The sequence below is a fragment of the Dipteris shenzhenensis genome, chromosome 11 (genome assembly GCF_047967505.1).
Source record: "Dipteris shenzhenensis isolate YYH24624 ecotype China chromosome 11, Dip_SZ_1.0, whole genome shotgun sequence".
NCBI lineage: Eukaryota > Viridiplantae > Streptophyta > Polypodiopsida > Gleicheniales > Dipteridaceae > Dipteris > Dipteris shenzhenensis.
Window position 1 is genome coordinate 34,931,663 of NC_141606.1, and position 72,089 is coordinate 35,003,751.

General features: G+C 42.9%; 1 protein-coding gene across 1 annotated transcript; it reads left to right on the plus strand.

Moving 5' to 3' along the window:
• The first annotated feature begins 19,142 nt into the window (after positions 1-19,142).
• On the plus strand, positions 19,143-53,155 carry LOC147896953 (abscisic acid 8'-hydroxylase 3-like). The gene is made up of 9 exons (XM_087381835.1): positions 19,143-19,637; positions 19,914-20,235; positions 20,354-20,503; positions 21,122-21,358; positions 22,151-22,237; positions 22,478-22,556; positions 22,651-22,757; positions 22,856-22,974; positions 52,833-53,155. The coding sequence occupies exons 1-9, from the start codon at positions 19,378-19,380 to the stop codon at positions 52,924-52,926; spliced, it is 1,455 nt and encodes a 484-aa protein (XP_087237961.1). The 5' UTR covers positions 19,143-19,377; the 3' UTR covers positions 52,927-53,155.
• The last annotated feature ends 18,934 nt before the right edge of the window (positions 53,156-72,089 follow it).

Consider the following 72,089-nt stretch of genomic DNA (forward strand, 5'->3'; position numbering starts at 1 on the left):
GTAATGAGCTTGCATGGTTACTTGTAGTTGTTCACCAATCATTCGGAGTGTTTCTTGACCCCGTTGGGAGCCTAAATTTAGTGATTCAAAAGTTGTTTTAAGGGTCTTTCCTGCTTTGGATGCAATGGTGATGCCAAAAACACTAATTTCCACAATATAAGAGTAGGATTCCATTTTATTCCTTCGACATAGCATTGATGACACACTAAGAAGCACTCAAGCAGGAACTTCAAAATGTCAGTTTATCTCTTTTGCCATTTGATGTAGCATTTATGACACACTAAGAAACTAGATTGGGAAATTCCAAATATTAGTGTGTTGGACATCTCTAGAGAGAAAAAGTCTAATTTGTAAAAAAAAGAAGAGCATTACCAACATAACATTGGTCCCTCTCTCATTAGAGGATCTGTCTTTTTTGTCCAACCTAAAAGGCCCCAAAATGAGCTTTTATTTTTCTAAGAATGCTTGTGGCCATAGATTGGGTTGAGTCCAAGGAAATGAGAGATAACTCAACCCGGAGTATGGCCAAGTTCTTGTTTGAAAATATCATATGCAGATTTGGATGTCCAATTGAATTTGTAAGTTGATAGGCAGTGGATAATATTTGGATACTATTTTAGAAGTATTTATACATAGTTAAGTGCTTAGAGATATGAAGGGTCACCACCTATCAGGTGTACCTCTTTAATCTCACACTTGGAAATGTATGAGAGCTAGCATGTGATGTTCTGGGATTATGAGTTTTGTATGAGAGATTTTGCTCTAGTAGAAAGCACTTTACATTTCTAAATGACTTTCCATTTTTTATATTGTTTAATCTTCTCTTTGCAAGTCAAATAGTGTGGGTTTCTAAATTATATTGCAATGATGTTTCTCTATGCAATCCATAATGGTATGCTTACATTCCGCATACGGTACATCATTACACTCTAAGTTTTTTTTTGTCTGGAATACTTTTGCAAGTTCTAGATGAACCCCACAATATTGGTGATCTTGTTGCTCATGTACCCTATTCCTGTACCCTACCAACTCCAAGATCAAGGTTTCCAAAGAGATTAATGTTTTGGGAAGAATTTGAAGGATAACAAGTGTAATTCTATGGAAGAATCATTTTGATTATGAGATTGATGAAGATTTAACTCTGTGTAAAGGAGAAGCATCCACAAAGATAAATTGATAATACGGGTGGAATGGAAAGCAATGGGTGACGATTTGCATGTCAGATTCCATGGATGAATAGGGACCCATTGCTTCATGTACACGATTGTGAAGACAACATTTCAAGAACCGCACGATCGTGAATACAGCATTTGCAAGAACTAGATGCAGATCTACGTATTGTTGACCCAAGAGTAAATGCAATAGAACCCTCCGAGGTGGATACAAATGTGCTAGTGGCATCTCAGGATGATGTTGGTTTGCTAGAAGAACACAAGCAATGCGATCTGGTTTCGGTAATCAAAACTATGGCATTGGTTTACTAGCAAAGCTGTCAATTATAGTACAACCCACCTTCAATTCAGAGGCACTGGACAAAAGAATCTGGCAACAAAACTTGAAGATGAGGAAAATCATATGCTAGTAGTAGCAGAGGGATTGAAACCCATAGCCAAAGAATCTGATGATGATCAACAATTTAGTAGTATTCATAGTAGTCTGTGTATACGAATCTAGCATCAATCCAAGGAGGGGAGTTGTGGGATGAAACCATTACACTCTGAGAAGTGCTTGACCAGGCCAAACATTGGTGTTGTATCCAACCTATCCTTGATATTTTTTATGGTATAGAACTATTTCGAATATCAATTATCTAGTAGTGTAGTTATTCCCTTGGATTGTACCTTATACTTGGAGTTTCTCATGCAACGGTTTTCTTGAAGGTTTTATGCAATTTAGTCTCTTTGAAACCATGGGTTTGCTGTCATTCTTTTGCACATTTTCTTTCTTTTTATTTTCACATATTCCATTGCACTTTGACACAATATTAAAGCATAAGATCTTCTAAAAGCCTTAGTGACGAGAGCATACAATGCAATAGGAGGTATTTGCTAGCTGCTATAGGCATGGAAAGTTTGGGAAGAAGAAACTTTACAAGAGGTGTTTTGAAGATACGAATAGTTTGGGAAGAAGGCAAGCCTCTGACTCACAGGAGAGAAGGGGGGGTGGATTTGTGGGAAGCTTGCTCTTGTGAAAGGGATGGTGGGTGGGAAAGAAGAGAAGATAGGGTGTGTGGGGAGAAGAGAAGGGAGACAAGGAAGGAAATAATAGAGAAGAGGATGCTCTAGTGATGCCTTCTTCAAATTTTACATGCCTATAGAATGCCTCGGCAAGTCTAGTTGAGATGGCAAAGGATCTGGTGAAGGTCCCCAATCTTGCTACATTCCCGATTGGATGTCAGTTGGATGGAATTAATTATGGAATGTCAAAAGTGATGATGGAGTCATTGATGCAATCATATGACCTAGCTAATTTTATTCTTGTTGGACTTGTGAGGCCAAATCTAGAGGAGGGGGATATGGTCATCATGAATTAGAAGAAGCAAGAATTGTTTGTTCCTTCATTTCCTCAATTGTACTCCTTAGGGACCAACCATGTAACACACATGACACTAATGAAAGGTATTTGGGAGCATTTATCATTTCTCTACAACATGGTCTTTTGTCTCCTTGGAAGTACATATGTGCATGTTGAATCCCATGAAGTTAGCCATTATGCAGGATCACATCAACAACTTGCAATTTCTTTAGTAGGAGATACTTCAAAAAAGGGAAGGAGACTTCTTCACAAGACATGTACATCACTTTGATATCCCATCTTGTTGGATAGCACTCTATGTTCTCCTCATCCCTGATTATGAGTGGGAGAATCAACTCTTACATGGGAGGAGCTTGTGCCAATGGAGTTGGACTAGGAGGAGCGGCATGGAACCCCCTCATAAGGAAGATGATAGCAAGCCTTGGCCACCCTAAAGGAAAAGGGGTGGAGCAACGATGACAAGGGTAAGTAAATTTCTTCAAAAAAGGAGTACATGGACCATTGGTCCTTGAAGGCAAATCATTCATGTAATCGCTATGGCAAGTAGGGTCACTAATGAAGAAAGTGCCCTCTGTGGAGCCATGATAAGAATGCTGGTTGTCAACAGTAGCCATGATAGCCCTAATGGACATCTATGTGGAGATCATGCACACAAGATCTCCATCCTCTTGGTTAGGGAGGTGGTAGGTCACACCATAGTTGAGTCTCACATTGGTGATAGGTGAATTGTACCAGTTGGAGGTGAGGGTAGGTTGAAGATCATTCACAATGGTAGAGAGGAAAGCATACCTTCCAAGTTCTTTATGCTTTCTCTTGGTTACCACCTATTTCTAGTGCATGAAGTGTGCAAGATTGGTAAGCACGTGGAGTTTGAAGAAGCATTAGTGGCCATTACAGATAAAGTGACAATCTGGGTAGTACGGGAAGGAGCAATTGATGATACATTATAGGATCTAGAAACTCCATGTATTCTTCTTTTATAGATACTAATCTTAAAGTGACAATCTGGGTAGTACGAGAAGGAGCAATTGATAATACATTATAGGATCTAGAAACTCCATGTATTCTTCTAGAGTCCCCAGGCAAGACACACGTCAAAAAGGGATGCATCAAGTATGAGGAGTCCTACTCCCTTGCCCCCTAGCCATGCAATGCCCTCAGTAAGCTACTGGAGAGGGGTCTAACCTGCCTATATCTACAAGGACCACATGAATACATATTTTCTTATGGGAATATTCAAGCCCCCAAATGGCCACATTTCATCTATAACTCAAGGCCTCATTTACCCTCAAGTCCACAACAAAGGGTTTGGCCCATATTCCAACAACCCTATGAGCCAGCAAGCATCATGGTCATGAACAAAAATTAACCATAGAAAGGCCATCACAACACATGAAGTTCATGTAGGACAAACTGCCATGGGAACAATAAATCTAAGATGTCCCAATGTGCAAGCAACGACTCCCAAATTTAAGTTCCACTAGTAATCACTACCATGGATTATGACACCTCCACAACAATCAGAGAGGCTCTACTGTATAGTCCACTACATATGGCAATAGACCAACAAATCAAGTCTAGGAAACAGATACAATGTATCAATTGGGTCAACAAGTAAAGAATTTAATGCTTTTTTAAAGAAAAAATAAGTCAAATTATGAAAGGTGTCCTTAAAAGCTACTCCAAAAAATATTGATTTTTCCAAAGAGGTTTGGATTAACATCAATGACATTTTGTTTGGCAATCCAATGCTTTCCTAAACAACTACTGGTTCAAAACACCTTTTATGCTTCTAGGAAACTTGCAAAGAATTCAGTAAGCCCCTTCTATTACTCATTTGATTTCAATGAACTGCTTGGCATAACTTTGTTTGTAAAGATTTATCCCTTGCATTAGAGGACCCAATTATACCATAGTAGAACCACTCAAACACTTCACAAAGAGTGTTACTTTCATCAAGACCACCTCCATGCCACGTAATTTTCAAGTAAGTGCCTCGAGATCTATAATGTTTCTTCTCCATCACTTGGGCAATTACAAAAAAGTGAAGACCAAACATACCATGTAATGAGTAATGCATGATTCACCCCATCCATCCACCATGGCTTCAATGAACTCTTTCATTGCAACTTTATATAGCTGCACATCCTCATCACCTATAGAACACTTTCTCAAGATCTTTAGCACATTGTCTAATGCTTTCCAAAAAATTACTCTTAAGATTCTCGCATGGATGTAATAGCCTCACTTTTATGGTTGGACACTCCCACACTCATTTATTTCTATCATACTTTTCCATTTTCTTCCTTGAGCACATATGTGGCTATGGTATCTATATGAGAACTTTCGCTTCCATGCTTCTCTCATGTGCATACACTCAACTGGATGTGATAGAGCACCTTGTGTGCTTCTGAATGCTTGAGCTCCAAATTATCAACATGGACTCAAAGCTACAAAGGCAAGTTCTAGTAGTGCTTTGAAGCGGCTTGTGAAGAGGGGGCATTTTCACAAGAGGAAGAAGCAAGCTAATCCATTGAGTCAAGGAGGAGGAGAACAATCGCAAGTGGCAACATCAAGCAAGAGCAACTAGTGATAGAGCTTCTCGAGAAGCAAATTAAGCAAAGTAGTAAAGCTTTCTCTTCAATCTCTGGACAAAGTTTTAGTTAGGGGGACATAAATGGCTCAATTTTTTTAAATTTCAATTAATTAGTTCCAAGGGCACATAAATTAAGTTGATTAATCTAATCATCATAAGTTAATATGCCCCTCTCTGGTCTCTTTTTTTTTGGGCGTTGTACTAAAATTCAAAGTGCCAACAATGCCACCATACGAGGTGACCAAGGTAGAATCCTAAGCTGCCCTTGGGGCTTGAGGCACATACCCACACGTTTTAGCTGCTTGGTCTGAACATTGTCGCCCTGCTCTGGTCTCTTCTTCTTACCCTCTCCTTGTCCTTCTTGCTACTGCTCGCATCTCACTGTAGTCGCCCTAGCTCTCGCACCGCTCCTCCCCTCTCCTGTGGTGGCACCTGTAATACTCCCTCTCTAGCATCTCCCTAGTCCTCCCTCTCCTGCATCTCCATCACAGTGTCCTTCTCCTCTGCTCTCATTCTCAAAGTGGCATTTCTTCTGTCTCTCTCTACCTCGTTGCTCACCCTTGTGTCTCGTTGCCTTCAATGCTCAACACAACAACTTTCCCCCTTTTATCTCAAGGAAGGCGGTGGGAGAAGGACCTAGAATTGTCGAGAGGGGAAGTGATGTGAGCACATATCTTTATATCATGCTAAAAGCAACAAGCAAGGCTTACTTTGTCTTATTCACTTAGGTTAATTCAAGTGAGTCATGAGAGCTTGTCTTAATATGTGAACAAGGGAGGGAGCTAATTAATTGGATTTCCCCCCAAAAGTTCTCTTAGGGGACCATGAGAAGGGCTACTACTCCTCCTACTCCACGTTGCTCCCTCCCCCCTCTCTTTGCCTCAACCCTCCTCTCCTTCTCCCTTAGCCCCTCCCCTCCCTCTATGTCTACCCCCTCCCTCCCTCAGATGCCTACCTTCCCCCCTCCCCCCGCCCTCTAGCCCCCTCCTCCCCTACCCTCAGCACGCCTCCCCCTCGCCTTTCTTCCTACTCCCTCTCCCTCCTCCTCCACCCTCGCCCCTTCTCCCCTCTTCTCCTACCCCCTTCCCTGCCTGTCAATCCACCCTCCCTCCCTAACCTTTCTCACCTCTATCCCCCCCCCCTTCCCTTCTTCCTACCCTTTCCTTGCCCCTTCAACCTGCTTCTCCCTCCTCCCTGCCTTACCCCTTCTCCTCCTCACTCCTCTTGTTGCCCCTCTTTGCCTTTCTCCTCATAGCTTGTCTAGAATGGATGGAGCTTTCTTCTATTCGAGTCATCCTTATCACCTCGATTCAGAATGGATCCTCCCTCAGCCAATCCTACTCCACCTCCACCGATCACACAAACTATCACATTTTCAAAAGACGAGCTGCAGTAGGTTGAGAATGATGTAGATCTTGAATGCTCAACCACTTTGATCACACGCATCTATGGGTCTCACTCTTCTAGGTCCAAGCTAGATACTAGATGCTTGCGGCTCTTCTCCCATACCTCACCCCTCGAATTAAAGATGTTTGCCTTCTCTTATGCATCACTGGAAGGCCCAACTTAAAGGCTCTCACCTCCACCTGTACGACCTAATGGAAGTTCGCCTACTTACTCAATTTATCACACAGTCCTTCAATGAGTGGAGGTGAGTCCATCCGAAGTGCACACATAGCGACTACAACGTAGCTCTGGATGTACCCATTCCCCTCACCAACACGGACACTGGCCTTCAACCCCATTGGCAATTTCCCTTTTTGAAAAGGAGCAATTTTGGCACTACTATAGTAGTGCACCACTCGAGCGACGGCGGATCCATCCTCTCTACATGCCCATGGAAGACGATGGTCCTGGGCTCACTTCCGGGAGCTCCAACAAAAGGATCCCAATATTATATACAACTTCCTGAAGTAAAACTTCCCCAAGGAAATGACTCAGGAAGGAATTTGCTTTCGCCTCCAGTCATTCAAGCTTTTGGGACGAGTTTTTCCTGAGGTTGTTTTTGACTCTCCAAAGGCTGCGAGCACAATTTTCCAAGCCCATTTTCTATACTTGGGACACAGGAAAATTTTCTTTGTTGCCTTCTCTCTAGGCTTCAACCTTGGAGGAGGATAAGGAGGCTTTTTCGTATCGTTAGATTTCCTGAGCTACCATTGCCTTCTTCATGTGATTAGGGAGCACTTCACCTCCTTGGGTTTCCCTTGACAACTGTAGAGGCAACCATGTCTGAAGGGGATAGGATCCTTACGGAGGACCCTAACATTTTGATGATCATATCTTGCTTCAGTTCCAGGATGGGTGTTTCTTTCGGCAGAGAGTGGAGGTTGCAAGCAGACAAGACCAGTGCAGGATCTACAGGACCTTTGGGCATTTCGCTAGGGATTGTCCTTGGAGGAATAAAGGCAAAAAAATCCTTCTAGTATAGCAGCTCCCCTTCGACCTTGACAGGGGGCGGGACAACTTTTGCAATCGCTCCTTGACCTTGGCAGGGTGGTGGTACTTCTCTTCCATGACAAAGCGCTCCTCCTCGATAGAGTGCCCCTTCGATCCCGTCGCCTCCTGCCTTTGATGTCTCACATCCTTATGTGGCACCCGCAGCACTTCATTGGGTTCTAGTTCATATGCAACCTCCACCGTTGTTAGTGAGGAGGCTGCCGTCCTTGACTCCACCTCCTTAGGAGCTTTGGAGTCTCGCATTCTGGCTATTCCCAGTGTTGCACCTCACACAGTCCAAGATGCTTTAACTATAATAGTAGTCTCGATTGCAACTTCTTCCCCGGACCCTTTGGTTGCTCCTCTCCCTTTCAGAGGGGTAGCCCCTCTCCTTGACCATGCATATTCTCTGGTTGGAGGAGCCTTCACAATTTTTCAGACACAAGGTTCTCAAGAGTAGTCTTTAACTCCTCTCTTGGATAGAGGAAAGGGGGTTGGGTACCCCGTTGATCCACTTCCCTCTGAAGGGATCCTCTGCACCCCTGTGTTGGGATTGATTCATAGGAACTCTTTTTCATCTCTAGCAGATTTCCCCGAGTAGGATTTTGAGCCCTCTTCTTTCAGTGAGGCAATGATTGGGATTCATGTTGATAGGGTGTCTTCTAGGTGGCAGGGTGTTTTCTCCTGATGAGTTTCCGATGCTTGGTTCCATCCCTCACTCTTTGAGTAGGAGGTCTTCCCCTGTTGAGGGGTTTGTTTCCTCCACTAGGTCAGGTAAGATGTTCCGTTCTACATCCTCCCACTAATGAGGATTGTTAGCTGGAACATACAAGGCCTTGGTGGTGTTCCTCATTGTTGCTGCAGACAACTGATTCGGAAGCAGCTTCATCCAGGTGTTACTGGTGGCTCTATTAATGTCTTACTCTTGTAGGAGCACAAATTGGATGCCAATGATTGTACAAAGTCAGACAAGCTACTTTTAGGTCACACCTTTTGGTCACATGCCTTTGGTAGTAGGGGAGATACCTGTATTTTAGTTTTGGATTCCTTTCTCCTCTTGGTTTTTGGACATGGTGTGATCTTACCCTTGAGAGCCCAATGGGTTCTTCTTTTGATTGAGGGTCGCAAGGTTGGACTCCTCAACCTTTAAATCCCCAATAATAGAGGGGATCGTGTACAGTTTTGAAAGGAGTTACTCTCCTAGGCCCCCATTGCAAATTCATGGGTCATAGGAGGGGACTTCAACATGCAAAGTTACCGTTAGATAAAAAAGATGGAAGAGTGGGTGGCATCGATTCTTTGGAGAGGGAAGCTTGGGATGCCTTCCTCTTTAGTTTCAATGGCAAAGATATTTGGCTTGATTATGCTTTTCACACTCAGTAACAGTCACTCCTATTTTCTTGGTCAAACAAGAGGCCGCAGATGCCTATCCATGCACAAATTGATTGGTTTTATGTTGATGATTGGGCCTTGGATAGAGGAGGATCAGTTTGCATTGCCCTTGGGGTTTCCAGTTCAAATCACTTTTCGATGGTTCTGATGGTTTCCGAGCCGCATTTGAGAGGATGATCTACCAGCATTAGGATTCTTGATACCCTTTATGCAAAGAAGGGCCTCTCAAAGGTAGCTTTGCAGATATGGGTTTCTCATATGCAGGGTGGAGTGCCCTCCCCTTCACAAATGGCAACAGTCCTCTTTGATATTAGTGACTTTTATCACCTAGTTGCTAGCACTAGGAGACGGTGAGATTCTCAGTATTTGCCAACAATTGGCATCTTTGCAGAGGGAAGAGTAGAAGAGGCCACTTGATGCTTGGATTTAAGAGCGCCTTGCTACAACAAAGGCTCATCATCAGATTTTGTTGGATCAGAGAGCAGATTTTGCCTTTCTTGCATGAGAGGCCTTCTGAATACAGATGGGAGGTAGAGTCAAGAAGCAGTTCCTCTCTACTCATGAACCCGGACATAGTAGAGAGTGTCTCTCAGCTTATTGACTCAGACGGAGTGTTGCAGTTAGATCCAGATGTCGTCATGCATAGGTACAGATTTTTATACCACACTTCTTTCATCACATCCTAGTATTGTGGCTACAGATGATGCCAGACAGGTCATTTGGTTGGTGAGTCTAGATACGAGAGTCTCTCTTGATGCACCTTTTACCAACCTAGAATTCCAGACAACTCTTCTTGCCCTTCATAAGGGTAAGTGCCCAGGTTCAAATGGGCTTACACCCTCCTTTTTCTTGACCTTTTGGCATATGATTGGGGATCACATTACCTTAGCCCTGCACTCCGGTGAGATGCCTGGCTCACTTACGAAGGGTCTCATACATTTAATCCCAAAAGGGGGGTGCAAAAATTTAGTGTCGCAGTGGAGACCCATCACTCTATTGGGCACTTGTTACAAAATCTTGGCGAAACATGTTGGCCCGGTGAGTGTGTCCCCCATGCTTGACTCACTGGGATGTGTCGAATGTATAGTTTAAAAGCTCAAAGGGAATTGCTGTTTCAAAGTTATTCGGTAATTATATATTCACATCATGCTACAAAACCACCCACAACTTCCGAACATGAGGACTTCATGAATTGTATAGGGATGGACTGTACAGAAAACAGAATAGATGAGTGGACAGCAACCAGCAACTTTCAGAAGCATTCGGCTCCCAATGCACTTCTATTTATGCGCAATAATAACAATTGTTCTGGCAAAGACAAAATACAAGATAGCCTGGAACGGTGTTTAATTTGTATACACAATGGTAAGTATTTCCATTCCTGATGCTACAAAGACAGCATTTGAAATTATAATCTGTAAGGATCAGCCGACCATAGCGGGATTGGAAGGGCTAAAAGCACAGCATTCAAGTAGCTACATAGCATTCGGGTCCAAGTGCTAAAAACACAGGGTAATTCACATACCGGTGCTAAAAGGGAGCATTCGAAGTTATCTGTAAGGATCAGCCGAGCATAGCGGCAAAAGTCCAATTTGATCTCACGACAAAATCTGCTCCACCGTCTAGCTTGCTGCTAAACGATTTGCAGATGCTCTCAGAGACCTTTTCCAGCTGCATGATGCTCAAATCTCCCATCTTGGATGTTCTCAAGCCGAGTGAGTGCTCCAACTCGGCTCCAACCGCAAGCAAGGAGATGAGAACGGCCATGGGCACCGGCACAACTGTGCCTTTGGCCTCTTCCGGATGCCCGCCTACTCTGCCATCGATTCCCAACAGCCGGAAGACTTGAAGCCAACTTCCGGATCCAACCTGCCCTCCAGGAGCAGCAATCGGCACATTCACCCACTCAGATTTCCTGTTGGGTTTGTTCGTTGCGAGCTTCGGAGGAGACCCAGTTTGCAGCCGAACCCAGGCTGATTTCATCGTCCTTCCCACCCCGCTTCTCTTTCTTACCATCATGCTGCCGTTTGGCACCGAGTCGACCCATAGCTGCGATCTAAAGTAGGTCACTGCAAACCACGGCTTCATGAAGCCCTTCCTTTTAGCGTATGCCACCTCTTGCCCGTCAAACTCGAGCAGGTTCCTTGGTTGGTGCCGCAAGTGTTCCTCGAAGTTGAATTGCTTCTTCGCCTTCGCCTCTTCCTCCATAGCCTTGATTTGCTCTTTGTATCCCGTCATAATAATTACTTCGCTCCCGATGTCTTTCATTCCGCCCTTGACGCCGTCCGCTGAGATCTTGGAATCATCCATGATGAGAATCACTAACTATCAGACCAGTGCTCAAGAGTCGAGAGTCCGATGAGAACGTCAATTATCAAGGGGCTGCACACAGAGCTTGAAAGGTTTAAACTCGGATGATGGATCTAAAAATCTAATCTTCGTTGAAACGTGAATCGTCCTTGAGTTGCTAATCGAATCATCCTTGAAACTTCGATCTAATCATGCTCGATTCCGTGACGACGTGAATACTGACAAAGCTGCAAAGCTTGAGTTGCTTTTAAAATTAAAGATGCGACAACGTGCTAATTTCTATTGCAACGTTGACTTAGTTTCCAGATAAGGAGTAGCAACCCGCTCCCTTGGGTCTCCAAGGTAGAATTTTAAAATGCCACCACTTGGCTTGGCTCTTGGCTCTATGCTGTTGATTGAGGGGGAAAGCATTCACACACAAATTCATTCATTCTCTCCTCCCCCTCCCCCCCCCTCTTTCTCTCTCCCTCTCTCCCTTCTGGAAGCTTGAGAGAAGCTCTCTCCCCTCACAAAGAGCTCCCTACAATCTATTACTAAACACAAAATAATAAAGATCTTATATATAATATAAAATCTCTCTCTCTCTCTCTCTCTCTCTCTCTCTCACACACACACACACACACACACACACACACATACACACCCAGGTACGTTTGTATGTGTCTGTATTTATATAAAATAATTAAACACCTTTTTAAATAATCCTTTTCTATATGCTTGATTCTCAAATACAGACACATAAAAACATACTTGTGCGCACGCGTGTGAGAGAGAGAGAGAGAGAGAGATTTTATATTATATATAAGATATTTATTTATATTTTACATGCCATGTTTATTAATATGGGTATATGGGTATATGTATTGTCACGCTTTTTCGTTATCTTGTAGCTTCTTTAGGCGACCTGTGAGTGTTTGTTGGCATGCCACGTTTGTGGGTCTGAGCTTTGATAGGCTTCTATCAAGTGCGTATAGCTCTGACGTGGCACAGCTCACAGCTTGTGATTGAACTTCATGGGTCTGGTGGCCTCCCTCCAACCCCCTATTGGCACTCACTCCGCAATGGAACTTGGTTGTGAGCTAGCAAGCATCTCTACACATTGTCCCTTTGGTTAGTCGTTGCAGCAATCAATCGCCAGCTCCCAGACTCTACCCACGTGTGTCCCAATGACGAGACTTCCAGTGCCCTCTACTCTCTGCCTCAGTATGCCATGTCACCATCTAGTCGCCCATGTTCATTATCCCTCTCTTCCTCACATTTACTCTCTATCACAGTCACGTCCACATGGCTTGATTCAACCAATCACTGAGTAGAATTGAGAAGATCACCTCGAAGTGTGAGAGATTGAGAGGTACCATCCATCACAACTCCTAACTCATAACTACCTCATGAGATTTCATTAATAAAAACAATTCAAATACATGATATGAATTAGTAAGGCCATGAAGCACATCTCTAGCAAGACCATAGTACATCTCATAAGCTAGCCAAAAATACAATAAAATATCAATGATGTCCATCAAGTGTCCTACAAATATGTTAATGTAGCACCAAAATCCAACATGATGTGAACCTCTAGTAGGGACAATATGTCATTTTATCCTCGTATAGATGGATCTTCTAGTCCCTTAGCCCCTTATATGTCCCTTTATTCCCATATGTCCATATAGGCCATATATGGACACATTTGTCTATTCTATTCCCATATGGATGTATAGATAGGAACACATATGTCCAACTAGGGCTTATACAGGTCCTCATAAGCCCTTATAGGCCCATATAGAGCCACTAAGACCCTAATGTAGACCCTTATTGCCCCATATATATCCTTTTTTGGGCGGGGGGAGAGAGAGAGAGAGAGAGAGAGAGAGAGAGAGAGAGAGAGAGAGAGAGAGAGAGGGAGGGAGCGAGGGAGGGAGGGAGAAATACATAAACATATTTTCTATAGATACATAATAATTCTAATATATATTTTATTTCTAATACTTATTTGAATGTACATATAACTATAAAAATATTTTAATATATTTTCATTTATTCAAATATACATTATAGTTTATTTATATAAATATATTAAAATTTGAGGCAACGAAGGGTGCCATGTGTCCCGTTGTCACCAATGGCTTTTGACTATAATCTGGAGGCACTGCTCTTCTCATGCCTTGTTTGTCACATCGTCTGATGGTCTGCCCCCAGCGTGCAGACTGCTGCAGCCTACCAGGCTGCACGTCGTTTTAACTTCAGGACTCGTGTCACATGCAGACACCTTCCAAGCTTGCAGAGCTTCGTGGCTTTGCCACATCACCATATGCGAACAAAAGTTCTCCCATGTGCCAAGCCAAGTCATCCGCGTGAGGGAGTTCAGTTGTCGATGCTGCTACTATTGCCATTCCTAGTCAATTGCGGCACTGCCACATGTCTGTTAGCATGTCGTTTGCCCCCGCGGTTCTATGCATCATGATTGTCTGTCTACCACCATTATCTATGCGTGTGTGTTGTAAATGGCACTCTCACACTTTGCCACATCATATGCCATCTTTTGCCACCACTCGCAAGCATCTGACCTCTGCCACCTCACAGTCTGTCTCCATGTGGTAGGTCCGCGCATTGTCGAACCTCCACCTTCTTCCGCCAAACCTTTTGCTCTTCCCATTCCAAACCTCCAAAATTGCTCTTCCCACCTCCCCCCAAAGCTCCCCCAAAGCTGTCGAACCTCAGAATTTTTCCACATCGCATGCCTCAGCTTCTTCCACGTAAAACCTCTCCTTAAAGAATAGTAAGAAGGTGCAACTTATTGAAGGTAGCATCCAAACTTATTGGTTTTTGGCCTCCCATGGGTAGGCCTTATTAGTGAAGGTTGTGGTTTTGACATGGGGGAAATAAAATTATTGTTTTTATTTATGCTCTCTTACCTTTAATTTGTGGTTGGTGCGCTTGTTGGGTGGATTCATTGTTGTTTTTGGTGTTCTTAATTCCCATTGGCTGCTCCTAATGTTGGCAGAGAGTATTGATGATTTGGGGTCTCAGGCGCTTTTGGATTTTTTGCATGAGCATTAGCTTGGATGTGTAGCACGCAAGGAAAATTGCGTGCATTAAATTGTGTTGACTTGCATGCCAATTTGCATATGGCGGCCATGCTCATCTTTCCAAATTTTTACAAGGGGTTAGGTTCGAAGATTTCTTGCTTGCCATGCTTCTTTTCTTTCTGCAGCCTGCCTTTTCTCAAAAGCCATAGCTAGAATAATGTGCCTTCTCAAGGTTTTGCCTCTTTGCTCGGCTCACATTGTTTTGATTCACCAGCAAGGATGATATTCGATGGATAAAGAGAAGCAGAGCACGTCACAGGAGCAAGACAATGAGTTCTTTTGGAAGGCCAATATCTTTAGAATGTTTGATGCGTTCGAGCCTCATGCAATCTTCTGATGTCTTTCATAGACTATTTAGCAGACAATGCATGTATCTAAAGTAGATAGGGTGCACAATAGAATGAATTCTATTATATTGATTGAATGAACCGAATTATTGTCTTACAATATTCCAATAGCATGTGCAAAAGTGGCGCATTAGAATAAACCTATCAGAGCCCTTTATGACAATCTTTGCAAGAAGACAAGGCTAACCAACTGCATGCTCTTCTTGCACGGCTCTGCCTATTGTCATGGCATCACTCGTGCCCATTCGTGGGGTGTATCCTACATGTTGGATTGCCCCCTTTCTGGCTTCCACGCTTTGCTGAAATCGGCTCTTTTCAGTGTGAATCGTGCCTCGCATTTGGAATACATCTCAAAGGAGCAGTCGAGCAGATCGACTCCTACTTTTGGGTACGCAGAATTGGCCATGGAGCAATGGATGAGAGGTACCTCAAAAGCAACTTGAATTTCACTTGACTAGTAAGTTTACACCATATCTTCATTTTCTATTAGATTTCAAAACTGTTGGTTGTTGCTAAGTGCATGGATTGATTAAGCATCAAAACTCGGTATTCTTTACCTACAATTGTCACATTGCTTCACAGATTTGATATAATCTCTGCTTGTTTGTGCAAGTTTTCTACCACTGTTTCTATTGATGCGCGCTTGCGATGTTGAGGCAGTTGAGCACATATGAAACCAACATGGATCGGCATTTTCTTGGGTGTAGCCAATCGCATAACTATTTTCGAAGCCATTTTGGGACAGCAACGCGACGCGCTCCTTGGTGAGATTTTGAATTTTGTGTGCGGACCCGTTCTCTCGCCAAAAATTTTCTCGACATCATGATGCCATACTAGCATAATAATAAGACGTAATCTATTTATTCTAAACACCGCAAAGCTCGACACACTGCAGCTTTGCACTGCTTCGCACAACGTAGTCTCTAGCCTGACCACCTATCATCGCTTGCCTTTTGTTACAGCTTTGCCACTGTCACTGGGCAACGCACCCATGCAAATCATGAAAATTCAAGTTTGTCTTGGAAAGACCACCGTTCTAGTTCTTGGCATAATAATGAGACGCAATCCATCATTCTAAACACCACCGTAGTGCAGCAGTCTCTAGCCTGACTACTAAAATATAAAAGTTAACAATAATTCATACTAAGAGCCTCAAATTGAACAAAAGAGATTACATAAATGTAATAAAAACTCAGCAACTGCTAAGAGCCTTAGAGACCAAGACATTACATCCATCTAGCCAAAAGATCACTGAGAGCCTTAGATGCCAAAAGATTACATCTAGCCATTATTAAGTGGTTATGAGCCTCGTTGAGTGAGAGGAAATTTATACAACTCAATTGCCGCCACCCCAGCTTGTTGCATTAAAAAATTTTGGGGAGCCGAAGGAGGAGACGCTGGAGAGGTCGAAGACCATGTACATTGCCAAGACTCGAATTACGGCCCCCCCAGCAAGACGAGAGTACTCTGCTGTGAAAATCATGAGGCCTTCGTTGACATCTAGGTGGAACCCATACAACACATCCATAAAGAGGCCCTCTGTGACCATGTCATCCAAAGTGGTGGCATGCAAATGTGGGGGGAATCCACCGTGGGAATGAAGGGTGTCCACTAGAGCCAACATTTCCACTCCAAGTGAGTGCAACGCAATCACCTTATACGAGAAGGCATATAACATTGCATCGAGGGGTGGTTGTCAACTCTTCTACCACATGAATGTGTGGTTCTATGATAAGTGCAAAGTGCTATGTGCCAAATATGCTCTATATAGAGTGCAATGTACAATTTGCTAAACGAAGCCTGCAATCCAAATTAATAGTATAATCCAATTATGTGGCATACAATTTAAAGCTTACTTTCTAATGCAACATATAGAGTGTCATGTGTGAAATACAAAGTGCAAATGCAAAGTGCTATGTTCCCAAGGAAGGGCACATTCCTTGATCTTATAATTTTTGGAGAGGAAATGTGTCGACTCTCCCCCCACACTAATGTGTAGTTAAATTTATTTGTTTATGTGTTGGATACGAAGTGCTATGTGGTAAATGCAAAAATGCTTGTTGCTCAATGCTAAATGCAATGTGCTATGTACAAAATGCAAAATGATATATGTTGATTTTGAGCTTAGTTGATCAAGCATGTTCAATGTGCTACAGCTCTATTGAATCTTATTCTATTTAGAGATAATAAACCTCCTATCAAGTGTAACTTGCGGCTTGCTAGGAAGCTCATGCAAAAGGGCATATGATGTTTGGGGTTCTGCAATTACTCAGTGGTTGAAAGAGGATCATCTTGCCGAGTATATGCTTTGAATTATTGAGAGTAAAACTAAATTGCTAACAAAGTTGATCAAGTCAAGGAGGAATGGCCTACCTCTCACATTTTAAAATAAAGGAGCGTGTGGGACTAAGAGGGTGGGTAGGGAAGGCATGAACCTAGTTATATCTTTTTGAGTCTAAAGAGTGGAAAGAAGATCAGAGCACCAAAGTTGTACTCTAAGCTAGAGCTAGGGTGGGCTTCGAGGCACTGTATGATAGCATGGAAGTATGGGTGCACATACTCAAGAAAAAATGGAAGGCAACACGGTCTAATAAGCAAAATTTTCAATTGTGGAGGTACCTATAGGGCGACCTTCCTACTAAAGATAGATCATCTGAGTGGGCAGGGATTTCACTATTATGTCCATTGTGTAGCTATCATAGTGAGTCGCACTAGCATCTTTCTTGGGACTATATGTAGACAAGAATGCTCTAGAAGAAACTAACATATGGTTGATAGAAACTAATATGCCAATCTCTTTTTACTGGAAGCAAGCTTTGCTTGAGAATAGGGGTAATATTAACAATGCCCAGATGGCACTATGGAATATCATTAGAGTTGTAGTAATTATCAGTATATGGCACATTAGGAACACTATCATATTTAGGACTAGACTTGGTTGCTAAGGTAGCTAGAGAGGAAATTTTGAGAGTTCTAAAGGTATATATCAACGTTTTTGGGAGTGCCTTGATGTATATAAGTCTCATTGTCCTATTAATCTTTGCTGAGTTATATAATAAAATATTATTGTGGCTAGGGCTTTAAAAAATGGCATACTATAAGCCTATAAAAATGCATGTATAGTTGTAAGTGAATGTACAATTATAAGGCTACTTGTGTACATTAGTTTTAGAGAAATTCCCACATTACAACATCATTACTTAGTTAGGTGAGGCTCAAGGCAGGGGATGTCGGCTCAAGGTGAGAGCGGATGATCCTCGATCTCGAGTCTCACTTGCCTCCGATAAAAGCTAAATATTAGAATAAAAGGGCACCTTCCAAAACTTTTTGCCACATCCATGACTTAATCCACTTGAATTTACAACTACTTTTGGACATTTTCCCATATGGGAAAGGGACCTACTCTTCAACATGAACTCACCTCAAGCCAGCGGTCCTTCCCACATGGAGCTTCTTCAGGGGAGGCATCGTGCACCTAGCTAGGTGCGGTTGGGAGTACAGAACGGTCGGCCTCTACTCCCAACTGCACCTAGCTAGGTGCGTGGTGCCTCCCTGAAGAATCTAGTGATGTTTTCCTGAATTAATTTTCCTTTTGTGCAATCCGTCTAAAACTTGAGTGCCTAACTCATCATGTTGTCATGCTGCGGGAACCTGTTGAAGCCATGGAATCTGGATGTGGGAACGCTCGATATCAATCCTTTTCTTTGTACTGTGTAGCCGGCAAGGATCGTTACGCACTTTGCTCGATCTTTAATGGATGGATATCTGGCGATGGCGAGAATCTTTCAGTCCAGAATGATTGCCCAATCCGACTGTTAAAATCGCATTTCTCAATTTCGTAACGTAGAACCGTAAGGATCCACATCGTGAGGGTCGCTGAAACCGCATTTCTCAATTTGCAAATGGTTGAAGAAAGTGAGAATCGCATTTTCCAATTTGCAAATGGTTGAATCCAATGGATTCACAGTGTGAATTACTAGAATCACATTTCCCAATCTGTAAAATGGTTGAATCGATTGCGAGAAATTGCAAATGGTTGAATCGAATGGATTCACAGTGAGAATACTGGAATCACATTACAAAATGGTTGAATCGATAGCGAGAAATTGCAACTGGTTGAATCTAATGGATCCACAGTGAGAATTACTAGAATCACATTTCCCAATTTGCAAAATGGTTGAATCGATAGCGAGAAATGGCAAATGGTTGAATCTAATCTAATGTATCCACAGTAAGAATCACATTGCCCAATTTGCAAATGGTTGATTCACTACGAGAATCGCTAGAGTCACATCTCGCAATTTGCAAAAATGGTAGAATCGAATGAATTCCACAGTGAGAAATTTGCAGTAAGAAATCGCAAAATGGCTCAATGGGAGATCATATCAAGGAGTTCCGGCAATTGGGTCGCTCTCAGCACCACTGAAAACATTCCAAAAAGCCATCTTTCGGACCTCTATGCTTGCTTGCTTCTTCCTGTCAGAAGCATCTCCATGCCGCCCATCACCTTCGGAATTGTTTTCTGGCTGCTGCCCAAATAAAAAATCATCGTCTGTATTTGATCCATGCCGCCCATATCACTTCCCAGATTGTTTTCTAGCTGGTGCCCAAATAAAAAATCATCCCCTGTATTTGATCGGCCCGGAAGTATGTATTTTGATCCCTTGAGAGAAGAATGAGCTTCATTAGCTTCACCCATACCATGGCATTTGACCTCCTCTCCTCTTTTCCTGCAACTGCCCATAATTTCGCTCTGCTTGCTTTGCTTTTTGCTCTGCCTGTTCTTTACTACATGGTCCGCTCTCAGAGATTGTCCAGCTCCCAAGGGCCTCCTGGCACACTGGGCCTTCCCTTAGTCGGAGAGAATATCGCCTTATTCAACTCCTTCAACAAGCCTCTAGGCATCTATGAATTCTTGATTCCGCGATACAAAAAGTAAGCCTTTCACTGCGTTCTCACAAATATGAAATCATCGACTGCCATGAGATTCTGTTTTGCACCCTGATTTGAGTTCCAAACTGAAGAATTCGAGACCCATTATAAGCACTTCGAATATCTTGTTATATCATCCGCTTTCATGCCAAACGAAACACACAAGCTTCGACCGAAGGATGTAATCTTCAGATGCCAAGTTTACCTTATACAAAATGCTAAATTGTGTGCATTTTTTCTGTCATGTCGTTCGTTTCTTAATTGTTTGCCTTGTCGCAGGTATGGAAACATCTTCAAAACAAATATACTCGGTTCGGTCACAGTCTTTGTTGCTGGTAGAGAAACGGGAAAGTTCATATTCACGAATGAGGACAAACTGTTCAATCTCTCAACATCGAAGTCGATGCGGGAGGTCATTGGCGAAGGCAGCTTATTTGAAGCTCGGGGAGAGCTCCATAAGAAGCTGAGGCGGATAATGGGTGAGCCTCTTTCCATGGACTCATTGAAGAGGCACCTGAGGGGCATGGAGGATGCTGCTTTGAACATCCTAGATGGATGGAAGGATAGCCAAAGTGTGTGCACACTTGATGAGACAACAAATGTAAGTAAAAGCATGGCGTTATTTCATTCTTCGTTTCTTGCTACTGCTAAAGTCTGCGTTGCTTTTTGACCTCGATCTTGTTGAAATCGACCTGATTTTCTTAATGTGGACTTCGCAGTATGCTTTTCGTTTCATCAGCTACATCCTTATCAGCTCAACGCCAGGCCCAGAACAGGATCAACTAAAGGAATATTTCCATAAAATATCATATGCACTTGTGGCTCTTGCGCTCAACATTCCAGGATTTGCTTATCACGAGGGGCTAAAGGTTTGCATATGTCCCTATTCTGCATTTTGGTGTCCTTGCTGTTGAAAATTCAATTTAGCTGGGAGAGTGATGGTTACAGTTCTAAGAATGATTTGAGGTATCACTTTAGATTTCTTTCTTATTCGTACGTCACAAATATTTATGTGCACTTGCAATTAAGATGCCGAATTATACAGTTTATGCTTGCCCCATCTTTCCATCTTTTTCTAGTGTCTAATTGTCGATCTTGCTCTGTGTCCTTGCTGAAGAGGTCTAAAGCAAGTACTCCATTCTTTATCAAATATAGAAAGGGAGGGCTCCATGTCTTTAAATAAAACCATTCAGTCATGGGTGTGAAAGTCAATCACTGTCTAAACTAGTCCTCCTAAAAAATGTACACAAGTACAGGCATAAACTGAAATAGCAAGCCACTTCACAATAGTCGATCAGGCCTAGAGTGCTTGCATGGATTGTAAGGGTGAAAAGTAACTTTGAAATTCTGTCAACAAATATATAGGGTTCTTTTTCCATGATCTTCAGCACTACGATACCTTTCGTTCAGAAGTAAATGTACAAAGCTTTGGATTGACAGAATTTAAGTACAAGCTTTGGGCTATTTTTCAAAATGGTAATTTGCAGGCAAGACGTAAAATGTGCAATATGCTGGATAAGATAATAGCCAGGAGGAGGAATGGAACCGAACACAAGGATGACTTTCTCCAATCTCTTCTAGACAAAGATGGAAATCTTTCAGATTCAGAATTAAAGGATAACTTAATAGCTCTTCTTTTTGCTGGACATGAAACCTCAGCGACAGGTCTCATGTGGGCAATGAAGTTTATTGAGGAGAACCCCAACGTTGAAAACAGTCTTCAGGTAAGTTGAATGCCCATAGTTCCCCCAAGTTGCTTGGCCATTTGAATCATTGCGTTATGAGTTCAATCCATTGTATTTAATGTTCATAGATTACATAAGACCATGACGTGACCTACTGTGAAAATGAATGGACACAATTGCTACATTAATATCATCATCATCATTATTTGCATCCTTTAGTGTCATTATTTATTACAGATTGTGTGCGCTAAACTAGCAGTAAATTGTAAAAGTTTATAACTACCCTTTTGTTGTGATAATCCTTTCTGTCTATTAAGATTTTCATTTGGGAGAGACTCAAATGATTAATTAACGTTTCCTTCACCGAGACTAAAATGATTAATCAACGTTTCCTTCACCACCTGTTGTAGCTTGGACGAAGAGTTTGTGGACTTAGCCTTCTCCGTAAGTGCTAGGTTTCATTATGGTTGTTTGCCCTGCATCTTCAGAGCTTTTACAGAAACTCAGTGTGCAGACCTTTGGATGAATGTATGCTCTTGCATGTGTGTACATGCCCGTGTGTTTTCTTTTTAATACAAACTTGCTACACCCACCACTGGGTGCTGATGACGTTTGTGAGGATGCCATAGTAGCTTGTCCCTACTATACATGATGGAGTTGATGGTTTATTGTTTTGTTGATGACATGGGGTTATAAACTACACTTTCTTGTATGGTGAATATGGGTTGCTTGGATTCATCTTTGAACTGGGCCTTCTTTCATAAACAGAATCGAACGCCCTACTCATAGCATGTATTGGCAATTGCATTTATATGTGATGGAATTCTGCAGATTGAGCATATGGCGATACGATCTCAAAAAGATTCAAACCCCTATCTTACATGGGAGGAAGTAAACAACATGCCATACACTAACAAGGTGGTCATGTCTCCTTGCCACGACTCTCTTCTTATTGGCATACTCTTTGGGTGTGGATGTGGGTGAAGGCAAGAGAGAGAGGGGGGAAGCTGAACAAAAAATCTCTCTCTCTCTCTCTCTCTCTCTCTCTGTATATATATATACATATATATCATTTTCTCTCATGCCTACATGGGCATATGCATCTCTGCTGTCATAGACAAAAACTATTGCATCACTAACATATATTTGATCCTGCAGTTCATCAACGAGACACTTAGAACAGCAAATATTGCTCGCCTCTTACCTCGTGTGGTACACCAAGACACTACAATAGCAGGTAAGGGAGGAGATTGCTGAATGACGTTGAGAACTGTTTTTCTAGTGAGACATTTGCAAACATGCTCCAATAGTGTTTGTGTGACCATGTCCAGGATATTTGATTAGAAAGGGTTGGACAGTCATTATTGATACCCAAGCTCCACACCTTGATGCAGCAAATTTTGTTGAGCCATATTGTTTCAACCCTTTGCGATTTGATGTAAGCACTTGTGCTATACATGCTGTTTATGTATCTTTTGTATACACGAAGCAATGCAGTTTTTTTTTCTTGCAACTACGTATGGTTCTCTATTGTAGGAACTGTCCAAGCCATACACATTCATGCCCTTTGGTGGAGGACTGAGAACGTGCTTGGGGATGAACCTGGCTAGAATAGAGATGTCTGTCTTTCTCCATCACCTCATAACCAAGTACAGGTGCGGTTTCATATTATCTATTTGGTCCATTGTATTAGCTACGTTAGTGTTTTAATCTTTTTGATAATCCCAGAAATATTGCTGCTTTTTTTTGCTATCATCAATTGCATTATACACTTGAGATAAGGTTCTTATAAGTTCGTTCACTAGAGGCAGAAATTCTGACACAATTATACGTCACAAACTCTGATAAGCATGCCGAAGGCCTTATTTTGTTAAGAATAATGGTTCTGCAGCTAGGCACTTGCTCTCTCCTGATTATCCTGGAAATCTCAGAGATTCTTAAAGGCAATCATCGTATGCTTCAAGTTGCAAGCTTAACCCCCTCGGATAGAACAAACCAAGTCCAGGTTATCTTGAAGATCTGCTTAACTACACAAGAACGTTTAGACAAATTCCCACATTATGACAACATCATGAACCATGTACTTAACTAGATGCGACTGGGGGTAGGGGACTGTTGGCCTGGGGTGGGCCTGCGAGCCCCTACTCCAGCTGTACCTAGCTAGGTATGTGGTGCCTCCCCAGAAGCTCATGATGGTGAATAGTAGAAGAAGGGCCCCCTTCCCACAAGGGAAAATGCCCAAAACTTCTTATGCTATTGGCCTATGCTTTCTGCATGGAATTTGTGGAATCTGCATAAACTTGTTGGCTTGGGGAATACCAAACAGAATATTTAATCTTGTGTTGCATGAACATATATGATAAACATATAAGACAGCCAATTGCTTGGCTCTACATACTTATGTCATAAGCTCTCTTCCATCATGCATGCTTAACTTAAGCCCAGGTTCTATAGGAGTAGAAATAGGCTTACAATCCTGAAAGCCAAATGCATGTAGGAGCTTCTATCTGGACTTGGACTGAAGCAACATAATAAAATAGTCCATTTTGCACGAACTATATGCCCAAATAATGGTGCAAGAGAATTAGAACTGACATCTCAAATGAGGTCTTTAATCAGCTTTGAAATCTAAAATTGCATCTTCGTTGTTCCAGTCAACAACATGTCATCCACATAAAGTATGAGCAGAAGTAAAACTCCGTGATCCTTCCTCACATAGAGGGTGCCAGCAACTAGACTATTTCAGCTTTGAAATATAAATTGCATCTTCATTGTTCCCAGTCAACATGTCATCTACACAAAGTATGAGCAGAAGTAAGAGCTTGTTTGAAAATAGAAGGAGCCTACTTTGCCTTAACATCACAAAACTAATGGGCTGATCTACATAAACTTCTTCTTGTGAATCCCTATTGAGAAATCTAGTCTTACTATCCAATTGCTGCATCTTCCATCCATCATGGGCAACCATCCTAATATGTAACCATACATGAATGAGAAAGACATAAGCACTAGTATAGCATGCCATACACATCACAACAGAATGGTGTTTCAAAAAGGAAGATTAAGTCATTAATGGAAATGGGTGGACATATGATTACATCAAAGGGCTTGCCTTGTATGTTTTGGATGGAGGCTATTGTGTGTGCAACATACAACTTGAACACATGCCCGCGACCAAGGCCTTGAAGACTATTACTCTACTTGAGGCATGGTATGATAGAAAGTCTAAGGTTGACTGGCTCGGAGACCTTGCATATGCTCATGTGCCTTCACAATTGGAGATGAAAGTTGAATGACAAGGCAATTAAGCACAAAGTTGTATGCTATAGTAGTGGTAGCAAGGGATGTTGTCTCGACAATCTATGTAGTCGAAGGATTTTTGAGAGCAAACGTGATATATTTTCTGAAAATTCTGCTCAACTGCTGGCTGAGTTTAATAGACATTTGAAGGCCTAATGGACGTATCAATGCTCAAAATCAGCCGATTGCACCTCATGAGGTAGAGAAAGCAAATTAGGAAGAGAAAACAAGTTTAGAGAAGAAACTAGAGCCATGCCTCGTTGACTGGTCCATTTTGCAAGAGAGTAAACTCTCGGCCTCTTCCTAGCAAGACATGTGCGGGTCCCGAAAATGATGGCGATCATGCAAATACAGCCTACTTGTGTAATCTTTACGACTAGACTCTTGCAGATGAGCATAGGCAAGAAGCCATGCAACATGAAATAGTGCTATTCTAACTAGATCCGGGCAGGCAGCATTGGCAATGGTGTGCTGTAAGAAAATTTTATCCTACCACAGAACAAGAGTACTGCTATATGCTGTTGCATTGACAACGTAACAAGAATTGAATGCACTATATAAAAAATTTCTATTTCGCAGATAGCACTTGTTATTTGTTAAATAGCAAGTTGTTGCATTTTTCGAGATTCATCTAGATATATATTGATTTTAGTAGTTAGCATTCTGTTAATTCTGTACTCAGTAGCTTGCAGTTAACAAATACCACCTTGTTTTTTACGTAAAACCACACGTGTGTGGGTACAGTTGGCACACTTCTCTCCCAAAAATATAAGACCAAGGACCTTGCCCTTCCTTGGGAGGATAACACTATGATTCCTTCAAACTGCTTATAGTCTTGTGTGGCGTGTCGGTGAAAGATCAATCCATTTCTATGAATGTCCAAAATGTTTGCAAACTTAATGCCTTGGCCACTCGTCTCTTGAGTCAAGACTGTAGCGATCTTGCCTGCAGGACCAACAACTAGTGAGGTAATATGAATCTGCTCTTGTGAAACGTAAGGCCTAAGAGTCTTCCGCACAACTCTTCATCCCTATGCTTCGGTCTTTTCGTAAAATTCTTTTCCATGCATCTTGTCATCTTGAAAAGCAACAATTAGGAGACCCTAGAAATCCTAGAAATCCTAAAAGGTTGTGTCAATTTCGTCCCAGCATACAAAGCATAGTGTTAACGATATACTGCTCATAGACAAGCGTAGACAGAATACAGAGAACTCCTCAAATCAAAACTTACCTGTCATACCCTACACTCTAGCCTGATTTTCTGTTTCTACACTAGCTCAGCTCACGGGCGATGGCATTATTGTTGTTCCACCCAGCCAATTCACGTGGATAGCAGATCGTCAAATCAATTCGTTATTTCTTTCATGCTTATCCATGAGACCCTCATTTCCCTAGATAGTTCTCCTTGCCAAATGTCATCATTATAGCCTCTCCACTTGGTGCACCTTTTTACCCTTCTCTTGGGGCACATTAAAACCCACTTGCCCCTTGGCATTACTACACATTTAGGTGCACCTAGGCCTTAGCACTCAGAACTACCTAGTCAATGCCATTCCACCCTCACCTAGGACCTTGGCAGTTACTTCTCTTGACCATTTCAATTACGCACATTAACTATTACAAAAGTTGGTCATCTAAGAGAAAATGCCCACCGATCTATCCGAGGTCATGCTATCTCGGCTAGAGCATAACATTCCTTCCCTCTTCAAGCATCAGCGTCCTTGATGATGAAATCTTCTCCATAACTGGTATACGGATTCCCAGGTAGCTTTCGATAGAGGCTGACCATGCCATGCAACCAACACCGTGGGTATCTTCCGATTTCGTATTTGCATTGTTCCTCGGTCCAGGATTCTCGTTGGTTTGCGCCTTGCAATATCCTCTATCTCCTGAAACAAAACCACACCTTCGATTAGTGAGTCACCTGTATGCAAAAATTTCTTTAAGCGCGAAACATGAAAAACCGGGTGCACCTTACACCCCTGTGGCAATTGTAATTTATAGGCTACACTGCCTATTCTTTTTAGAATTAACCACGGCCCACAGTATCGAGGTGATAACTTAGCACATTCTCCTGAAGTCAACGACTTCGAGTGCGAAGGAACTCTGAGAAAAACTTTTTCTCCTTCCTTAAATACTCTTATAGACCGATTTTCATCCGCATACACCTTGGCTCTATCCATAGCCTGGCGGATATTAGCTCTCGCAAGTGCTAGCATCTCCCGCATCTGAACTACAAAGTTCGCGGCACTAGGCACTTTCTGAGGTACTCCAACTATAGTTGGATTGGCTGGTCTATAACCATAGTTCAGCTCAAACGGACTGAACCCGGTAAAGGAATGTTTCCTATCATTGTAGGCAAACTCCAACAATGGCAACCACTTGTCCCATGTATGTTGCCTCAATGACACATATGCCCTCAGCATATCCTCTAAAGTCTAGTTGACTCTCTCTGTCTGACCATCCGTCTCAGGATGATCCCCACTACTCATTCCCAACTCAGTCCTCAGTGTCTCAAATACCGCTGTCCAAAAATGACCGGTAAATCTGACATCTCTGTCTGACACTATGGATCTAGGCAATCCATGCAGACGAAATATATGTCTAATGAACAAATCCGCCACTTGCGGGGCACTAACAGACTCTCTAGTCGGAATGAAGTGAGCCATCTTGGTTAGACGATCAACCGCCACAAGGATAGAATTATATCCTCCTTGTGTTGCAGGTAGCCCTACAATAAAGTCCATGGAAATGCTCTCCCACTTACTTAGTGGTATTTCCAAGGGCTGTAAAAGTCCGGGTGGCTTCACCCGCTCGGCCTTACTTACCTGACACGAGAAACACCGTGTCACATATTCATGAATATGCTTTTTCATCTTTGGCCAAAAGAAATCTCGCTTTACGAGATCATATGTCTTCTCGACTCCTGGATGTCCCGCACACGGGCTATCATGGCACTGTCGAATGACTCTATGCCTGAGATCATTCTGACCAGGTACTACAACCTTGCCATTTCTAACTAGCATACCATTCCTTATGGTATATCTTGCATAAGTTTGGCCTTTTCTGGATGCCAGGTCATCCTTTTCACTTTCCCCGGGTTTTAACACATGAGCCTTAGGCCATAAGCTCTGGACAAACTCGTCCACCTTTTGAGTTTCTCTGATCTCGGTCATTAGAGCACTCTCTAATACCGTGAAACTCAGGTTGTGCATAATGCGAGACAACGCATCAGCCACCTTATTGTCTTTTCCTCTTCGGTACCGAATCGTTAGATTAAACTCCTGCATGAGCTCTGCCCACCTAGCTTGGCGGCCCCTCAAGTCAGGCTGTTTACAAAAATGTTTTAGAGTATCATGATCTACATCCACATAAAACTCTGAACCATACAGATAATGTCTCCATGTTTTCAAAGCATGGATAACAGCATACAACTCCAATTCATGAGTTGGCCAATTCCTTTGAGAGGGAGAAAGCTTCTTGCTTTCAACGGCTACTAGCCTTCCCTCTTGAAGGAGGACTGCTCCTACCGCAATGCCACTTGCATCGGTTTCTAGGAACAACGGTTTCTGGGGATCAACTATTTTTAACACCGGTTCTGAGACCACAACTTGTTTTATGGTGTTAAAACTTTCTTGTTGATTCTGTCCCCAAATAAAAGATCTGAGGTCAGATCAGTCAATGGCGATACTATTCCGGAATATCCTTTGATATGCCTTCTATAAAACTGGACAAATCCCAAGAATGATCGCAACGCGGTCAGACTCTGAGGGATTGGCCAAGTTAGTATCGCAGCCACTTTCGTCGGATCCATTTCTACCCCCTGTGGAGTAATTATGAACCCTAAATATTCAAGCCTAACCATACATAGTATAGTTTTCTTCTTATTCACATAAAGACTGGCTTTCCTCAAAGTACTGAACACTATCTTTAAGTGTTCACGATGCTCAGTAACACTTTTACTGAATATCAAGATGTCGTCAATAAAATGTACTACGAACTTTCCGATATACGGACGTAGTAAATCGTTCATAAGCATGACGAAGGTCGCTGGAGCATTGGTAAGTCCAAAGGGCATTACCAAAAACTCATAATGACCAAACCTGCTTCTAAAAGCGGTTTTATGCACATCCTCGGCTCTAATCCGAATTTGATGGTAGCCGCACTTAAGATCTATCTTGCTGAAAATCACGGCTCCATGTAATGCATCTAGCAAATCATCAATCCGCGCCATCGGATACCTGTGCTTAACAGTGATATTATTCAATGCTCTGTAATCTATACAGAGGCGAAACGTATCATCCTTTTTCTTCTTTAATATCACTGGCGAAGCAAAAGGTGAGAAACTTGGTTGAATCTGCCCCAACTTGAGGTATTCTTCCAGTTGTCTACGCACCTCCGCCTCTTCAGCAAAACTCATTCTATAGGGAGGTCTATTTACAGGTTCTGCCCCCGGGATCAGTTCAATCTTATGTTGAACTTTCCGCTCTGGAGGTAACCCATAAGGTAGTTCATCCCTAAAACATTCAGAGAACTCCTCTGTTATAAGATTAGCCAGCTTGGCCATCTCACCACTTTGCGTAACATCAATGCTAGCCGAAGAATCATCCACCGGCTCTACCGATGCTGTGCAAAGGAATAAAAACTCTACTTGAGCCTTTCTGATTTGCATCACGGAAACCAACGGTCCCTGAGGTATATCTTTTTCACCTCGCAAGACATAAAGCACATCATTCATCTTGAATTGATATACGTGCTTTTTCCAATCAATGGCTGGATTCTTCCTAGAATGCCACGCCATACCCAGGGCTATATCTGCATGAGCAAGCTTGGTCATTTCAAAATCAAGCTTCTCAGCATAGTCCTGAATCCGAAGCTCCAACTGGGTAACCCTTTGGTCCCATACTTCAGTTGAACTTCTATCTGCCATCCTGACTGTATACGCATAGTCAGATGGACTTGTCTTTAATTTCAGCCTCTTCACGAGCTTGGAGTTAATCACATTGTGAGTTGACGCCGAGTCAAACAACACAATGACATCATGACTGGCCACTTGCCCTTTCATTTTAATTAACTCCGTATCATTGAAGGCTATATACCCCGTTGCTGCGGGCTTAGATAGGATGTTATCAGGTGCACTCGTCACTAACTTAGCAACAGATACACATAACAAACAAGGTACTAACCTCTGAGAAGGTCCCGCCAGCTGCATCTGCATATGTTCCGCATTGGGACTCTCCTGCATTTCCATGTCGCATTCAGATATTATCATATTAGCCGTGCGACGGTCTTTATTCAGTGGACAATCCTTCCACTGATGTCGCTGAAGGCAGCCGAAGCACAATCCTTCTTTTCTAGCTTTCTCTTTTTGTTCAGGGGTCAACAAGGACTTTGACCAAGCCCGGGCTGCCATTGGAGTTATTTTCCTTTTCACCCCAACGGTGGTACTTGTTTTTACTGGTCCCTCAACCGGCTTCACCTGCTTGGTTTGGCCACTTGGCTGTGAGACACTTGTCTTTGAAATCCATTTCCTCTGAAATCCCCCTTTTCTCGGGTGCTCATACTGAGTCCCTGCCTGCACAAATCCACCAGATCTGCCTCTGGCATCCTCATAGTTCAGGGCTACTGCAATAGATTCATCTAATGTAGTCACATATTTAGCCCGAACTTCCATTTTGATCTTGTCATTCAGTCCATAAATATAGTCCTCTAACTGAACCGACATAGGGAGAGGGTCTGTTATTTTCATTACACATTCCCTGAATTTGTCAGTGTACTGTGCCACTGACAGACTCCTCTGACGAAGATTTCTATAAGCATCCCAAGCTCGGGATTCTTCATCAGGTGGAAGAAAGTGTTTCTTGAATTCAGCTTTAAACCCTTCCCAAGTGGTTGGAGCAACTTGATCCTTCTGTTGCTTTATCCACCATCTGTCCGCTGCCTCAATAAACAGGTGTGTGGCCTCGCAGATTTTCTTTAGATCGGATCTAATTTCACAAATGGCGAAGGCTTCTTCCCACTTGTGTAACCAAACCTCGATCACATCAGAGCTGCACTCGGTCATCCGACCAGCGTACTTCTCCGGTCTATAATTAGCGATATTAGGCACTTTGACCCTTGCGCGCTCTAAGGAATGTATACTGGGCTCTGGCTCTGCTGGAGCTTTGCCCTTATCAATTCTAGACGGTCTAGCCGACAAGGCTTGCACCATCTCCCTGATCTCATTTTGACCAGCATTCACTTGAAGCTGCTGGTTCATAATCTGCTGTAAAGCATCTTCTAATATCGAAATCCTACCAATCAGAGTAGGTGCTGCATGATGTGACATCTGTTGTGTAGACTGCACTCTAGACTCACTAGGATTCACCCTAGAATTCTAGCCTTCTGCCTCCATAGTTTCACAATGGAAGATGGTTTTTTTTTTTCTTTTTCTTTTTCTCACGGGAAAACTCCAAAAGTACAGCACTTCCAAACCCCTTTTTGTACAGGAACAACTACTACAAAGTGAAAACCTGAAATATATGTATATATAAAAGAAAAGATGCTCCTTGGTTGTCTTCGAAGGATGTTCGCAACGATCCCGGCTGCTCAGCGTCAATCGTTCACAACGTACTCCATTTTTGCTAACAGGCTTGTTGACTAATGTTATGCTCCAGCTATTCGTAGGTGCGACTCAACTCGGCTCTTAGATGCAGCTAGGCTCCAACAACGAGCTCACGGTTTGCGAGTCCACCTACAACCACCCTGTGCTAACAAGATTTTCACGTGCCTCCCTTCTCCGTCGATCCTCGTCCAACTGCGCTCCAATCTCAATTTAGAAAACCCGTCTGGTTTTCTTTCCCGTCGACTGCCGAACCGCTACGTTGTCCCAAGTTCAGCCGTCCGTTAATTTAAATGCTTCATAAGCCACGGTAGCCCACCTGCGCTGCGTCCCCTGCGCTCAAGCTTTGCTTGGGAAAACATCGTCAACCTTGACGACCTCCATCGCAATAGTCCAGCGCCCACGATTCATAGGCCAATCGCATTTCAGCGCGTTACGGGACCTCCACTAGCCTTTCACGTTGACAATCCGAAACGCCATCGATGCTTTCCTCTTCGTCAACGCCTCACGGGCTTCCATCGATCTGTTTGTATAGACCCGCGTCGATCTGCTTGACGCTCACGTCGCTACCCTTACCTTGAGCTCTGATACCAACTGTCATACCCTACACTCTTTAGCCTGATTTTTAGTTTCTACACTAGCTCAACTCACGGGCGATGGCATTATTGTTGTTCCACCCAGCCAATTCACGTGGATAGCAGATCGTCAAATCAATTCGTTATTTCTTTCATGCTTATCCATGAGACCCTCATTTCCCTAGATAGTTCTCCTTGCCAAATGTCATCATTATAGCCTCTCCACTTGGTGCACCTTTTTACCCTTCTCTTGGGGCACATTAAAACCCACTTGCCCCTTGGCATTACTACACATTTAGGTGCACCTAGGCCTTAGCACTCAGAACTACCTAGTCAATGCCATTCCACCCTCACCTAGGACCTTGGCAGTTACTTCTCTTGACCATTTCAATTACGCACATTAACTATTACAAAAGTTGGTCATCTAAGAGAAAATGCCCACCGATCTATCCGAGGTCATGCTATCTCGGCTAGAGCATAACATTACCATTAGCGGAAGGCAAAGCAAATTGTTCTTAGCCTTTCTTTGCACTCGACAAATGCATAAATTTGCCATTAGCTAAACCTGAGCGAGAGCCTCTGACCATACCAAGTGGTGCAGTATTGCAGGTCCATTCACAACAAACGGTAAAGGAAAGTTGCCTGGGATGCCAGCTAACTGCTAGAGATTGTATGGAGCTGTCGCATGTAAATGTATTACTCACAGGAAACAACTTATGGTACTGAAAACCATGGACAACAAGAGAAGTAAAGAATTTAGCATGACAACAAACTACAGAATCGAACTAAAAACTTGAGAGCACTCCACTCACGGAGCTGAATCAACTTATTGTGTGAGCTTTTGAGCCATTGGGCTGCATCAACATTACTGCTGCCTCAAAAACACAGAAATCTAAGGACAAGGAAGGTGAGAAGAAAAGCTGGGTGTTTCGTTGAGAATTCCTTGCGACAGGACCCAATGCAACATACCACAGCAAGTATGTTGAGCACCTATATAGGATGACACAAGAAACGATTGTAGGGTGAGCAATGAAAGAATCAGCTCTTTTATTTTAGTCAATGTGCACCCTTTATATTGCAACCATTTGGAACTTCTGTCCACAATGTTTTCATTTTAAGGACTTCCAGGAGGTTGTGGAGCTACCTAAACTCATTTGGGTCAAAAGGATGCACCCGGAACCTATTGACATCTCATCTCCTCTCTATATCATAGTGAGTGTGTAAGAAATCCTAGATTTACTATATTTAGAAATGTGCTAAGGAACAAGAAACTATTGTAGGGTGAGCAATAAAAGAATCAGCTCTTTTATTTTAGTCAATGTGCACCCTTTATATTGTAACCATTTGGAACTTCTGTCCACAATGTTTTCATTTTAAGGACTTCCAGGAGGTTGTGGGGCTACCTAAACTCATTTGGGTCAAAAGGATGCACCCGGAACCTATTGACATCTCATCTCCTCTCTGTATCATAGTGAGTGTGTAAGAAATCCTAGATTTACTATATTTAGAAATGTGCTAAGGAACAGAAAGGAGACTGAAATAGCAGAGAACAAGGAATAATTGTATTGCTTGAGTGTCTGTAGTGTAGCTATAGTGTGTCATCCATACAGTTGGGCCTCTCTTATATAGAGAGTGAAGAGTCACACATGAAAAGGTGTCTACTCCGAAGTGTATGTGCATGAAGAGGTGTGTATCCCTTGTTAAGGGTGTGACCCTTGATGAGAGGGTACATTACAATAGGAGTGTCTCTTCAATAGAATGTCTCTTGTGAAGGGTTGTGCCTCATAGGAAGTGTCCCGTCGAAAGGGCATACCCTTCCACAAGTGTCCATTCATCAAACCATCCATAAGTCTAGATATAGAGAAAGGAATACGTCACAGATCGTGACATCCCCTCCCACTCAAAATAAGACCCTGGTGGAGATAATGAACTGATGTAGAAAATATCACGGTAAATTCTGAAAATACTGCTGTATAATGTCAGGGTACTGCTGTAAGTCTTCATCAGATTGCCAAGTAGTGTCGGAGTCGTCCAGATCTCACCAAAGAACAAGGAATTCTGTGATAAGTCGATGTCGAGTCTCTCGTTGCCAAGGCTGAACTGAACAGTAGAGTTGTACCCAAAGATTCGAACAGTGAAATCCAAAAGTGACTGGTAAACTTAAGATCTCTGTCGGATATGATATTCTTGGGCAATCCATGGTGTCGGAAGATGTGTTGTATGAAGAGTTTGGCAATGTCCGGAGCCTGTGCACTGCTTTTGCAAGCAACAAAGTATGCCATTTTGGACAATCGATCAACAATTACCATAATCTAAGTGTTACCTCTGGAGGATCGTGGTAGTGTTGTAATAAAATCCATGGAAATACTTTCCCACCTTTCAGTTGGAACTGGAAGAGGCTGAAGAAGTCCTGCTGGAAGTCGTCGGCTTACTTTCATTTGTTGACAAGATAAGCAAGATGTAACCATCTTGATGACATCGCTTTTCATCTGAGGCCAGTAGGATGTTGCACTGAGTAACCTATAAGTCTTGTTGATGCCTGGATGGACAGCATAAGGAACTACATGATGCTCTTTTATCAAAAGATGTCGAACATCCTTGTCATGTGGTACACAGACGCGATCTTGATAATACAAAAGGTCGTCCGTATAAGAATAGGATGAGAAAATCTTCTGTTTGGAAGTCGAAGGTTGATCTTTTGAAAGAACTTGTACTGCTGTGCCGAAGTCTTTATCATTGAAATACTTCCCTTTGAATGAATTCGGAACATCCACAGATAATGTAGAGATTACCATAGCTGATGCTAGAGTTAACCTGCTGAGCATCTGCAACTACATTGCGTAGTCCTGGAATGTACTCAATGGTCATGTGAAAGTTGGCTAGAAACTCAACCCAGCATGCTTGTCGAGCGTTCATGACTGGCTGAGTAAAGATATACTTTAGAGAGCTGTCTTGACCACAGAGTCGGCTCCCATGAGATAATGTTTCCAAGAGCAATAAGCATGTACAACGGCAAGAAACTCCTTATCATAAACCGGGTATCGGGTTTGGATATCGGAATGTTTATGGCTGTCAAAAGCAATAACTCTGCCTTCTTGCATCAAGACTGCTCCTGTAGCGATGTCGGAAGCGTCGGTCATGACCTCAAATGGAAGGTTTGGGTTAGCAATAGCCATAACTGGTGTGGTAGTGAGTGCTTGGTTGAGTTGTTGGAAACTATACTCTGTTTTGGGAAGCCATTGCAAAACTGCTGTGCTTTTCAATAATTCAGACATAGGAGCTGCGATTTTGGAAAACTGATAAACCTTTGTATGGTAAAAGTTTGCCAATCCGAGAAAAGAGCGGACATCATGAACATTCTTAGGAGTAGGCCAGTTTCAGATTACCTCGACCTTCTTGGGATCCACAGAGATGCCTTGAGCTGAAATAACATGTCCCAAATATTCGAGTTGGGTCTTGAAGAACTCACTCTTCTCAATGTTGATGTAGAGAGAATTTGCACGCAGAACTTCAAAAACTTGGTGAAGATGTTGTTTGTGCTCATGTAGGGATCTGTTGAAAACGAGGATGTCATCAAGGTAAACGATGACGAACTTATCGAGGAAAGGCCTGAAGATGTCATTCATTAGTATCATGAATGTGGCCGGGGCATTGTTTAACCCAAAAGGCATGACCAAACATTCATAGTGTCCATACTTTGTTTGAAAAGCTGTCTTGTACTCATCGCCTTCTCGTATGCGAATTTGATGATAACCTGAATGAAGATCAATCTTTGAGAATTGTGTTGCGTGTAGAAGTTGATCGAAGAGGTCATCGATGCGAGGCAATGGATACTTCTTTTTTATAGTGAGCTTGTTGAGGGCTCGATAGTCGATGCAGAGGCGCATCGACTTATTCTTTTTTTCCACAAGTAGTACAAGAGATCCGAAAGGGCTGCGACTGGGCCGAATGTGACCTTTGTCGAGTAGTTCGGTCACCTGTCTTTGGATTTCTTCATTTTGAGTGTAAGAAACCCGATAAAGAGGTTTCGACGGTGGATTACTGCTGGGAATAAGTTCGATTGGGTGATCCACTGGTCGTCGAGGTAGTAACTGCTTTGGCAATTCCTGTGGAGAAATATCCAGGTAGGGCTGGAAAAAAGGTTGGTTGAGGTATTCAGGAGGATCCTTTGTTGGTGTCTCCTCTATTGTCGTAACCAACAGAAGTGAAGTCGTTACTCGACGTTTACGAACCCACTTCTTTACTTGTAGAGGGCAGAGGCAACTGGGGTTGAAGGAGAGTCCCTAGAACCAGTTAGCTCAATAAGTTTTCCCTGGTGGACAAACTGGATAGTATGGCTGCGAAAACTGATTGATGGATCATAGTCGTAGAGCCACTATTGTCCAAGTATAATATCGTACCGAGAAAGAGGCATGATGTCGAAGTTCAACTTGTCCGTATAATGTTGGATGCGAAAAGATAAGTTTTTGACCCTGGTGTTGCACAAGAAGGTAGTTCCATTTGCGAGTTCAATCTAATAGTCCATGAGACTAGGACTGGTGGTCAACCGAAGTTTGTCGACCATAGAACTAGCTAGAAAGTTATGAGAGCAACCACTGTCGATGAGGATAGTGACCGTTGTTCCACGAATCGATCCTTGAACACAAAGTACTTGAGTGGCCAGGGAAGGTTCGGGGTTGCTGGCAAGGCTCAGGTGGATGGTATTTGCCATTCGAACAGCTTTGCCTTTCTTGTCTTGTGCTGGGGTAGCATCTTCTGTTTGGGAAGTGCTAGGTTCCATATTGGAATTTTGCTTTGGTTGCTTAGGACAATCGAACCATCTATGGTCGCCTATACAGATGGTACAAAGTCCTTTTATGCTGGAGTTGTTCTTCTTGTCAGTGGCCGCACCTTTATGTTGGGGATGACGGTAATGACTTTGTGAAGAAGAAGAGGCGCGATCCTTGGAGGAGTGCTTCTGTTGGAATCCAGCGTACGATTTCTGAGTCTTTTGGGGATCTTGAGACTGTCGCTGACCTTGATTACTCGAGTTTTTTCGAAACCTCGGGTTATCTTGAAAGCGAGCACCTTTGGCCATAGTAGAGTTCTGTGTTCTATTAGTACTCTGCTTCCCTGTGTTTTAGAAATCTGTTATGCGCTCTGCGTAAGCAATGGCGCCAGCTGTGGTAGTGATGTTTGCTTTAAGGACATCAATGCGTAACAAGGGATTTAGGCCTGAGATAAAAGCATGAAGGCGATCATCCTCAGTTAAACCATTAATCTCCAGCACCAATGTGGTGAACTGGGAGATGTAGGAAGACAGGGAGCCTGTTTGCTCCAACTGTCGGAGTTTTGATCGTGCTTGGAAGTCCGCATTGGCAGGTATGAACTGCTTACGGAGCACGTGTTTAAAACGTTCCCAGGTTAACACACTTTTGCCATCCTTTAAGCGTCGTTGCCACCATAAGAAAGCTGTATCCTTGAGGAGGGAGGCTGCCAAGGCAATCTTTTTGCCTTCAGTGAGGTCAACAGTATCAAAGTACATGCGCAATTTTGCGAGCCATTGGTCAACTGTTTAGCGATTTCGTTGGCCAGTGTAGGCTTCCGGAAGTTTGATGTCAAGTCTTTTAGTTTTGGAAGCTTGGAGTAAACGATAGAGGGCACGAAGTTCAGTGTTTTTTACCTCAGGTGGGAATGAATTCGCTTAGTCGTCTGGTTGCATCACGTCATCCTCTGTATGTGTGGTACTGCGAGAATCTTGGAGTTGTAGGACTTTCCGGACCAAGTCGGAGATGCTATCCTGACGCTGGGAAATTTGCAGTTGTAGTAATGTTTCGCCTTGAACGTTGACTTCAGGGGTCTTTTTTGGACTTGAGTCGTTGATCTCTGGAGAGGCTGCACACGAGCGTTGCGACATATCTGAGGTCCCCGTAAGAAAAGCACGATCTTGCACTCTAGTTTGTACCATCCTGGAAGAAGATTCGGGCTGCTCCCTGAGGTTGCTCATGTTGAAGGGGGCAGGCGAGGCAAGATGGAACCACCCGTGGAAATCTGGTAAAGAAGGTCCTATCCGAGGTAACACCGGTGATGCTGAAATGGGTGTTACTGCTCGTGAGAGTACAGGAGTAGGTTGCAGAGTCCACGGATCTGAGAAGGGATAAGGAGCTGCTGTCGGAAGTGGAGGTTATCCAGGAGGAGTGCCTTCAGAGTGTAAATACTGTCTTGGGGAAGGTACAACCTGTATAGGAGGATATCTGGGAGCTGAAGGAGGTGGAGAGTACTCTGGAGATGCTGAAGCTAAGGGGTAAAAATCTCTTCAAAGATGGACAGCAAACTCGTGAGGAATATCGGGTTTTGGGTATCTTCGTGTCTCGTGGAACACAACCTGGACTGTGCTGAGGAAGTAATGTAACTGAGGTGCCTCACGCAGAAGGTATTGGATGTGGTCTTAATCACTAGGAGGGCACGTGACACAGAAGACCCACGATGCGAAAGCTCCGAAATGGGCTGGTTGTGCAATCTGAACACGATATTGTGTGGTAGATGATGCCTGAGGTGTCCTTGAAGGGACGGGTGAATTACCAGGGGTTTCCATGCTTTAAGGAAGCGGCTTTCATTTGCTGTAATTTGATAATAAGCGTCAAATGATAATATGAAAGAGAATCCTTAGAAATAGAATGGAAAGAATCCACCTAGCATTCATTTAATCTGCCAATTTGTTGCGTAGAAAAGGCCTGCAGATTTCTGTCCGGAGGTCGATGTTGCAGTGGGTGGCGAGGGGCTGGTCCGAATTGGAAAACAGCAACAGCGCGCGTTTAACAGGCAGTCTGAATCGCGTTAAAGGGGCTGTACCGCTGCTGATCTGGCAGGTAAGATGGCGAAAAAAAGAGGCGGCAGACTGCGTATGGCGAAACAGGCTGCTGGTATCCAATGGTGGATCGTGATAGAGGGCTGGCGAACTAGGCTGCGGGCTTCCAAGGGCTGTTTTGCGACAGCAATGGCAGGGCCTGGCAGGTAACCAGGGCAGCAGACTGGCGAGGATAGGGCAGCAAACCGGCGAGGGGCAGGGGCTACATATGGCAAGGGGGCAGGGCAGCAAACCGGCGAGAGGCAAGGGCTGCATATGGCGAGGGGGCAGGGCAGCAAACTGGCAAGGGCAGAGGGGCTGCTTATGGCGAGGAAAGAGGGCAGATCCTGCGTGACCAGATTCCGTACGATCAAGGGAGGCGAGCCTGCGTGACAAATCCGTACGGGCGTCAAATGGTGTGTCCCTTTTTCGTTTGTGGCTGCCTAGGTTGGGTGGTTGCCCAAAAAATTAAAGGGTGGGTTTATTTGACCCGTGGGTAGTCTAGGGTAAGACCTAAGGTATGGGGCTGGGTTTTCCTTTTTTAACCCCTCTAGGTATCCTTTTTATAAGTGCTTGGTGCCAAAAGGTGTGCCTATTCGAAAGGGTGTGACCCTTGGAATAGGTGTACCTTTTCATGAAGGGGTGTGTCCCTGTTTTTAAAAGGGGTGTCCCCACATGAAGAGGTGTGTCCTTTTTTCCATGATTGGGTGTGTCCCTTGGGTGAGGAGTCAAAACTCTTCATCAAAAGGTGTGTCTGATGGTGGAAAAGGTGTCCCCCTTGGTTTTGGGACTGCCCAAGCACATGAAAAAGACACGATTTTTGTCGTGTCCATTCACATCAACTCGTGATGTGAGGGAGATGGAGAGGCCATTGATGACTTTAGGCAGGGTTGGCGCTAAAAATTTTTACGCTCATTCTCTCCATCTCTTCCATGCACAATGTGCACGGATATCCTTCTAGCGAAAAAAGATGTATCAGATAGGCGCTAGAAGGTGGGGGGCATTTCCTACAGGCAGGAGCAAAATTTGCTCTCATACCACTATAAGAAATCCTAGATTTACTATATTTAGAAATGTGCTAAGGAACAGAAAGGAGACTGAAATAGCATAGAACAAGGAATAATTGTATTGCTTGAGTGTCTGTAGTGTAGCTATAGTGTGTCATCCATACAGTTGGGTCTCTCTTATATAGAGAGTGAAGAGTCACACATGAAAAGGTGTGTACTCCAAAGTATATGTGCATGAAGAGGTGTGTACCCCTTGTGAAGGGTGTGACCCTTGATGAGAGGGTACATTACAATAGGAGTGTCTCTTCAATAGAATGTCTCTTGTGAAGCGTTGTGCCTCATAGGAAGTGTCCCGTCGAAAGGGCATACCCTTCCACAAGTGTCCATTCATCAAACCATCCATAAGTCTAGATATAGAGAAAGGAATATGTCACAGATCGTGACAGAGTGAGGGTTTTTTTGGGTGTGCCCCCCTATGGTAGTGACTTAGGAGAGAGGCTATCTTTAGAGGGGATCATCTTTTGGCAGCAGAGCAGGGCCACACAAGCTAGAACAGGGCCACATGGGGCCAGAACTGGGCGGCACTAGGCCATCCCAGTAGCGAACTACACCTAGTTGGTCGGCTCCTTCTAGGGCTGGCTGTGGTCAGCCCATAGAGAGAGGCCGACCCCCTACCAAGGGTGCTTGCTGCCCTATATATACGCCCTGCCTCTCTCACTCAGGGCATTCACTTCCTGTGTTTCCTGCTCTCCAGCCCCTCTCCAATGGTGCTAGGCATTCCTCTTCCAGCCTTCCCCAACAGCCACCTCTTCCTCCTGCTGGTGTAGTCTCTTCCAGCAACTCTTCCAGTCCCTTGCGTGTGGGAGGTGTATTTCAGTTTTGCCTCTACTGTTGGGGCTGGTTATAGACCGCAGTATTTCAGGCCTGGCATTTCAGTTTGCTCTCTATCTTTTACTGTTATCTTTTCATGGTATTAGAGCCTATGGTTGGCTGAGATCCTGGAGGAGGAGAAGACCTTGGCTGGAGAGATTTTTGTGGTGCTGAGCAAATTCGTGGGCAGACAGGGACAACAGAAGCTGGTGAAGAGTTGTTTCTTGCTGGACAGCCACCTTGCTCTTCTTCTTTGTTTTTCCTCCCTCTTTCACACAATTATGCAATTTTCAGCTCTCGTGGGTGTGGAAGCCAGCAGTTCTGGAGTGCTTGAGAACACCGACAAGCCTATTAACATGCCTACGTTTCCTACCTCCCCTGAAGCTGGAAGTTGGCTGGCAACAACTACGTCACATGGAAGGTGATGATGGAATCTATGCTTGAGTCTTTTGATCTGGGGGAGTTTGTTACATTGGATCTTCCTCGGCCAGATCCGGAGAAAGTGGAGTTGCCCACATGTATGCAAGAGGTGGAGCAAGCTGCACAGGTATGGGACTGTGTCAATGCCTGGGTGGGTTCCTCCATCTTCCTAAAATGTAGCCCGAAAGTGATCAATGAGATAAAAAATATGAGGTTGGCCCAAGGGATTTGGGAGCACTTGGCCTCGTTGTACCATTGAGTTTGCCCATGACGAGATTCTCCTTGGAGGTCCACATGTGCATGTTGGACCCCACAAGATCAACAAGATGCAAAGAGATTGTCCAAGCAGTTAAGGTGATCTCATCAGAGAACACGCATGAGCACAAGCATTTTAGGAGGCGATTCTTCAAGCAGGTAAAGTGATCTTGTCAGAGGACATGGCTATTACCTCGCTAACTTATTTCACCAAGAAGTGTTCAACGTTCTATTTGTCATTGATCATGAGTCGGTGAATCAGTAGCATCACATGGTAGCCATGGTCCTTGATTAGGAAAAACGATGTCTCAAGCCTTCTTAGGGGTAAGGTTTTGACGTCCTGATAGGCCAAAAATAGCGAAAGGTAAGACATCCCCACCACAGCCCACTGAGAAGAAACCTAAGGTGGATCTTGAGGCATTGAAGGCGTCTAGGATCTGCAATCATAGTCACAAGATTGGCAATAGTGTCCCACCGTACCTTTGTGGCATCCGTGAAAACTCCTGCTTTTGTACATCTCGAGATGTTGGATACCGGTGCTTCCTCATATTCGAGCTTAGAGGGGGCGAGGGATACTCGAGAATGGATTCATGATAGTGTGGCGGGAAGCCACACGACTCCATCTCGGGATTCGATGCGAGATCTCATGCGCCATAGCAAGGATTCTGAATCGGTGACAAATCAACCGTTCCAATACACAGGGGCGTGAAACTCTAGGATATGCCACAAAAAGCCTCCATTTGGAGCAGTTGAGTGGATCATGGTATTTTGTTCCCTCTCTTCCCTCACATGTTCTCTAGTTGATGATTTGCCGCTTATTTGCGATCTTTTCATTTCGAGCTTTTTAGGACGTCGGAGGATATTTTGAGCTTTAAAGGAGTTGGGAGGAGGCTGGTCTACGTGCATGCAAGCGCGGGACAAATTGGGTCATAAATTTCAATAGGAATAATGAGTTCTTCTATTGTTATTTTCATTGGGAAGCAGCAACATGAACCAATATGTTGGCTTTGATTCGACTTGAGGCAGTACACACAGATCTATTTGGACCACAGTAGACTCAATCATTGGGTGGTTCATTGAACTTTATGCCACTTGTGTATGATATTAAAAGATTTACTTGGATCCCCTTGCTTTCACATAAGGACTAGGCATTGCTAGCTTCAAAGATTGGCATACTATGATAGAGGAGTCTGGTCTACCGATCAAGCTTATCTATGCTGACAAAGGAGGAGAGTTCACTTTAAGTGCGTTCATTTGGTGTTGTGCCGACCATGGCATCAAATAGGAGTTGGCAAATACAAGTAGTCCCTTTTCACAAATGGTGTGGTAGAGTTTAAGAACATGACAATGGTGATGGTGTGGATCACAGTTCTAGGTATGACTCCTACGCCTACTATGGGAAGAAGCCTGATGTATCCCACTTCGGCGTGTTTGGCTGTGCATGTTTGAAGAAGCAAAGGGAAAAGCTAGATCCCAAGTCCCACAAGTTAATTTTTGTGGGAGACAAGTCTCTCTTAAAGGGCTACTAAGTATTTGATCTGCAGAGGAGGGAGATAGTCGTTAATCGAGATGTGATCTTTGATAAGTAGGTTCCTTATGTCACCAAGGTGAGTCCAGGGATCTTGTTTTTTCTTCTCCACCTCGATGCTCAAGAGCCTTTGTTTGAGATTGAGGTGCCCCACGATCTAAGTTTCCTGCCACCGTGATAGCACGTCTTATGCTTTGTCATTGGATACTTAGAAGACGGCCATGCAAATAGAACATGAGACTATTAAGAAGAATAACGCATGGGAGTTGGGTCCAAGGCCTCCTCTTTGATCAATCTCACTAGTATCAAATGTGCCTACAAGACCAAGTACGTAGTTGATGGGATTGTTAACAAGCACAAGGCTAAAATCATGACTAAGGGCTATGCAGAGCGGCCCGTCATCATCGACTACTATGAGGAAACTTTTGCACCAACAATGGGGAAGGCAATGGCTCAAGTAGGCTCCTAGAGGTTGGAACTAATGTATTGACACCTTTCTGCAATAGGGTTTTCAGAGGTCGACGATAGATCCAAACCTCTACCTTAATGGTGAACATGCTCTTGTCACCTTGATAATTATCTACGTCGACGATCTCGTCCTGACAGGCACTCATCAGAAGCACATTGTTTTGACTAAGGGTGCTTTGTCTTGCGAGTCTGAGATGATGGATTTGGATCTACTCCACTTCTTCTTGCGTCTCGAGATCAAGCAATCTCAAACGGGGCTTTTCGTCTCCCAACAATGGTTTGTTCATGGTTGTTGGAGGCTTTTGGGATGGAGGAATGTCGATCTTGTAATGAGAGGGGGAAAAGGAGGTCTTTTAGAGGGACTTTAGTGGGAAATTGAGGGGAAAAGTTGGAGGACTATTTAAGTCAACTCCCACACTTTAGGGACCTCTTCTTACGCATATCACCCGATGCTTTTGTTGTGCGGCCAACATATATGGATGTACACCTCTCGCATGGGATATGCAGCGTCATTGGACAGATTCGTACATTCTCACAGTTGCGGATAGAGACAAGCAGGTACACGCACATAGCACATACATATAGGATATGTGAGCTCTGTGGTCAGGATGTGGAGTCAGAGGAGCATTACATTTGCAGGTGAACAGAGTATTATGAGATCAGAGGGAGGTATCATTGCCTTTTTTTGAGAGGGCTTCAGGCCCCTCCTCAAAGTCATGAAGTACGAGGATCAAAGATACTTGGGCTTGTTTTTGATGGAGATCAGGCAACATAGGGAGAGACGGTTGAGAGAGAACCGAGCCACTATGGACAAACGAAGTACTCTTTAAGACTTTTTTGACACCAGGGATATGGACAGTACACCCTCTAGCTCACCAACAGTACCACCGAGATCCCAGTCATGGCCCATAGGTGTCAAGGTAGATCAGGCCATAATACTATGCCGGTCACAACGACCATGCCCACTGGGAGCTTGCCTCAAACCCCCTATCTCCGCACATCAAAGACAGATTCCTCCCCTCAACAGCCTCTACATTCTGGACCTGCCCATGATGGAGATTTTTTGACACGAGGAGAGGAAACAGTTCTTCTGACCAAACATCTTGAATTAATCATTTACTTGTAACTGCTTTGTCTCAGGGCCCGTTTTGGCCTTCAGAGACATTAATATTTCTTTCTTTCTTTCTCCCCCTTCTCCCGTCCTATCTCTCACTCCTGCCTCTCCTACTTTTTCCCCATCTCTTCCCCTTCCGCCATCTTTGTCCCCTTCTCCAAATCTTCCCCTTCCCCTTTCATCGCATTGGTATCAGAGCCGTGATCCTTCCCTTCATCTTTTCTCCTGATAGGCTATAGTCGCTTCCCTGCCTAAAAAATCCCCTTGATTCATGTTCCCTAATCCAACAACGATTGCCCTCGCTATGCTGTCAATGCCGCAGCAGTGTTTGGCCATCTTTTTAGCCTCTGCTTTTGGAATCTCTTCGCATCTACACTAAAGATCCCATTTGCCTTTTCTAAATGTCTTCCATTTAACTAGGATGTGTAATGAAGGGGAAAAAAGGGCAATTTAGAGGATCTTTAGAGGCCTTTTAGGTGGGAAATGTGGAGGGACTATATGAGTCCCCATCCACCACTATTTGTGTACCTTTTGATGTGATATCTAATCCCATCTACTCCCTCCTCCTTCCTCCTACATGCTGCCTACTCTCTCTCCCAATCTCCCTCTATCTCTCTCTTCCCCTCACTCTTTCTCTCTCTCTTCCTCTCCCTCTATCCCTTCCTCTCCCTCTTTAGAACTGCCCATGATTGGGATTTTTGACATAAGAAGAGTGCAACCTTTTTATTGATTTGCTTTCTGCCTATGCTGATCAATTGGTACTTTTAGTAAATACTTGCTTGGTATTTCATTAGTTTTGGGTCACTTGCAGTCCCTCTGACCGTAAGTACCTTTAGTAGCTCTCAGCCTTTAGCTTATTTATTTTGTTGTTCTCTTTGATGAGACGACACTAGCAGATGTATCAACTGTTTTAGTCTCATAGGCCGTTTGGCCTTTTAGAGATGTTAATATATATATATATATATCTATCTATCTCCTTTTTCCCCTTCATCTCTCTCCCTCCTACCAATTTTAATTCTTTTCTCTAATCTTCCCTTCCCCCTTTCTTTGCATTGGTATCAGAGCCCGACTCTGGCACTTTTGCTTGCTTCCCCGTTCATCTTCACTCAAATCCCAAGAGCTGCTACGCCAACGCTAACATCAGATTGTAAGCAGTAGAAGCTATGCGAGTAGCCTCAACCCAACGCTAGCGACGACAAGCAAAGGGTTGATTCACGCCACCTGCTAGTCTTGGGCACAACGAATCAAATCAAAATGACAAGTTTTCCCGACTCGACGCATCGGTCTGCCATCCGTGGTCGTTATGAGTTCATGTGCCTTTCAGTTCGCCCGTGGTCGTTGGGAGCAAGACGTCGACCAAACCCCTTAGCTCACATCTCATAGGCCTTCACAATGGCCAGGCATCGGTTGATTTTGGCCCTGCCCTGCCCGTCGTCGTTGTCGCTCCAATTCCGTCGTCGCCCGCGTGCCGGTTGCTGTTGCCGACCTGCAGACGCTTGCGCCCACGCCGCCGCTCGTCGTGAGACCTGCAAGCAAGGGTTAATTTTTTTGTAAGGTTCTAGGGGTTGGGTTAGCAACTTGGGTTTAGTCAGTTAGGCTTAGTTAGCTAGCTAGGTTGGGTTAGTTTGTGGTTAAGGTTAGGTTTAGATCTAGTCAGGTTCGTAGGTTTGGTTAGGTAGCTTGGGTTTAGTTAGAGGGTTAGGTTAGACTAAGTCAGTGCCCTAACAGTCTTAGTAGTCTTAGGTTAGGCTATCATAACCGTCCTAGGTGACTTAGGTGAGGAACTTGCCTTAGAGGCCAGCCACATGGAAGGAGTTCGAGGAGCTTATGATCACCACATTTGGCTCATTTTGAGTAATATCTTGCTGAATTTTATGCATTATTGTAGACTGGTACTGTCCAAGAGTACTTGTAGTGCTTTTGGAGACTTTCCTTGTTTGTACAGGACGTATCTGAGAGAGGGAAGTTGCTACGTTTCATCCAAGGATTGAGTCCTTCACTCGCTGCAAATGTGAAGGCACATAACCCTCAAACAATTGAGCGTGCAACCCAATTGGCAGATGTGTTTGAGCCCAAATATGCCAGCAAGGACAAGATGACAGCGGGCAGTGCATATGGGAATGCAAATGAGGCTGAGAAGAAGCCTAAGGTGACTGAATGGCATGAAAGGAAATCACAGTAGCAGCACCATTTCCGAGGTTTCCCACTATTACAAGCAACAAGATGCCATATGTCAAGCCAGGAGCTAAGCCAAGTGTTGGAAATGAAAAATCAGAATTTAAGAAACACACCAGGGCTATTATGGACAGCAGAATGCGGGCAAACTTATGCTTTAAGTGTGGTGAGAAGTGGACGCCTGAGCATCGGGAAGTTTGCAAAATGCGTAGCAGTGGTACTGCAAAACTTAGCATGATTATTGAGATATTGGATGATGAGGATTTAATGGATGCTTCTGAGGCCTTGGAAGCCACTCATGATGATTCAGGTGGAAGAAGCTCCATATACTGGAGCCATGAAGGGGGCTGATTTCCCCTTTGATCCCGCTGGTGCTATTGAACATAATATGCATGGTATACAATCCAATGACACTCAGCCCACATGTGGCATGCGAAGCCGTTGGCCTACAATTTTTCATGTGGAGCATCAGGTTGCTATGCCTTTTCATGCGCAAGAGGATGCCAATAGAAATTCTCCCATGTGGACAAGGAGATTTATTGGGATGCGCAGCAAACAATTTATTCTCTCTCTTTTCATGCCTTTATGGGTGCTAAAAGTGCTGAAACTATCAGATTGAAAGGGCAAATTAATGGCAGGACTGTTCACATGCTTTTGGACAGTGGTAGCCGTCATAGTTTCATTAATTCTAAGACCTTACAGAAGGTGGGACTAATTGCTACTGAGATTGATCATGGGCTAAGAGTAGAGGTGGCAAATGGACAGCATTTGATCATTAAATTTTGTTTCCAAAATGCAAGGATCAAGTTCTCTGAGGATTATGAATTTGCTAGGAATCTCTTGGCAATAGACACAGGCCCAATAGATGCTGTCCTAGGTTGCGATTGGCTAAAATCTTTGGGTAAAATCAGCATGGATTTAAATGCCCTATCAGTCAGCTTTGTCCACAAGGGTAGAACTGTAGCATTGCATGGCATTGCCACTCCTAAATTGCAGGTCATTTCAACAAGACAGTTGGCCAGAGAGCTCAGGAAGGAGCATGCCCTCTATGTATTGAATGTGTCGATATCTGAGGGGGGTAGCATTCCCCATGTTGAGGATTGTGATATACAGCAGTTGCTCTTGGAGTTTGCTGATGTATTTGTTGAAATGTTATTCCAATTGCTTCCTAAGAGGGATGTGGATCATGCCATTATTCTAGAGCGTGGCAATAAGCCCATAAACAAAGCCCCATACCGTCTCTCTAAGGTTGAGCGGAAGGAAGTGGTAGTATAGGTGCAGGAATTGCTTGAGAAGAACTTCATCTCTCATAGCACTTGTCCTTTTGCCTCCCCGGTGCTTCTGGTGAAGAAGAAAGATGGATCGTACCGCATGTGCATTGATTGCAGGGATCTAAATAAGGCCACTATCAAGAACAGGTTTCCAATCCCCAGGATAGATGACCTGTTGGATGAACTCAAGGGTGCTCAGCTTTTCACGAAGATAGATTTGAGGTCTGGCTACCATCAAATCAGAGTGAGAGAAGGAGATGAGCACAAGACGGCCTTCTGCACAAATGGGGTTTGTATGAATTCAAGGTGATGCCTTTTAGATAGACTAATGCATTAGCCACCTTCCAAGCGCTGATGAACAAGATATTGCAGCTACTCCTTTTCAGATGCGTGCTGGTTTTCTTTGATGATATCCTCATTTACATCAAGGATACGTAGGAGTACATTGAGCATGTGAAGCAGGTGCTGGAAATTTTGAGGATGCATCAGCTTTATGAAAAAGCTAGCAAATGCACTTTTATGGAAAAGGAGGTTGAGTACCTGGGGCATATTGTGAGTAGACATGGCATTCGAGTGGATCTTGCAAAGGTGAAATGCATCAAAGATTGGCCACAACCACAAATTTCCACCCAGTTGAGAGGATTTTTAGGTCTTGCTTCCTTCTACAACCGCTTTATTCGCAAATTCGCCAAGAGGGAAGCTCCTCTTACTGACCTCTTGAAGAAGGATGCTTTTTGGTAGTCAAAGGAAGTAGAGCGCAGCTTTAAGGACCTGAAATTCGCTCACTCATGCACCTATCTTGGTATGCCCTAATTTTTTCGTGTCCTTTCATTGTGGAGGCAGATGCCAGTGGCAAAGGATTGGTGGTTGTTCTTGCATAAACACGGGGTAATAGCCTTTGAAAGCAGGAAGTTTGATGCCAAAGAACTCAATTACCATGTTTATGATCAGGAGATGTTGGCTATCTTGCATGCTTTCAAGAAATGGCACCACTATCTGTAAGGGAGTAAAGTTCAGGTGAAAACAGATCATAGGACACTCAAATTCTTCCTCACCCAAACCAAAATTATCCTATAAGCAGAAGAGGTGGTTGGCTGCAGTCCAATCCTATGATTTTGACATTGAGTACAAAAAAGGGAAGAAAAATGTGGTTGTAGATGCCTTGTCCAGGATGTGGGCTTGCAATTTATCTGCTATCTCTACCATATATCAAGAGTGGATTCATGGCATTAAAGAAGAGTATATCCAGAATGCCCAACATATGGATTCTCAGATCACACATGTATGTCAATGTTGTGAAGCATCGATATACAGCATGAACCTGGATAGACCCATCAAACGATTGATTCATAGCTTAGGATTCAGGACCTCTCTTCCATGCTTAATCACCCAGCGACACAACTGATTGGTGTCATGGTGGCACTAGTACGACACGGACTACCGACCATGGCCAAGCTTCTATCATAGGGCTTCTACATCCTTGCACGTCACTGGATCCCCTCCCACGATCTGCCACATTGGAGTATTTATGACTTTTGTATCAGTTCTCTACCTTTTATTTCAAGTATGTTTTATATATTGTGGGTGTTGTGGTCCATTTTAGAGACCACGACCGTTCAGCTTATTATACATGGTTTTCTTTAGTCTTATAGATCTTTTATGGTCTCTTGAAGACTTTAATAAAATTTCCTTTTTTTCGTTCTTTTCTCACTCCTCCCTCTTCTACTTCTTCCCCATCTCTTCCCCTTCTGCCATCTTTGGCCTCTTCTCCAGATCTGCCCCTACCCTCTTCATTGTAGATCTATCTCTTTCACCATTGATCGCTCCAAGCTCATTGTACATGATCCTTGCAAACAAACAACTGTCTCAGTATATCAGAAGTTGATCAATACATTGATTTGGTTACTAAACACTCTCAATTTTCACATGGGAGAGCTCTTTTATGTAGACTCCAATGCAAACACACCAGCAAGTTTTCAATTTTCACATGAGCAAGTTTGCTTGCAAATCTTGTGGTACTAGCAAGTAGTAAGGGTCTAGGCCATAGTGTCGAGTTAGTCTCCATGATTGGAGTGACTCCAATTGGGGAGGAAATTGGGAGACACAAGATCGACTTTTGGATATGGCTTCACCCTTGGTTAGGAGCCATGTCATGGAGCAGCAAAAGGCAACCCACCGTTGCCTTATCATCAATAGAGGTGGAGTATTGGGCTACTTGCGGTGCAACTTGTGAGGTGTGTGGCTGAGGCAGTTGCTCAATGAGATTGGGTTTCCATATGCAAAATACCTCCATCATCAAGTGTAGCAATAAAAGTTACATTTCCATTGCTAGAAATTTCGTATTTCATGCCTGGACCAAGCACATTGAAATACAATGTCACTACGTTTGCAAGAAGATACTGGATGGGCAATCCCACCTTTTTTTTTTTCAACAACAAACAACCCAATAGATCCTACATGAAGTTATTACCTCAATAGGAGCTATTGCATGCTTGATGATCTAGCTAGGAGCTAAGAGGGCATTGACATCTAGAGGAGGTCATTTCTTGTCTATATCATAGTGAGTGTGAGTGCGTGTGCCCACCCATGGTGAGGACTTAGGAGAGAGGCTATCCTTTGTCAAAGAGGTTCCTCGTTTGGATGGACTTCCGACTTATTATGGCTATTTTCAATGTTGCATGCATCTCCATTGTGTGTAATTCCTTTTGTTTGAAGGATCCTTTGCATGAGCTTGATATCTTCCTCGCCATGCTATATGTGGTCGTTTAGTTGTTGTTCCTCATTTACAATTCCATGCGTATAAATAATTATCACTTGAATGGTGAAATAGGGCTCATTTTAGTTGTTTGTGATAGAGTACAAGCTTGGTGGTGTTGTTGTGAGTCAATGCTTGTAAGGTAATTGTGTAACTTTCAAAGAGTCAATGACAATGTTTGATATGGGAAAAACTCATGCTAGATAACTTAGTTCCTATGTCTTTGGAATTAAAGACTATGTTCTCATCCCTTTGCTTTGACAAAGGACACTTCATTAGAGCTACTTGTGGCAATCTACATTGAATCTATAGCGGGTTGCAAAGCCACCACCTATCTACTTGAGCCCACCAATGGATAGGTGCATCATTGGAGTATTCTCTAAGATCTTTGTAAATTGATGCACTATGATCAATTATGTTATTTTAAATAATATGGTATATTTAAATCCTTGCATTGTTACCCACAAACAAATGTGTTGTCCCATGAATCATCTTGTTGTAAGAGTTGTGATTGATGCATCAATTCCCTCCTTTGTGTGAAACACAAAGCTTTAAGTGTTGTTGGTTTTGAACACGATTCTAGTTCTTTACCTTGATAGGTAACTTACGTTCTGAATGAACTTGGTATATGGGCTTGTAAATGCGAATGTCCACAGTCTAGTGAGTATTGGGAATGTTCAACCTATTGTGTGCATGTGTTGTGTACTTCAAGAGACAGACATGCCAAGAAAGATGACCTCTAAAGGAAGCAAGTGCAATCCAAACAACTCAAACGCTAAGACATGGTAGTTGCAAGCTAAATTCAAGTGTAAAATCCATTAAAAAGTTATTGCCATGGTTACATTTCCATAACAGTCAAGAGTCCTCCAAAGGACTCCAAAGGAGAGTGTCCACGCATTTTCAAACCTATAAAGCCAAACTAAATGTCATGACATTGCCATGTGTGGTCACGCACCTTAATGTACTTTGTGTTTGAAGGAGCACATGTCAGCCTTTTAAGTCACATGTATAGGGTTGTTCTATAGATTTGCTTACATAGGGAAAGTGAAGCATGCACAAAATCTCTCCAAATTATTGTCCAAAATCAATTTCTTGAGAAAACAAGTTTGCCTCTATAGTCTTCCTTGACCCCAATTTTCCAACTTAGATTTTTCTTATGCGCCAAACCTAAAGTTTATCTGCCATTTGAACTATGGGAAATAGACAAGTGATTAGTGTGTGATTCATTTAAGTTAAATTAAAGAAATTGAGAAAGAGAACCAATATAGCTAAGTGGAAGGAGATAAAAGAAACCAAAAGAATATCCTAATTAAAATTGTATTTGGTCAAAACTAGAAAGGTTGAATTGGAATAACTGTACATTAATAACCCATTCAAAACAAACAAAGATATGTATATTAAGTTCATTCAACACATTCAAATTTTTGAGAGGTGAAAATAAAGTAAGTTTACAAATTTTATGTCACAAGCTACTGTAGCTTAGATGAAGAGATTATAGATTATATATTATTCTTCATAAAGTTCTAGGGTTTAGTATGGTTGACTTTGCTAGAGTTGACAAAAACATTATATGTAAACATTTTCATAAGCGTATGCTCATATGTTGGCAAGTGTGCACACGCATGTGTAAATATTACACCCACTATTGGGTGCTAATTAAGTTAGTGAGTATAGCTCTTAGTTCCCATCAATTATGATGCATTTAATGGTTTATAATGTAGAGGATGACTATCATAGGTGATAAATTGCAATAGTCATTCTTGTAAACAGAGAGTGCATATTCTTGAACTATTGTTTGATTAGACAAATTGTTTTCTAATTTGATGCATTGAAATTTTTAATAGCCATTTCTATCTTTTATGCTTTTTATTTTGGAGAGATTGAAATGAAATAATTCCTGTATAAGATATTATAGCTTGAATGAATAATTTTTGGAATATGTTTGATTAGCCTTCTTCATAAGTGATATCCATCATTATGGTTGAGTTTGCTTTGCATCTCAAGAGCCTTGACATAAATTTAGTATGAAAATCATTGTATAAATGCAATGATGAAGTGTGTGGGTGCATGTCGGCTGTGTATGGGCAAATCCTAATACAAAGTTTTACACCCATTGATGTTAGGGGTTATGCCATTGTGGTTGGTTCTTACCATGCATGTTGGAGTTGATGGTTATAATGTGGTGGATAATTAATGTGAAGTTATAAAATATAAATTTTAATATGATGATATGCATGTGTTCTTTGATTTATCTAGTTTATCAAATTACATCATGTCCTTAAAATAAAATTTCATTTTCCTACACCAAGTATGTGCAATGTTTTAATGATTCTATTTGGCCATTTGCAGGTGGAAGTCGTTGAGCACAAACTCCACATTGGCACCCACATTGATACCAAAGTTGAAAAATGGATATCCTATTGATGTAAAGGCTCGTGCCTAACAACTCAATGCAAAATGCATAAGAAGGGTTGTCAACAATAAGGAGACAAACAAGGCATGAGCTTTTTGTATCTCAAGTGGACCTTGGTATAAGAAAAAAACTCTAGTTAATTAAATGGAGAGAGTATATGATTAGTTCCAAGTGAGTATTACACCTAGCAACTTTTTTTCAAATTCTATAGATTCACAATGTTTTAAAAATGTATTGTTCCAACATATTTAGTTATAAAAATGAGGCAACTCAATAATCAGTTTGGATATGTGATACTCTTGTAACACATTGTAGAGTGTCTAGAGGCTTGTAAAACTAAAATGAAACCTTGTTAAAATGTATCCACGCCATTTATGTTTGGACCAACTCATTACGAGTCATCTCTCTCTCTCTCTCTCTCTCTCTCTCTCTATTTCCAACAATGCACAACCTTCCCTCTTGCTTCTATAAGTAGTTATGAATGAGAAAATATGATGTACATCACTTATTTTCTTAATCTACATGAAAATTTAAAACAAAATTGTCTTCATTTGTGTACAATCACGATTTTGCACATAGGCAACATAGTAATGCTAACTCCATAGTTGTGCTCCAATGTGGTTCATAGGATTGGATTAACCATAATTCCTATGTAGGACTTGTAATTTGAGAAGTGGATGTCAACGCTTTTCAAGAGACGGGTGTACTCGAGTCAAGATCTCCCCTTCCTAATAGAATAGCTTTGAGTTATAGTATTTGAAAAATATGTGCACAAGTTTGAAGATAATATTAGCATCAAACATTTAAGAAATCAATATAGTTTTTTTTCTTAATGGGCAAAGAAAAGTGCTAATATCAAACTATGATGATTTTATTTCATGAAAATCTATGGTGAGCATGCAAGATGTTCTATAGGTGCAACATTTGAAAATAGAGATAGTTGCTAGAAAGGTATAAATGGTAGAGCTGAGAATAGAAAGGTATAATTCATAGAGCTAAGAATGGACTCTTAAAATGAATGAAAGGAGAGGCTCACACGAGCTCATCGAGGAAGTATGAGAAACTGGCAAAACTTTGAAGGAAACCAAAATAATGAAAGCAAACGTAGAACTAAAAGAGTAGTCCTCATGGATAGAGGTGCAGTGAGTATAAAACCCCACCATTACATATACTATATTTCAACAATCATAGTGAAACAAATGAGACAAATCCCAACATTCGAGTGATGGATTGAAGATGGGAATCTCCCATTTTTATGGTGCCACATATTTGATAACCACAAAAAGTACACATATATGAGCAAGCACCACCTTTTATTCATACAATATGCAATAATATGGCATAAAACAGGATGCCCATAGACAGCAAACATAAGACTACAAGATGTGATACAAAGTCTAAGAGGCAAGACTAGAAGCAAGACTAGATGCAATATGTGGAAGAAGTCCTTGTCTTTGTGGTGTTTCTAAGGTGTTGCTATTGTTGTAGTGGTACTGTCCTTATCGTTGATTTGTCAACATCCAATGCTAGAGATGGAGTTGATGGTGGTGTCAGAGCATCTTGTAGAGAGGTTGGTGTCATCGGTGAGATGGAGACAGAGGTGGTATTAAAAACCAATAGAAAAAAAATATAAGAATCTATTTAGGGAGCACAAAAAAAGATATGTAATGCTAATTAAGGACTCCCAATCTATGGATGTATTTTTTGTGATGGATTTGTACTTAAAGATAATGGAAACAACAAACCGATGTATGATTGGCTACCCAAAAGAAAATATGTTTTCACAATTCCAATAGTAGTAAAAGAGTGGTAATATATATGCAAAAAGTGTAACGATTCCAAAGATTCCTACATGATGAAGCAAGATTAATAGTTGGAATTCAAGAGCTTAAAAATAAACCTTGTACATCTTGGGAAAGTTACACCCATCAATTGTGATGAAAGTTACTCCCCTATATAGAGAGAACAATGTAATCATACATGAATAATAGATAGATCATTTATGACTTTATGAAAAACTAATGAGGAGCTTTGACTCATTATTGAAGGTGCAATATGACAGTACGTAGAAGATAAAGAACTGTTGAGAAACCATGCTCAACATCATGTATTTGATTTGTGCATAGCACTAACCCAATAGAGCGCTATAAAGGAAAGGGTTAGATGCCCTAACCCTAGCCCTAAGCAGGTTTTCCTTTGAGAGAGAGAAAATTCAATCCATTGTGTTGAGAGAATTTTTCATCCTTCATTTCCATTCATCCAGAATTCTTTCTTCCGTGAGAGGAAGAGAGGTATTCATTTCATTTATTCCTTTTATGATTGAAAGAGAAAGAGAGGCATTCTTCTTGAGAGATTTCATACAATCTAGTTTGAGAAAGAGAGACGTGTTTTATGAGACACCTAGCTGCAAGGAAAGGCAAGCTTCAGCGACTCTAGCTCCAAAGGCACCCCTTCCATTCTGGATATCTCGTCCACACGGCCCGCAATTGCCAGGGCAACCTTCGACGGGCTATAAGCCTTGACAAGAACTTCTATCACTTGAACAGTTTTGAGCTTCACTTCTACAAAGCTTGTGGCGACTTAGCTGCAACTGACTCTAGCATCCAATCAGCTCATCAACGGCTCCATACAAGTAGTCGCCTCCATGCTACGTACATGCTTCCATATGGGCAGCTCCTATAATAGCCCGAAGGCTCACAGCGGCCCTCTATAGCCAGCAACAAATTTAGGTCCTCACATCCAATGACCCTGAGCGACCAACGATCCACATGGTCAAACAACCCTCTCCATCAACAGCCGCTATGTCCCAACTATCTAGCAAGGTGACTAGGATGAAGGCTCCTCAAACATCTCCGGGCGACTCGACCATAAGCGACACCCACGCACCCCACAACAGCTACCTCTAACAACGGCTGGCTTCCTGGCTTTAGTTCAGCGCTTGAGCTCCCTTATAGCCTCCACACTCGGCTGAGCGTCAAGGCACCATGCATGGCCAACCACATCAAAGCTCTACCAAGCGGCTCCTTAGCCCAGATGACCTTGACATACTCTCGCAGAGCAGTCTAGCTCCAAAGCTCCTGCAACTCTACAACGACTTTTAGGATGAACAAGCTCGCAAGAGCGCCTCAGCAATAGCCAACGAGACCTCCACCTACGCAGGGATAGTAGAGGGCGAGCATGGTGTGAGAGCGACTGCTACACCATAGACAAGCTGCATACCAGCACAACCACCTTCTATGAGCAAACTGCACACAGGCACTCCAACGACCTCTCTGCACACTCCATAGTGGCTCCAATGATAGATGCAACTCCAGCTCCTAGATCCTCTAAGGTCCAGCTAGAAATAGAGCCCAACGACATGAATCTACGCCATCTACAACCTCCAACCACCAAGAATAGGATAGATGCACCTCACGTCGACCTCTCCAACTACAAACTCTACAATAATCGGAGGGCAGAATCCCAAGATTTTGATGAAATTTGAAAAGATTCCAATTGACGATTCGGCCATGTGGCAAATAAGCACTTACCTTGGTTAGGTGAAGACTAACCTTGGGCTTAAGCGATGGTCAATGTTTGGCCACCTGGTAACCTCCCCTATCTTGCCACATCATCACATCGGGTTCGCCAACTACCACTTGACACATGGCACACTTATCCACCCAGGGCCACATCATTAGAGTTGACCAGTCAATAGCCACATCAGCATCCACATCATCAGCCATGTCATTGGGCCATGTCATCATCTACATCATCAAGCATGTCATCAAGCCACATTAGCAATACCACATCATCAAGTCCAGTCAACTGCCCCCACATCATTTGCAAGTGCTCGCCACATGGCACTGACTCCCTGTCAAGCACACAGTTTCTCTGTAGGCACACTGTGCACTGCATGTGAACCTAGTTGCCACATCAGCATACTACTCCACTAGCACACCCCTTGGCAGGCACACCCTTGCATGTGACTCTGAGTGCCACATCATCACCAGCACCCTTTTTACCCCTCCACCTAGATCAAGCCGTATCTCTTGATCCAAGAAGAATTTGAGGGCGCTCCAAAAAGAAAAATGCTTGATTTTTTGTGCTCTACATGCTTGTCACATCATGCACACATTTCGGTGCACTATCACACACTTTTGAGCTTCGAGACAAATCCACTTCTTTGAGCACATCAGCCTCTACATCGACACATCTGACCCAGCACCTAAAATGAACAAAGAAAATGATTTATTTATTGCCTTTTCATTGCTCAATGGTTGGTCTAGATCTAGATTAGTGTCACGTACAAGTTGGAGGATGCACATGTGTGAAAGAATGATGCATAAATTAAGAAGCATTGGCCCTCCAAATGGGGTGGAAGGTACGTGAGAGTACTTTTGCTATTATGACAAAAACTAGAATGCTCATGCAATCCAAAAACCACATATGAATGCATAATGCCTCATACACACATTCCATGCATACAAGAGGTCACAACCTCTCATGCCTCTTGGGTTCCATCCCTTGGGCATGCCCCATTATTCTACCCTTAGCCTATGACTCTTTTATGCCTACCATTTATTAATGCACCCATGCATTCCTACCCATTCCTATCCTAGGACCTACATGTGTGAGTGCTCCAGTTATATTACTCAATTAACATATCCAATACATTATCTATATGGCATTTAGCCATTTAAACCTACCTAGCCTACCTTCTAATCAATACATTTAATCATGCTAGCCTAATACATTCTAGACTACAAAATCATGTCGTGACAATTAGAGTAGATTAGATCATTCATAGTGGAGAGAACTCCAAAGCATCCAATCGAAGACATGCCAAAAAATTCCTAAATAGTTCCTACTCAGAGTCACTCCCTTCGCTCACATGCAGTTTCACATCATCACATTTCGTGAAACCTGATGTTCCACAGTTCAGTGAGCAAACTTCAGAGTGTTCAAAGCCATTGATCAATTGTTGAGTGGGCAGATTGCACATGATTTGATTTCATCTTGTACTTAAAGACAAATGGGAGTATGTCGATGAGTAGTAGCTCTACTCCACCTGTTGCTCTGCAACACCAATAGCAAGATCTACAACTACACCAATAGTAACCACACCTATAGCAGATACTGCCATTGCCTGAGCACAAGCAGAATGGGACAAGAAAGGAAAATGTGCATATCATTTGATCAAGCAGAATGTGCAAGATGTCATGCTAGGACATCTCAACACAGTCAAGACATCAAAAGATGCATGGGATATATTTGCAACTCTTTATGAGTCCAAGAACACTTCCAGAATTCTCACATTGAGAAACTAGATCAACCAGAGTTTCCGCAATAGCAGTTAAACCGATTATGCTTACGTACTCAGGATCAAGGATTACAACAATCAACTTGCAGCAGTAGGAGAGGCCATGAATCCTACCGAAATGGTTCAAGTCATCCTGAATGGATTAGGAGAGGGAAACGAGAATCTAGTCCAGAGTGCTGCCATCCAAAGGCAAATTCCAACACTGGAAGAACTCCAGTCAGTTTTAGTTGGTGAAGAGTTCAGGATGCAAGCCATTCACACATGCAAAGCTCATTCCAATGATCAAGCATTTACATCTTTAGATAGAAATAGAGGCAAAAATAGAGGTAGAGGTAGATCATTTCAGTGAAGCGGTCATCATCAGTAACAAAGTCATTAGCAAAATCAGCATCAACATCATCCTTAGCAACATCAGCACCAACCAAGAGGAAATCATTCCAATCGAGGAAGATTCCAAGGATGAGGGAATGCATCCACCAATGTGTCAAACATTCAAGGCAACTACTGTCATAAGTTTGGACACTAAGAAAGAGATTGCTGCAAGAAGCAGTACAACCAAGGCCATCAATCCAGCACTAATCGAGGGAATTTTTTAGGAAGAGAAAATCATCGTGGGGGACATTCAAGTCACAATCATTATGCCAATGAACCTGAGAACATGTTTCTTCCAAGCAAGGATATGCAGAAGACTGAAACAGATATCTTGAGATTGATTGCAATTCAAAAGGAGATGCAGTTATCAAGTCGGCCAAGAAGACTAGGATCCTTAGTACATCGACAGCAGTGCATCATCTCATATGAAAAAGCATTAGGAATGGTTCACAGAGATGAAACCATTAGAAGGACAGAAGAATGTTATCTACACTGCAAATAACATACTGAATCCAATTCAAGGAAAATGCATTGTTCCTATGAACAAACTCACTAGTTCAAAAGGATTGGCGAAAGATGTACTCTATGTTCCGAAGCTCAACAAGAACCTCTTGTTAGTTGGTCAAATGATGGAACACAACTACCGAGTCATCTTTGATGGAGATGAATGCACTATCAGAGACAAATCCATAGGATATCACCTAGTAGGAAAAACAGTCAAGGAAGGAAGCTTGTTCAGAATGCTAGCTATAGTACTAGATTTGCATACCATGTTAGCTCAACCACAACAGATGCCAATTTTTGAAAAATGGCACAAGAGATATAAACATGTCAATTTCAAAAACTTAATAGAGCTTAGAAATCAGAATATGGCAATTGGAATTCCTAAGCTACTTTTTCTTAGAAAAGTTTGCGAAGCATGCTGCTCGGTAAACAAAAGCAAACCAATTTCGGCAAAAGCATCTCTCGAGCATGAGGTATTCTTGATTTGATACATACAGATGTATGGGGTTATTCCTAGACCTGCAACATCAATGGTTCACTTTACTACTTGACTTTCATCGTTGACTATAGCAAATATTATTGGGTCTACTTTCTGAAAGAAAATTCTGAATTCTTTTCCACATTTCAAGAATTTAAAGCCATGGAAGAAAACCAGAAAGGCAAAAAGATCAAAGTCAAGAGATTAGACATAGGAGGTGAATAAATGTCTTCAGCATTCATGAACTTTTGGAGAAGTAATGGCCTTGGAAGGCAATTCACTTGTGTAGATACTTAGTATCTTAGCAGAATGCAAGAGTTGAAAGGAAGAATGGTACTTTAGCAGACAGTGTTAGAGCAATGCTCAGTGAGAGGCATCTTTTGAATTAGTATTGGGCAGAAGTAAGAGCCACTACAAACTACTTGCGCAATCAGCTTCCGATAGAACCAATTTAGGGTATGACACCTTATGAAGCATTCAGTGGACACAAGCCACGCATTGGGCATCTTTGCATATTGGTTGCATAGCATATGCCCACATACACGATGACCATCACAGACAATTGGATGCGAAGTCATGTAAATGCACCATGGTTGGCTATAGTGAAGAAAGCGAAGCATACAAATTGTATGATCCCATCAACCGAAAGGTCATTATCTCCAAAGATGTCATATTTGATGACGAATCAGAATGGAAAACCTCAAATACACAAGAGATAGACACACCAATTACTCAGTCACCTACCAAAAAGGTTGATGAAGAAGAGAACCCCGAGAAGAGCCACAACAACTCAAACGATCTACTTGAGAAAGCAGACCACCAACCAGATTGATATACTAGGGAAAGGCAAAGCGATTCAAGTTGAAACCACCAAGTATGCTCTTATGACTACCATCAAGGCTATAGAAGAGCTAGTGTACTCTGAAGACGTAGTTGATATGCCAAAATCGCTTAACTACTATGAATGAAGAAATGGAAGCTTTGTACAAGAATAATACTTGGGAATTATGCGACCTTCTACCAGGAAAGAAGGCCATAGCAAACAAATGGATTTACAAAGTGAAGTACAATCCATATGGAAGCATTGAAAGATACAAAGCCAGACTAGTTGCAAAAGGGTTTGCACAGCAATATGGTCAAGACTATGATGAGACTTATGCTCCAGTAGCAAAGACGGATTCCATATGGTCCTTGATATCACTAGTGACACTCAGCAGATGGAATGTGTACCAGCTAGATGTCAAGAATGCTTTTCTCAATGGTTACCTAGATGAGGAAGTCTACATGCAACAACCAGCAGGTTATGTTGAACCAGGAAAAGAGAATTAGGTTTGCCATCTCAAGAAAAGTCTTTATGGCTTAAAGCAAGCACCAAGAAGTGGGTACAACAGAATTGACAAGTATTTTGATAATCTGGGATACATGAAATCCAATGTAGATCATACTTTCTACTACAAAGTTCAAGGGGAAGACACTACTATTGCACTTTTGCACATAGATGATCTGATTGTGATTGGACGCAATGAAAGCTTCAACAAAAAGTATGATGAATCTTAAAGGATGAGGATAGCCAAAATCCTCTCTAGAAAAGATCCAATCATACTTGCAAAATCAGGATCTAGAGAGAGAAAGACTAAAAGCCTACACATTTTGAGGTCCCCCCACTTTGTGTAGAGACCCAAAAGGTCCCCTCCAAAAGTGAAGGGACTCTTGTCCAAAAGGTCTCCTACAAAAGGGGTCCAACCATGGAGGTACCTATGGATTGTGTAGAGATTAACATGTATAAATATCTCTCAATGGAATGAAGCTCCCACTCTTTGGGGTTCAATGTTCAAGCTCACTATTGATCTCCATTGCATCCATGCTCTCTTACACTATCTTGTTCTAGCATGCCCTTACCCTTGCACTCTCTAATCTTGTACTCCCTCCTCCTCCTCCTTCCTCCTCCCTCCTCCACCTTCCTCCTCCCTCCTTCCTACCTTCTTCCTCCTCCTCCTCCTCCTCCTCCTCCTACTCCTCCTCCTCCCTCCTCCTCCACTCTCCTCCCTCTCCCTCCTCCTTCCTTGTCCCTCCTCCTCAACCCTTACCCCTCGAATCCATGAAGGAGACTAGCTTTCCACTCCTCAACCTTGGACTCCTCCTAAACCCTACAACCCCCTCTGAACCCTAGAACTCCTAGTTAGCTCTCTCAACCCTCTCCCCCTTTTGAACCCTGAAATCCCCTTCTAAACCCTTAAACTCCCGTGGGGGCGAGAGCCTCCATCAATCATTATGATCAAGCCCTCTTTCTCACCCATGCGCGCATGAGATCTACTTTTCACACTTTAGCCTACAAATCTCACCGGAATACAACCCAAGGACCTATGCTACATTTGTGAACACCTATGCTAGAACAAGCGATGACACAATTGTAGGTGACCAACACCCTCAGAACCTGCACTTGGGAGAATCAGTGACAACATTTTGGCGACGCTGTCGAGGAGGATAACACCTGAAGTGAAAGCAGAGCATGTGTTTGCATGTGTGAAAAATAACCCCCTTCGAAAAACCATTCAAGATACATCCCTCAAGCCTCCCTCAATGCAAAGGAGTGAAAAAATGCTTCCAAATGGTGCAAAAGGATAATGTTGACTTACAAAATCACATTAACACACTAAACACTCAAAATTAACCCTTAATACCCCTACATCCTACAAAAGCAACACCAACCCCCCTCACTTCTTTCCCCACACTTTTGCAAGCCAATTCCTTCTCCAAATTCCTCCATATTTTTTGTCTATCTCTATTTTCCGTCCTCCAACTTCCGTCCACCATTTCCACCACCACCACTTTTTTCGTTAACCCCCCTCCACCACCACTTTTTTGGTCAACCCCCTTCCATCTCCATCTCCACCTCCCATCATCTTCCTCCCCACCACCTCCACTTTTTCTATACATCCCCCATCTCCCCCTCTCAAGGTAACCATCCTTTCTCCCTCCACCATCTCTCTACCTCTCTCTACACCCCATCACCCTCCACTCCACTATCTCTCTACCTCTCTCTACACCCCCATCTCCCCTTTTCCCCCTCCCCCCCTCCACCTCCACCCCCCTTTCCCCCCACCCCCACCCCCACCCCCTTCCCCCCCCCTCCCCCTCTCTTCCATCTCCAACCCCCCCTTCCCTCCACCACCACCTTCCACCCCCCCTCCATCACCCCCCCCCTCTTCCACCTCCAACCCCCCCCCCTCCCTCTTCCCCTTCCCCCAACCCCCTTCCTCCACCTCCAAAACCCCCCCCCCCCTCCCTCCCCCCTCTTCCACCTCCACTACCACCCTCCCCTCTCCCTCCTCCTACCCCCCCTTCACCCCCTCCAACCCCCCCCTCTCCACCTCCTCCCACTGCCCCCCCCTTCCCTCCTCCACCCCCCCCCCCCTCCACCTCCTCCCTTCCCTCTTTCCTAACTAAAAGGCCCAAAGGGCCTCTAAGGCCACCAACAAGTAGCACCCGCCCAACGCTTGCTAGACAAGTGGCACCCGCTACATGGTGGCCGTCACCCCCCCTAATTTCAACCAAAAAAAAAAAGAGAGGTCAGAATAGGGTTAGTTTAGTTTTGATTTTTTAAACCTAGGTTAGATTAGGGTTAGTTTATGCTAGGTTAACCTAACCTAACAACAAGGTAGGGTCAACAAATTATAGTTAAGTAATAATTAACCACCAATATGTTAGAGCTAACCACATAAGATAGATGCTTAACTTAGAGAAAGTTAGGCTAACTTGGTAGTTAGTATAACCAAACTAGGTTAGGTTAAATATTTTGGTTGGGTTGATTGAACAGTTAGATTAACTACTGGTTAGCCAAACTAAACAAGGTAAATACCCTTAGGTCTAAGGTCCATTCAAACTTGGACCTAAAGACTAAAGGGCCCTTAAATTCCCCTAAACTTTAAAGGTCCATAACTTGCTTATTTGGGACCCAAATTGGACCCGGATTGAACCACGGATTCACACATATAACCACGCACTATGGGGACCTTTTCCAACCCATTCCAAACCATTTATGCATTCAAAAAATGCATCAATTTGTGCCCCCTTGTGGACCTCTTTTTGCACTATTTTGCTCATAAGTTTCCACTGTGACCTCCAATTGACAATCCGTTTGCATCAGCACATTCCCCACTCATGTGGGACAATCCTAGGCACATTTTTAACACGATGGTCCCTAATACACTAACACATCTCTAACCCCCCTTATAGTTTTACCCCTTCTTCGGGGGCCCATATCTTGGCCGTTTGAGGACCACATTGCAACCACGATTCACGCACACAAAGTCTAATATCAAACGATAATTTTCAAGTCTTTTTACCATCGTTTTTAGTCTTGGTAGTTGCTATTATGTAGGCACGAATTTCAACCCATTGATTGCATATTTTTTGCCATTATCGGGCTACGAAGGTCGAAATCAATTGTGGATTTCAAAGTCAAATGCACTCACTTGAAAGATACAATTAAGCATTGTGTATGCACCTTAGATTTGGATGAAGACTAGCACCTGCATACTTTCACGACCTTTCTTTGGCCCTTGACACTCTCTAATAATTCAACCTCTCACCATCGACAAGCAGCATGGAGGACCTAAGGGTTGAAGAAGAAATAGGTAACGATGATCTGCATCCTGCAGATTACTTTGGTGAAAAGCTGGGGCATTGGTTAAACCAAATATCATAACCCTGGCTGCATATACTCCCCATTTGGTTGCAAAGGCAGTCTTATGTTGATCTTGCGGGGCAATTGAGACTTGGTTGTAACCCAAAAATCCATCTAGGAAGCTATACGCTCCCTTTCTGGCTACCCTTTCTAGAACATGTTCTATGAATGGCAAGGGGTAGTGGTCATGTCTCGTGGCCATGCTAAACTTCTTCAAATCCATGCATACTCTGATTTTTCCATTCTTCTTCAGGACTATCACAATGGGTGATACCCAGTCTATATGCTCGATCTCATAGATGAATCCTGCATCTATGAGTTTCTGGATTTCTTCCCTCACTGTAAGTGCGTATTTAGGATTCATAGGATAGGGGCATTGCCGTACTGGCCTGGCATCATCCATCATGGGGATTGTATGCTGCACTACTACGGTCGGTACTCCTTTCATGTCCATGTCCTTTCAGGCCATGCAATCCTTATATTCCTATAGGAGAGCTATTAAGGCATTCTCCTCACTGGGAGTGAGGTCATCAGTGACAAACAAGAGATGTGGGTCCTGGCCTTCCGAGGCTAAGTTTACTTCCTTGTCCAAGGCCAGTCCATCATATCCTTGAGAACAACCATTCTCTTGGGTTCTTTTGGCTTGTTGACATAAGATCTTGCGATCCTAAATAGTATAGGCCTTGTAGTGGGCTGGCACCTACCATAGGTCTTCTTTATCCTCAATCTCCTTCTCATTTTCTATCGGGGCAGTGGACTTTTTGGCCTTTGCCATACCTTTGGATGCAGGGGGTCATTCTCCAACATCAAGCTAGCCAAATGATCCAAATATCAGAACTATTCACTAGCTTGGCCAAGGTAGAATATGCAAGAGAATTGGATAGACAGACTACAATAGAAATCGAAGACCAATTCCAGGCAATCGCCATAGAGGTCAAGGCACTTCAGGCGCAGATATATGAGGAGGTAGAAGAAGTGCGCATGAACCAAGCTCTCCAAGCTCAAGAGAAGGCAGTGAGGGATGTGACCTCCAACTCCACCAAAGTCAAACGCAGCTGATAGCAGCAGTACAAGCAATGGCAATCCTACATACCTACTATAACTCCTTGACATCCGCACATGCTCAGTAAATGGAGGTAGTGGCACAAGCTCAACTCACTCTAATTCATAAGGAAGAAGATCTCAAGGATTGTAAAGACAAGCTTAAAGACATGAAACAATCTTTGGCAGCATGTGCCTTCAGCATTGATGAGCTTACAAGGGAATGCAGAATCTTAAAGGACCAACTTGCTACCGCTAAAGAGGCTAGCACTTCACAAGCATAAGTCTTGGACCAATGGTCCAATACCACTGAAGACATTCCTCAATAGGCAAAGGTCACCTTGTAAATGAGAAAGCTTAAGGAGGCATATACAACCATCTACTAGAAATACAAAGAAAAAATGAATGAGATGCACTCCCAAAAGATAATCATCTCCAAGCTTGAACTCCAATTGGTAGTGCACAACAATGAGGTAATGGAAGACAACACCAATGAAGCCCCACTACAATGCACAACGGTGGTGTACCAAGAGCTTGTGGCTGCTCTACAAGTGGAAGATAATCTCAACACACGCATGCTTATCCAATGGAAGTAACTCCAAATCAGGATCATATCTGCTCATCCAACAATCAAATGGGAACGTTTCATAGGGACCAAAACTCTGCACATAATTTGCTAAGAGTTGTCCAAAGATGAGAAAAATATATTCCGCTTGTCTACACATGCCGGGTTTATAGCACTCAGGATGGATGTTTTCATTGCATATGTATGCCTCATGGGTAGTCCTTCCCTCAGGGTTATTGCTGGTTTCTTATAGTTGCTACAAAGGCCATCACTATTATTTGCAAGGCATGACATAACTGACATCCCACCCATGCAGCTGATGATCCCATCGCACCAGCAAAAAGAAGTGTCGGAAGATGACAGGGCCTATCTCACATCCAACTTCCCATATCTAACCACTCTCTCTGCCAACCTCATAACCTCACTTACCCTTGCTGCTATCACCCTCTTAACCTTCCCCGAGCTCCAGCCTAACATCTATTCCCTCCATCGTCTCTTTGCTCATGCCTCTCACCATTTTCAACTAACCCAATAGTCACAAACTTATGAGCCCCTCACACCTAGCTTCTTCCCCTCCCTTGCTAATCCTACCCTTGAGGACTACCAAATGCTCAATCCATTTGCCCAGTTCTTCCCCCCGTCCCCTCTACTCCCCTTTCCACAACTAACACTCTTCTATATTTCTCCCCCATGTCCCCAGATTCTCTCCTTGCCCCATCATCACCTCCGACACTACTTGTGCTTCCATCAGCAGAAAATGACAATATTTGATTTTGAATATCAGGATCCGAATAATCCACTTCATACTCCCATGCCAAGTTCCAATGATGGGTATGATTTTGATGAGATACCACTTCCCAGTAACCCCATGAAGGAATTTTGGAGCAAATATCCTGATATGAAAACTTGAGGTGGATGGACCCTGGACAACTTTCCTACCAACCTTCGTCAGTGTCAAATTAGTGAAGGTTGGATAAGCAAGTTGGATCCACAACCTAATTGGTGCTGCTCTTCGATGTAATCTTCTTGAAAGAGTACCTATGTGCACCTCCATGTCTCAGAACCCATCCCAAGTTCTATGCAGTTCCACGACATAAAAATTGGGAAGCCAACATACACACTTTGGATGAAGATCGCACCATTAATTGGCCAATGATTGAACCATACTCTGGTGTAGAATGGAATATCCAAGGCACAATGATTCGAGCACTTCAGTAGCATGAGCAAATAATGCGTGGCAACATTGATCGCTTCCTTCGCCTAAGTGCTATCTTCTGCAAAACCTTGGAATTCATTCTGGAGGTCCCATGTTACCTCAATACCCATTTGCCTCCACTCAGTTTAAATCCCAATGAATGGGTCGATGCTTAGATTACAAGCTGACTCTATCAAAGAGTGATCTTCTTAGAAGCACGCCACATATCTCTGTTCAAATAAATGGTGGATACAAGTTACCTAGAAACTAAGCAAAAATTGTATGGTCCCAAGGCTTTATAGCAGGATCGACTAGCATGACACAAGTTCCACAGCCACTAGACTAAAGGAATGGCAATCCAGCTATGTGCTTGCAATAAGCCATAACCTGAGGATGGGTAATAAAATGGATCCGAGAGTATGTTGTCTCTGTGCCAACATGGACTTAGGTAGAACAAAATGTGTGTGTAGAGTAGCGGCAAAGCTCTGCTTGTACTTACATAAGGCTAGAAATAATCCCTCTTAGAAATCCAACATGCAACTCCTACATGCCATTTCTACATGCAACTCCTACATGCAACATGCAACATGCGAGTTCTACATGCAACTCCTACATGCAACATGCAACATGCGAGTTCTACATGCAACTTGCAACTCCTACATACAACTTCTATATGCAAGTTCTACATGTAGAGAGAGAATGGTTTACAATTCCTACATGCAGAGATAGAAGCTCTTCAACTTGTATAAATACCCCATAATGGAATGAAGCCCACACTGATGGAGAGGAGGTCTTATCGGAGAGCAACAAAGAAAGGGAGAACACCAAAAATTATGGGTGCTAACTCACCCAGATCAAGGTAAGCTCTTATTATGTATGTATGGTACAAAGGGGTATATACTGGGCCATTGGCCTTTACCCCAACAACCTCCCACTTAAAGGCCAATGCGTTTTTAAGGGAGAAGATGGGCATCCTAATGTCATCCGCCGACACCCATCAATACTCTGCAATGTGCAAACCGCTCTGAGGAAAGACCCTTTGTAAGAAGATCTGCAAGGTTCTCATCTGTGTGAACCTTAACAACCTGGATGCACTGTCCTCAATCACCTCTCTAATGAAGTGATACTTCACATCAATATGCATTGTCTTTGCATGGAAGACATGATTCCGTGCCAATTAGATGGCACTCTGACTATCACAGTGCAAAACTGGAACCTCTCCTGCAATGCTCAAGTCTCCCACTAAAAGAGTAATCCATATAGCTTCCTTGCATGCCTCAGTGGCTACAACATACTCTACCTCAGTGGTAGACAAAGCCGTACATGGCTGCAAATGAGAGACCCATGAAACTGCACCTCCAATGAATGAGAAAACATATCCTGTAGTAGACCTCTTGGTGTCTACATTTCCTGCAAAATTAGCATCTGCATATCCAATAACAGATGTGTCCTTCCTCCCAAAGAAAATGCACATGTTCTTTGTACCATTCCAGTATCTCATGATACCTTTCACTGCCTCCCAATGCTTCTTGCCAGGATTTGCCATATACTTGCTAATAGCTCCCATTGCAAAAGCAATATCAAGACATGTAGCAACCATGGCATACATCAAGCTTCCTATTACGGATGCATAAGGTATCTTTGCCATTTTAGCCCACTTCTCATCTGACTTAGGGCTGTTGTCCACTTGGCTAGGTTTCACATATGGAGGCAATGAAGTACTTATGGACTTCCCCCTCTCCATATTGAAATGCTCAAGTACCTTGCTAATGTACTCTTTCTATGACAAATGAAGGAGTTTCTTGTTCCTATCCCGAACAATCCTCGTGCCAAGTATGTGACTGGCATCACCCAAATCCTTCATGTCAAAGGTCTCATGCAACTTTTTCTTCAAGGCATCCACATCCAAAGTAGATTTCCCAGCAATAAGCATGTCATCAACATATAAAATCAAAATAAGAAGGCTGCCATCTGATGCGTTCTTTATGTAGAGGCAATGATCTATCTCACTTCGTGTGTACCCTTGGGATCGCATAAATGCATCAAACTTATGGTACCACTCCCTAGGAGCCTGCTTCAGCCCATAAAGACTTTTCTGAAGCTTGCATACCATCCGTTCTTTGCCCTGCACAACAAACCCCTCTAGCTACTGCATATAGATGTTCTCATGAGGATCTCCATGTAGAAAACTATTTTTACATCCATTTGGACAAGCTTCATGTCCTCTCTGGCAACCAATGCAAGCACTATACGAAGGGTAGTCATCTTCATCACTGGGGAAAGGATCTCATCAAAGTCAATACCCTTCTCCTGCTTAAAACCCTTGGCTACCAACCTTTCCTTATACTTAGGCAATGCATCTACTGGAGATGTCTTCAGCTTGTAAACCCATTTGCATGGCAATGCATGCTTTCCTTTGGGCAAATAAACCAAATCCCAAGTAGCATTCTTCATCAAAAAATCCATCTCTGACTGCATAGCCTTCTCCCACTTATGCTTGTCATTCCTAGACATAGCATCCTCAAAGCATGAAGGCTCACCAAAATCTGTCCACATGACATAATCTAGAGATGGAGCACATCTCTATGGAGGTCGTGAGACTCTAGTGGAACGTCTCAACACTTGCTCACCATGACTATCTTGCTGTCCCAACTGATTTTCCTGCATAACCTGAGGTTTTCCACCTAGATGTGGCTCTCCCGCCTCACGATCTATGGACTGTCCATGCCCTACATCATGTGGAACAGGTTGTGCATGCCTCTCATATGGTGGTTGTCCATCCTCTTGAAATACCACTCTGTGTACCTCAATAGTCTTTTCTGGCTTCTTGTGCATCTTGTCCTCATTAAAGATAATATCATGGCTGCGTACTATCTTCCTGGCCTTTGGATCCCACAATCGGTATCCCATCTCGCCTGAATCACCATATCCAAGAAAAATGCACTTCCTTGACTTTGGATCAAGCTTGCTACGTTTTTCCTTAGGGATATGAACATAAGCTTCATAGCCAAATACAAGAAGATGCCCATAAGGTGGTGGCTTGCCTGACCAAACCTCTTCTGGCACTTTCCTGTCTAGTGCCTTGCTAGGCGATCTATTGATAAGATGTACTGCTGTCTTGATAGACTTAGCCCAAAAGCCATGAGGTAGACCGGCATTAGAAAGCATGCTTATATTCCTTTCTTAAATAGTTCTATTCATCTTCTCAGCAACCCCATTCTCAGAAGATTCTCAAGAGTAGTCAATTGATGCCACATAGCTCACAAAAAATCTTAAATGCATGAGATGTATACTCTCCTCCATTATCAGTGTGCAAGCATTTGAGCTTCTTGCCCGATGATTTTCAGCAAATGCTAAGAACTTTTGAAATGCATCAAAGACATCACTCTTCTTTCGAAGAGGATAGACCACACTTTCCATGTAGTATCATCAATGAAAGTAGCAAAGTAAGAAGCACCACCCAATGAGATAATAGACATAGGTCCACACAAATCACTGTGAACCAACTCCAATGGTTCAAGCCTCTTCTTGCCCAAAGATTTTTTAATGTGAAGACCATGTTTGCTTCCCATACATGCAATGCTCACACATGCTAAAATCTAAAAAATTAAACACCGGAACATACTGAAAACCAGAAAGTATCTTCATTCCTGTCATGCTCATGTGTCCCAACTGATGATGCCACAAAGAGACGGATGGTTGCTCGGTCACATTGATTACATTATCTCTTATGCCTAACACATGCATTGAGTACAACGTTCCATGCTTGGAACCTCTAGCAATCACAAGTGACCCTTTCCTAATTTTCCATGTATTGTTGCCAAAAAACACATGATAGCCATCATCAAATCTCTTTCACATTGAAATACACCGATTTTGAAAGTGTGAGCATGATCGTGGAGCATGCAAGCTCATCCAATTCCTTCCACTCTTCATTATCTCCCCAATCCTTTGGCTTTATGCCTTTGCATTTTATAGGCTTTACTTGCTTCTTCGGCTTCAGAACATTGTAGATTTGCTCCTTCCAATAGGAGAAGTTTGTGTTATCCAACTTCTCAATGTTAAACAATGCATTCTCTGATGCCGAAGCCATCACAATGGATGATAGAACAACCAGGATACACTGCACCAATGTACCAAACTCAAGCCCAAAAAAATCAATTGCAATGACAACAGCCACACTATCACTGTCACAAATGCATGTTCTGCGGTAAGTGACCTCAAGGCATCCCAATACTAGCCAATAGCTTTTGCACGGTAGCTCCGATGCAAAAAGTTCAAACAAAAGAAATGTAGCTTGTAGAAAACTCTACAACTTCTCAGTTTACAGCAAGTCCAAAATCCTTACAAATTCCCTTATATTTGCTGTTGGAATCCACCACCTGCAAACTTACTACTGTAATAACAGTCTGCAATAGTTTTGGCCTGTTTTGAACTATCAATATCTTCCCAATCATAACTCAATTGCCTTTCTTGTAAAAACCAAAGTTGTAGACAACTAATAGATCTACAAACTTCTAGTTTATTGCAAGTCCAAATTCATTATGGATTTTTTGATATTCACTACTGAACGCAGGCCCCTGCTCACTTTTTCTAGTTGCTGTCAAACTGTCAAAATTGTAAATCATGGGCATACCGGGAATCATAACTTTTTCTCTAGATCTCAAATTGAAATGCTTTCAAAAACAAGATTGTAGATTGACCAAAAAACTAAAACTTCTTAGTTCAACTCAGAAGACAATTCCTCATGGATTCTCTGATATTCACTTCTGAAAATAGCCACCTGCTCACTTTTTACTGTTGTCACGACAAACTACCAATCAACTTTTCCTGAAGCATTTGAGGCATAAACTCCGATGAAATAGCCCAACAATTCTGAAAATTGTTGTCTAAAAAATTCCCTTAGTGGGAAGAGTATTGCACTCACAAAAAAATAATCCCTTTCTGGGATACAAAACTTCAGAAAAACACTGCTCACTTATGCTCACTTTCTCAGCCAAACAAAGGCTCAAAAATGCAGTAATTATAAGCAATCACTTTCAACCAACC

Excerpts from the sequence above, each read along its gene's own strand:
- LOC147896953 (XM_087381835.1), top strand. The coding sequence starts at position 19,378 with ATGAGCTTCATTAGCTTCACCCATACCATGGCATTTGACCTCCTCTCC. Across the intron at positions 20,504-21,121 it reads CTTATCACGAGGGGCTAAAG|GCAAGACGTAAAATGTGCAA; the intron begins GTTTGCATATGT and ends GGTAATTTGCAG. Across the intron at positions 22,975-52,832 it reads CACCTCATAACCAAGTACAG|GTGGAAGTCGTTGAGCACAA; the intron begins GTGCGGTTTCAT and ends GGCCATTTGCAG.